General features: G+C 38.3%; 1 protein-coding gene across 1 annotated transcript; it reads left to right on the top strand.

The window, feature by feature from the left end:
* Nucleotides 1–33,834: 33,834 nt before the first annotated feature.
* On the top strand, nt 33,835–46,960 carry PDK4 (pyruvate dehydrogenase kinase 4). The gene is made up of 11 exons (XM_030822118.1): nt 33,835–34,286; nt 35,298–35,439; nt 36,685–36,756; nt 37,510–37,694; nt 37,856–37,942; nt 38,388–38,465; nt 40,732–40,808; nt 42,622–42,720; nt 42,915–43,025; nt 43,320–43,433; nt 44,675–46,960. The coding sequence occupies exons 1-11, from the start codon at nt 34,157–34,159 to the stop codon at nt 44,813–44,815; spliced, it is 1,236 nt and encodes a 411-aa protein (XP_030677978.1). The 5' UTR covers nt 33,835–34,156; the 3' UTR covers nt 44,816–46,960.
* Nucleotides 46,961–72,089: the final 25,129 nt, after the last annotated feature.

The raw sequence follows: 72,089 nt of genomic DNA, 5'->3' as shown, positions 1-72,089 counted from the left end.
GAGACAAAACCCATTTTAATAGTTGTCAGTGACTATAGATTTTTTTTTTGAGACAGGGTCTTGCTCTGTTGCCCAGGCTAGAGTACAGTGGTACTATCATTGCTCATTGCAGGACTCAGGTTAAATGTAACTAACTGCCAAGTGGATTCCATGATATCGATACACTAAATAGCTTTTTGGCTTTTCACCCAGTGTCTAGCAATCAGTGGAGGAATTACTACCAACAGGGATAGAGGACAGGGAAAGGGAGTGAGAGGAGTGAAGTGTAAGAGCTGGAGAATAGAGGGAGAAGGTAAAGAACCAAGGAGCACCAGTACTTGCATTTCAATAATTTGGTCTGCTGACTACAAACTTCCTGAGTGGAGGAGGGAAGGCTTGTAGCAAGTTAGACATACCTCTCTCTCCAGACAAACACCAAACACACACACACACACACACACACACCACATACACACTCAAAGAACATTTAAAAAGTATCTCAGCTTGGCCAGGCGCAGTGGCTCACACCAGTAATCCCAGCACTTTGGGAGGCCGAGGTGATTGGATTACCTGTGGTCAGGAGTTCAGGACGAGCCTGGCCAACACCTATAATCCCAGCTACTCAGGAGGCTGAGACAGGAGAATTGCTTGAACCCAGGAGGCGGAGGTTGCAGTGAGCCAAGATGGCGCCATTGCACTCCAGCCTGGGCAACAAGAGCAAAACTCCGTCTCAAAAAAAAAAAAAAAAAAGAAAGTATCTCAGCTCTATCTATAGCAAACTCAATCTTTTCAAGCCAGAAAAAGATTCTCGTAGACTAAGACCTCAAATTTGTTCAATATCAGATTTGATCATATTGCTTGATACTTTGATGTGAATTATAGGATGATTGGATAGGACTCAGTTGCATTTCCACTATACCCAACATACTTACAATTTCTTTGCTTACCATTTTTTGTTAAGTCTATAGATTTTTCTGGATTTAATTTCCTTCCTGCTGAATTACATCAATCAGTAGTTCGTAAAGCAACGATCCATTAACAGTGAAACTTTTTAGATTTCTTTCTTATTTTATTTTATTTTGTTTTTTTTGAGATAAAGTCTTGCTTTGTCACCCAGGCCAGAGTGCAGTGGCGCAAGCTCGGCTCACCACAACCTCTGCCTCCTAGGTTCAAGCGATTCTCCTGCCTCAGCCTCCTGAGTAGCTGGGATCACAGGTGCGTGCCACCATGCCTGGCTAATTTTTGTATTTGCAGTAAAGACGGGGTTTCATCATGTTGGCCAGGCTGGTATGGAATTCCTAACCTCAGGTGATCCACCCATCTCGGCCTCCGAAAGTGCTGGGATTACAGACATGAGCCACTGCACCCGGCCAACTTTTTAGATTTCTTTGTCTTTATTTTAATTATTCAATGGTAGGTTAGATGGATATAGAGTTTTTAGGTAAAAGTTTATTTCCCTCAGCACTTTAAAGATGTTTCACTGTTTTTGGCCTCCATTGTCACTGAATGAAAATTTTTTTAGTCTAAATATTCCTTTAAAAGCAACATAATTTTTCTCTCAGCATTTGTGGTGGTTTTTTTTGTTTGTTTGTTTTTGTTTTTGTTTTTTTTGTCTATTGTGGGATATCAATCTGAACTCCTTCAGTCTGGGGCTTTTGATCTCTCCTAAATTATGGAAAATAATTAGCCATGATCTTTGTAAATATCTTCTTTTTCCCATATGTTATATTCCTTATTTTTGGAACTCCACTAGACACAAGCCAGAGCTTCTCAAACTGTATTTCTCTTTCATATTCTCTATTTCTTGGTGTTTTTGTACTGAATTCAGAGTGATTTTTCTCAGGTTAATCTTCCAATTCATTAATTTATTCTTTGATGTATATAGTCTACTGCCGATACATTATTGATCTTTTTGATAGAAGTTTTATTAAAATATAATTCATATACCATACATATCATTCATTTAAATCCTATAAGTCAATGGTTTTTAGCACATTCTGAGTTGTGCAAGCATCACCACAATTTTAGAGCATTTTCTTCATGCCATAAACATCCATATTCTTTTTCGCTATCCTCTCAAATCCTCCCAGCCCGAGGTAACTACCAATCTACTTCTGTTTGTTTGGATTTGATTTTCCAGACATTTCATATGACTGGAATTATACCATATACGGTCATTTGTGCCTAGCTTCTTTCATTTAATAAAATGTTTTCAACATTTATCCACATTGTATGTATGATGTATCAGTACTTCATTCCTTTATATTGCCTAATAATATTCCATTGTATGGCTATACCACATATTTTTTATCCACTCCTCAGCTGATGAACATTTGGGTTGTTTTTACTTTTGGCTGCTATAAATAATGCTGCTACAATTATTCATGTACAACCTTTTTGTTTGGATATATATTCTCATTTCTTATGAATAGGATTGCTGGATCATAAGATAACTGTATGTTCAACTTTTTGAGGAAATTCAGGATGTTTTCCAAAGTGGCTATACTATTTTGCGTTCTACCAGCAGTATATAATGGTCCTAATTTCTTCACATCCTCACCAATACTTATAATTATTTCTTTTTATTATAGTCATCCTAATGAATGTAAAGTGGTGTCTCATTGTGGTTTTGACTTGCCATTTGTATATATTCTTTGGAAAAATGTCTTTTCAGATCCTTTACCATTTTTTAAATTGTACTGTTTATATCTTAATTATTGAGTTGTGAGAGTTCTTTACATATTCTGAATACAGTGCCTTATTTGATATGACTTGCAAATGTTTTCTCTCACTAAGTAAGTTATCTTTTCACTTTCTTGATGGTGCCCTCTGCGGCACAAAAGTTTGTTTTGATTAAGTCAATTATTTTATTTTTTCTTTTGTTATTTGTGCTTTTGGTGACATATTTAAGGTATCATTGCCAAATCCAAGGTAAAGAAGATTTATGCCTATATTTTCTTCTAAGAGGGTTAGAGGTTTTGCTCTTACATTTAAGTCTATAATCCACTTTTACTTAATTTTTATATATGATGTGAAGTGTGGGTCCAACTTCAATTTTTGCTGGCAGGTAACTAGTTGTACTAGTATTATTTATTGAAAAGACTATCCCTTCCCCTATTTGTTTTAGCAGTTGTCAAGAGTCAATTGACTGTCAATGTGAGAATTTATTTTTAGACTCTAAATTCTAGTCCATTGATCCACATGTCCACCCTTCTTGCAGTACCACACTGTCTTGATTATTGTAGCTTTATACGAAGTTTTGAAATTGTAAAGCATTAGTCCTCCAAATTTGCTCAGTTTCAAGATTATGTTAGCTATTCTGGCTTTCTTCAATTTTTTAAATGAATTTTAAAGTCAGCTTCTCAGTTTTTGCAAAGAAACCAGATGGGGTATTCAAAGGAACTGTGTTAAATCTATAAGCCAATTTGGGGACTATTGCCATTTTATCAATGTTAAGTCTTCTGATCCATGTACATAGGATGTCTTTTCACTTATTTCAGTCTTCATTGTTTTCAACAACATCTTTTTAGGCTTCAGGGTAGCTTAAGTTTTGCTAATTTTGTTCATTTTTTCAGAACCAACTCAATTTCATTGATTTTTCTGTATTTTTAAATTCTCTATTTCATTCATTTCTGTCCTAATCTTTACTATATCGTTTCTTATTCTTGCTTTACGGTTAGTTTGCCTTTGTTTTGCAGTGTCTTAAAGTGGAAGGTGAGGTTATTGACTTGTAATATTTATTCTGTTTTAATATAGCCTTTAGCTGTATCCCATAAGTTTTGGTAGGTGGTATCTTCATTTTCATTTATATATAAGTATTTTCTAATTTTCTCTTTTATTTCCTATTTAACCCATTGATTTTTTAGGAGCGTGTTGTTTAACTTCCACACAATCGTAGATTTCCTCAATTTCTTTCTCTTGTTGGTCTCTAACTCATTATGGTTGGAGAATGTACTTGGTATGATTGCAATTCTTTCTAATTTAATGAGACCTGTCTTATAACTAGCATATTGTCTATCTTTGATACTGTTCCATATGAACTTGAGAAAAGTTCTGTTATATATTCTGTTGTTGTTGCATAGAATGTTCTGCAGATATCTGTTAGGTCTGGTTGGTTTATAGTGTTCAAATCAACCTTGTTGATCTTCTACCTATAATCTTATACCTATAATCGTGACTGCCAAATCACAAAACTTCTTAAACAAACTTCAAATTATAGCTTTTCTTAAAAGATAGCTTGTGAAGATAGTTGTGAAAAAGAATTTTTTCACAACTCAATCTAATGAATGAAAATAAGCCAAACCCTAAACTCATACTATTAGAAGGTTGATTATTGATTCAAACCATCCTAGACCTTCAAGGTCAGGCACCTACTGCATAAGTTGGTTTATGTATATACAAATCCAGAATCCAAAGTCTGAGAGGAAGACTAAAAAATGTCACCCTCTGACAGTGCTCCTCATCAAAATCACCACATAATGAAATCAGGTAGTCTCCTGCAGAGCTAGCCTTCACTCTTTCTCCTTCAAGTGAGTTTGTGAGCCACTCCACTAATCAGACTAAGGTGCATCCACATCTAACTAAAGGACTGGAGAACTTACTCAAAATCTTTTCACCACAAATGTAACTTTTTAAAAAATTTTACTTCATCTGTGCCTCCCATGTCAGTGGCATCTTCAAATGATTTTGTCTACCAAACAAACTGCATATGTATTAAGCAATAAACAATTTGTTCTGCCTGTATTATCGCTATTTTTTGGTCATTGTTAATCCAGATCACAAATGATTTATTAGTAGCAAAGTTTATGATAGTAGTATTATGAAATCACATAAGTGGTTATCAAGATTGTAAGATTACTAATAAACAAGATTAAGTAATAATCTCATCCCTTAGAACATAGAACTCTTGGTTGCTCAGTATTGGCCAACATGGAGGCAGGATTCCACCTGTTAAAGTCAAACAACGTAACTCCTTGACATGTGCTCAAAGAGTTACTTATGACTCAATGCTCTTGTCTCAGGAATTCCTATGATATCATCAATGGCCAAATTAAATTAAACCAACCTGGTCTTAGTAAAAGGGGAAAGACACACTGTTTAGAAGCTCTTATCATCTCCATGGTTCCCAAACTGTGTGCTGAGGCACTCTATATTACCTCAACAAATTCATAAGGACAATACAAGATATTTTAAATTTTCTAGGAAAACATAACAACATCTCTCAGATACCATATAAATTATTACTATTAAGTCATTTGAAGTAAATATTTAATCAACAGAACTGTTAGGAATGTCTTTGGGCCTGGGAACACCATGAAAAATTTACTGAATTATTGTGACCTGAGAAAATTTGCAGCCTCTGAATTATTTATTTTAGTTTTCCCCTACAGCCTTATTAAGGATAGTGGGATGGATTTTATTAGGCTTTGTGAAATATTAAAAGGTGCTCCAATAACTTTTCTGGCCTTGTGAGCCCCAAGTTGGTAACTGGTGGACTAAGTTGTCACCAAAATCTCATCAATATAATAAAAATCTGTGTTACTGATAAGTGCATTCTTCATGGTGATATCATCAAGGCAATACAGCATCTCCTGCTCGTGGCCATATTTCCCAAAAAAAGCTTTTCTAGAGGTAGAGAATGAGCAAAGAGAGCAATTAACTTGTTGTGTCACATTTGGAGAGACAGGTCCTTCTTTCTGCAAAAACTGGCTAAGTAGTGCAGTGGCTCACGCTTGTAATCCCAGCACTTTGGGAGGCCGAGGTGGGCGGATCACGAGGTCAGGAGATCGAGACCACGGTGAAACCCCATCTCTACTAAAAAAACAAAAACAAAAACAAAACAAAACAAAAAACTGGCTAAGTATCTACTGTGTGCCAAACACAGGTTTACAAAACAAACAAGCCCTGCCTAACATTCTAAAATCTAAATGCCTAGTATAATGCCAGGTAGTAGTAAATGTCAAGAGGAAAAATAAAACAGATTGATAGCGTCCACGGAGTGACGTATGTTGCTTTGAACAGAATTGTCAGGGAAAGCTTTCAATGAGGTGATATTTAAGCAGAGACTCAAATGAAAAGGGAAAGAGCCAGTTAAATACAGTTTTTTGCCCCCAGGGGTAGCAGGGTGAAAGATGCAAAACTGTCTCAATTTCTCTTTATAATATCAACACAAATTTATTTTAAAATAACTACTTTTCATCAAGCACATTCACATAGATGCACATCTTAGCTTCACAAAACCCAGTGAAGCTGGTATTCTTGTCATCATTACCTTCATTTTTGAGCTGAGGAAACTAAAGAACAGAAGACTAGGCAGGTGACCCCTAGTCTCTCAGCCAGCTGTGAATGGAGGTAGACTAGAACTCCAGGCCCCCATCTCCAAGTCCGGGCCCCTTACCAGCAGCTATAGAAGAAAATGCACAGCTACTGTCCTCTCAATATGAAGAATACAGCCTGAGCCTCTATGGCATAATATGACATACAATGTATTCCCCTTTTGGTTTAGAAAGCATGACTTGCCTACATTGTTAAGGGGGAAACACCTCTTGAAGAATCTCTCTTTGACCATATTGAACAAAGAAAAGAAATGTTTGAGTAACCTTGGCCTCTGGTATGTGTGCTCCCAGCATCCTCCTGCCTGATGTTCCATGGCTCTGCAGAGCACAGGAGACCTCATTAGCTGTCTTTAAGCTCTTGCTAACTTCTTCCCTTCTTCTGTCCTCTCCCCTCCCTCTCTCCCTCCCTCCCTCCCTCCTTCCCTCCCTCCTTCCCTCCCTCCTTCCCTCCCTCCTTCCCTCCTTCCATCAAATGCTTATTGAAAGTTCACAATGCATCATCCACTATTCTGGGTTCTTACTATCCAGCACTAAATAAAAAAGACATGGCACCTGCCAACTTGGAGTTTACAGAATAACAAACTACAGTCATTTGTAAACAAAAAAATCCCAAGTCTGATAAATATTAAATGCTTATGCAGCAAACCTGGACCAAATTGAGAGATAAATGTTTAATCAATGAATCAATGTTTGAATGAATAAAGAAATAAAGAGATGAATTGACTGGCCTTTCAGATTTTATATAGCAGGATGATTATACCTTTCATCCAATTCCCATTCTCTATTCCTATATTGGTGGGAGTGAAAAATGTTGAGGAAGAATCAGGCACAGTCTGTCAGTCAAAAAACTTCATAGGAAAATCAATTAAGTAGCTCAAAATCATTTCTGTACTTTCAAGGAGAAAAGAAAGCAGCTGCCTGATGATATTTTTTAATTGAATGCAGAAGCTATTACCTACAAGAACCTTTAATTTATTCTTAACCAGTCAATCGAAAACAATTTAAGCAAAGCAAAATCTGTTTTCTTCTAAGTTGCAACTGAGCTGAGAGTTGTCATGCCAAGTTTCACCCAGTGTGAATTTCAGCAGCTGAATCACAAACACCAGTAAAAGAAACCCTTTTCTAGAATGCCAGCAGGACTGCTTTAACCAAACTTATGCTACTAGGCAACAATCTAAGAAAACCAATATTCTATTGTTAGTTAATCATCTAAAAGGCTAGAGAGGAAATTACAGAAAGAAACAATCTCTAAATAGTTCCCCCATTATCCTTATTCTGAATCTTCCCTTATCCACAGTGAACATAGAAGTTTCAGAAATCCCAAATTTCATAGATGTGGAGAAATTGAGGGATTGCTTCCATAAAGGAATGAGCTTAGCAGTTCCATGCAAAGGTTTTACCCTCATATAGTAAATCACAAATGTAGTGAGAGAAAGTGACACAGATGGAAGGCTGAAGTGGTGGGAGCCACAAGCCCCAAATTGATGTCAATGCCATCAGCCACAAGGCAATCTGGTCCCTCTGCTGGTTCATTCATTCATCAATTAGAGATGAACAAGACAGAAAAGCATACAGTCTTATGTGGGGGTCATATGAGAAATAGGTAATAAACAAACAAACAAGATAATTAATGATAATTGCGCCTTGAAGAAAATTCCCACAGTTACACGGTAAAGAGTAACTTGGGAGCCTTATCAATTAGGTGGTCAAGAAAGGTCTCTCAGAGTGTTCTTCTGGTGTAAAGTTTAACATGTTATAAGTGTTCTGTGTTCTTTTTAAATTGGGACTCACCATTGCCCTGTCATATTAGCTGATGTAGATTTCCCAACAACCAGAAGCTTACTCTCTTTTCCAGCCAACTCATGTTGAGTCTGTGGAAAGGTAAGGGGGGGAAGGGAATGGGAGGAAGTCTTAACATGATGGCTGAAATAAGCCAACACAAGAATACAAGGAGAAAATTCACTGCTTCTCTTTGACCATAGAGCAGGCAAAGATGCACTAGGAAGGCTTTTTAAAAGGCAAGCAAGAACATTAAAGAAAAAATTAGACTTCATCAGAATTAAAAGCTTCTGCTTATCAAAAGATACCATTAAGAAGTAAAAAGTCAAACCACAGACTGGGATAAAATATCTAATCTATATCCAAATACTCTATATGCATATATGTGTGTGGTGTGTGTATGTATATGTGTGTGCATATATGTATATATTCATGTCTGTGTATATGCATATATGTATGTGTATCATATATAGTTAGATACATGTAGGTAAATAAAGAACTCTCACATATTAATAATAAAAAGACACAGGAGGCTGAAGTGGGAGGAGTTTAAAGCTAGAGTGAGCCATGATCACACCACTCTGCTCCAGCCTGGGTGACAGAATGAGACTCTGTCTCTGTAAATAAATAAATAAATAAATAAATAAATAAATAAATAAAGACAACACAATTTAAAAATAGACAAAAATTTGAACAGGAACTTCACAAAAAGGGATATATAAATGGTCAATAAGCACATGAAAAATGTTCATTATGAGTCATCTAAGTTACCAATTAAACCCACAGTGAAGTATTTCTTCACACCCACTAGAATGGCTAACATTTAAAAGACTGACCAAACCAAGTGTTGACATGGATGTGGAAAAACTATCATACACTGCTGGTGCACACACAAAAACTTATACATAAATGTTCATAGAAGCTTTATTTGTAATAGCTAAAAATGAGAAACAGTCTTATGGCCCATCACAAGTTAATGGATAAACAAGTTGTGTTATATCCATACAGTGGAATACTACTCAGCAATAAAATGATGAACCACCAATACATAGAACATGGATGAATCAGAAAAACATGCAAAGAGGCTACTCAGGAGGTTGAGGGGGGAGGATCACTTGAGCCCAGGACTTTGAGGATACAGTGAGCCATAATCACGGCACTGCACTCCAGTGAGACTCTGTCTCTAAACAAATAAACAAAAGTTTCAGACACAAAAGTACATTGTATATGGCACCACTTATATAAAATTCTAGAAATAAGGAAATACAATCTACCATGACAAAAAGACCATTCATTGCCTGGACCAGAGATTTGGAGAGGATTAACTGCAAAGGGGCATGAGAGAATTTTGCAGGGTGATGGAAATGTTCTAAATCATAACTATGGTGTTAGTCACGGAGATGTATACATTTGTCAAAACTCATAAAAATGTACATTTTAAAGGAGCACATTTTATCATATGTAAATAATAATAAAACTGATTTTAAGTCAATAAGTTGATTTTTTAAACTGGCTTATTCCAAGAAATAGTCTTAATATTTGCTCACAGCACTGTTACATGTGTGTCATTCATTAGATCAAAATTGGAGATTAGAAAGCTAGGCTGATAACCATAGTCCCAAAATATTTACTGACACAGTTTTACCAAATTTACCATACCAGTGTTGAAAGATGCTCTATGAAAAAAGAAGTCTCTGTGGTCCAGTTGATTGTAGAAAGACTGAATATTCTATCTATAGAGTCTATATATTCTTAGATATTTATATACCTAAAATTTTTTCAATTTTTAAAAAGCATCTTTAAAATTTTTTAGCATATTTTTAAAAATGTATAAGCTATCATCAATTCTTACAAAGAAGAAGATAGGTGTGGGAAATTAAAAAGATGGCTATGAGTTCTTATTTTTAAGTCTTATTGTAAGTGCAGGGGCACGTGTGCAGGTTTGTTATATAAGTAAACTTGTGTCATAGGGGTTTGTTGTACAGATTATTTTGTCACCCACATATTAAGCCTTGTACCCATTAGTTATTTTTCCTGATTCTCTCCCTCCTCTCACCCTCCACCCTCTGATAGGCCCCAGTGTGTGTTGTCCCCCTCTATATGCCCATATGTTTGCGTAATTTAGCTACCACTTATAAGTGAGAATGTGCAATATCTAGTTTTCTGTTCCTGCATTAGTTTGCTAAAGATAATGGCCTCCAGCTCCATCCGTGTCCCTGCAAAGGATATGATCTCATTCTTTTTTATAGCTACATAGTATTCTGTGGTTTATATGTACCACATTGTCTTTATCCAGTATATCACCGATGGGCATTTAGGTTGATTCCATGTCTTTACTATTGTGAATAGTGCTGCAATGAACATATGTATGTATGTGTCTTCACAGTAGAATGATTTACATTCCCTTGGGTATATACTCAGTAACGGGATTGCTGAGTTGAATGGTATTGCTGTTTTAGGTCTTTGAGAAATTGCCACACTGTCTTCCACAATGGTTGAACTAATTTACATTCCCACCAACAATGTACAAGCATTCTTTTTCCCCCTGAATCCTCCCCAGCATCTGTTATTTTTTGACTTTTTCATAATAGCCATGCTGACTGGTGTGAGATGGTATCTCATTGTGGTTTTGATCTGCATTTCTCTAATGACAATGAGCATTTTCTCATATGATTGTTGGCTGCATCTATGTCTTTTGAAAAGTGTCTGTTTCTGTCCTTTGCTCATTTTTTAATGGGGTTGTTTTTCTTGTAAATTTGTTTATGTTCCTTATAAATGCTGGATATTAGACCTTTGTCAGATGCATAGTTTGCAAAAATTGTCTCCCGTTCCGTAGGTTGCCTGATCACTCTGTTGATAGTTTCTTTTGCTGTGCAGCAGCTCTTTAGATCTACCAAGTTTTGCTTTTGTTGCAATTGCTATTGGCATCTTTGTCATGAAATCTTTGCTTATACCTATGTCCTGAATGGTATTACCTGGGTTGTCTTCCAGAGTGTTTTATAGTTTGGGGTTTTACATTTAAGTCCTCAATCCATCTTGAGTTAATTTTGGTGTATGGTATAAGAAAGGGGTCTAGTTTCACTCGTCTGTATATGGCTAGCCAGTTATCCCAGCACCATTTATTGAATAGGGAGTCCTTTCCCTGTTGCTTGTTTTTGTCAGGCTTGTTGAAGATCAGATAGTTGTAGGCGTGGCCTTATTTCTGGGTTCTTTATTTTATTCCATTGTTCTATGGGTCTGTTTTTGTACCAGTACCATGCTGTTGTTACCGTAGCCCTGTAGTATAGTTTGAAGTCATATAGTGTGATGCCTCCAGCTTTGTTCTTTTTGCTTAGGATTGCTTTGGCTATTTGGGCTCTTTTTGGTTCCATATTAATTTTAAAATAGTTTTTCTGGATCTGCAAAGAATCTCAATTGTAGTTTAATTGGAATAGTATTTGATCTATAAATCGCTTTAGTCAGTATGGTCATTTTTACAATATTGATTCTTCCTATTCACGATCATGGAATGTTTCTTCATTTGTTTGTGTCATCTCTGATTTCCTGGAGCAGTGTTTTGTAGTTCTCCCAGTAGAAATCTTTTTCCTCCCTAGTTAGCTGTATTCCTAGGCTTATTCTTTTTGTGGCAGTTGTGAATGGGCTTCTGTTCCTGATTTGACTCTTGGCTTGACTGCTGTTGGTGTATAGGAATGCTAGTGATTTTTGCACATTGATTTTTGTATCCTGAGGCTTTGCTAAAGTTGCTTATCAGCTTAAGAAGCTTTTGGGCTAAGACTATGGGGTTTTCTAAATATAAGATCATGTCATCTGCAAACAGGGATAGTTTGACTTCCTCTCTTCCTATTTGGATGCCCTTTATTTATTTTTCTTGCCTGATTGCCCAGGCCAGGACTTCCAGTACTACATTGAATATGAGTGGTTAGAAAGGGTTCCTTGTCTTGTGCTCATTTTCAAGGGGAATGTTTCCAGCTTTTGCCCATTCAGTATGATGTTGGCTGTGGGTTTGTCATAGACAGTTCCTTTTATTTTGAGCTGTGTTCCTCCAATATCTACTTTATTCAGAGCCTTTAACCTAAATGGATATTGAATTTCATAGAAAGTCTTTTCTGCACCTATTGAGATAACTGTGTGGTGTTTTTTTGTCTGCTTGTTTGTTTGTTTTAGACGGAGTTTCGCTCTGGTTGCCCAGACTGGAGTGCAGTGGCACAATCTTGGCTCACCACAACCTCCACCTCCCAGGTTCAAGTGATTCTCCAGCCTCAGCTGCCTGAGTAGCTGGGGCTACAGGTGTGCACCATCACACCTAGCTCATTTTTGTATTTTTAGTAGAGATGGGGCTTCACCATGTTGGCCGGGCTGGTCGTGAACTCCTGACCTCAGGTGATCCACTCGCCTTGACTCCAAAGTGCTGGGTTATAGGCATGAGCCTCCATGCCCAGCCCCATGTGGGGCTTTGATTCTGCTTATGTGATGAATCACATTTATTGATTTGCATATGTCGAACCAACGTTGCATCTCAGGGATAAAGCCCACTTGATCATGGTGGATAGCCTTTTAGATATGCTGCTGGATTTGGTTTGCCAGTATTTTGTTGAGAATTTTTGCATTGATGTTCATCAAAAATATTGGTCTGAAGTTTTCTTTTTGTGGTGTATCTTTCACAGATTTTGGTATCAGGATGATGGTGGCCTTGTAGAACAAGTTAGGGAGGAATTCCTTGTCCTCAATTTTTTGGAACAGTTTCAGTAGGAATGGTATCAGCTCTTTCCTTGTACATCTGATAGAATTCAGCTGTGAATCTGTCTGGTCCCAGGTTTTGTTTTGTTTTTTTGTTTTGTTTTGTTTTTTGTTTTTTTTGGTTGGTAGGCTATTTATTACTGACTCAATTTCAGAGCTCACTATTGGTCTGTTTGGAGACCAATTTCTTCCTGGTTCTGTCTTGGGAGGGTGAATGGGTCCAGGAATTTATCCACTTCTAGTTTTTCTAGCTTATGTGCATAGAGGTGTTCATAATAGTCTCTGATGGTTGTATTTCTGTGGGGTCAGTGGTAATATCCCTCTCATCATTTCTGATTGTTTTCATTTGAATCTTTTCTCTTTTCTTCTTTATTAGTCTAGCTAGCAGTTTATTCTATTTTTTTTTTTTTTTTCAAAAACTAGATCCTGGATTTGTTAATTGTTGAAGGATTTTTTGTGTTTCTATCTCTTTCAGTTAAGCTCTAATTTTGGTTATTTCTTGTCTTCTGCTAGCTTTGGGATTTGTTTGCTCTTGGTTCCCTAGTTCTTTTAGTTGTGATGTTAGGTTGTTAACTTGAGATCATTCTAACTTTTTGATGTGGGCATTTAGTGCTACCAATTTTCCTCTTAACACTGCCTTATCTGTGTCCCAGAGATTCTAGTATGTTGTATATTTGTTCTCATTAGTTTCAAAGAACTTCTTGATTTCTTCCTTAATTTCATTATTTACCTAAAAGTAAATCAGGAGCAGGTTATTCAATTTCCATGTAATTATATGGTTTTGAGTGAATTTCTTAGTCTTGATTTCTGATTTGATTGCACTGTGGTCTGAGAGATTGTTATAATTTCAGTTCTTTTGCATTTGCTGAGGAGTGTTTTACTTCTGATTATGTGATCAACTTTAGAGTATATGCCAAGTGGCAATAAGAAGAATGTATATTATGTTGCTTTGGGATGGAGAGTTCTGTAGATATCTATTAGATCCATTTGATCCAGTGCTTAGTTCAGGTACTGAATATCTTTGTTAATTTTCTGTTTTGATAATCTCTTTAATATTTTCAGTGAGGTGTTAAATTCTCCCACTATTATTGTGTGGGGGTACAATTCTCTTTGAAGGTCTCTAAACACTTGCTTTATTAATCTGGGTGCTCCTGTTGGGTGCATATATATTTAGGATAGTTAGATCTTCTTGTTGAATTGAACCATTTACCATTATGTAATGCCCTTTTTTGTCTTTTTGGATGTTTGTTGGTTTAAAGTCTGTTTTGTCAGAAACTGGGATGGCAACCCCTGCTTTCTTTTGTTTTCCATTTGCTTGGTAGATTTTTTTTCATCTCTTTATTTTGAGCCTATATGTGTCACTGCATGTGAGATGCGTCTCTTGAAGACAGCATACCAATGGGTCTTGGTTCATTATCCAGCTTGCCACACTCTGTTTTTCACTTGGGGGCATTTAGCCCATTTACATTCAAGGTTAGTATTGATGTCTGTGGATTTTATCCTGTCAGCATAGTGTTAGCTGGTTATTTTGCAGACTTGTATGTGTGGATGCTTTATAGTGTCACTGGCCTGTGTACTTCAGTGTGTTTTTGTAGTGGCTGGTAATAGTCTTTCCTTTCCATATTTAGTGCTTCCTTCAGGAGCTTTTGCAGGGCAGGTCTGGTGGTATCAAATTTGTTCAGCATTTGCTTGTCTGCAAATGATCTTATTTCTCATTTGTTTATGAAGCTTAGTTTGGCTGGATATGAAATTCTGGGATGGAATTTGTTTTCCTTAAGAAGGTTGAAGATTGGCCTCTGATTTCTTCAGACTTGTAGGGTTTCCACTGAGAGGTCCACTGTTAGTCTGATGGGCTTCCCTTTGTAGGTAACTAACCTTTCTCTCTTGCTGCCTTTAATATTTTTTTTACTTCGATCTTGAAGAATTTGATGATTATGTGTCTTGTGGATCATTTTGTTGTGAAGTATCTTACTGGGGTTCTCTGAATTTCCTGAATTTGAATGTTGGCCTCTCAAGCTAGGCTGGGGATGTTCTCATGGATAATATCCTGAAATATGTCTTCCAAGTTGGTTCTATTCTCCCCATCTCCTTCAGGGACACAAGTGAGTTTTAGATTTGGTCTCTTTACTCAGTCTCTTTAGTGAGTCTATTTCTAAGAGCTTTTGTTCTTTCCTTTTTTTCTTTTTTCTCTATTCTTGTCTGATTGTCTTATTTCAGAAAGCCATTCTTTAAGCTCTTGGATTCATTCATCCACTTGTTATATTCTGTTATTAATAGTTGTGATTGCATTATGAAATTCTTGTATTATATTTTTTGACTCTATCAAGCCAGTTACAGTCTTTTCTATACTATCTGTTATTGTCTGTCAGCTCTGGCATTGTTTTATCATGATTTTTCACTTCCTTGCATTGGGTTTCAACATACTCCTGTAGCTCTATGATCTTCATTCTTATCCATATTCTGAATTCTATTTCTGTCATTTTGGCCATCTCAGCTCAGTTCAGAACCTTTGCTGGAGAGGTGATGTGGCTGTTTGCAGGAAAGAGGGCACTCCGGTTTTTTGAGTTTTCAGTTTTCCTGTGCTGACTCTTTCTCATCTTTGTGAGCTTATCTGTCTTCAATCTTGGACATTGCTGACCTTTGGATGTTTTTTTTTCTTTTATCCTATTTGATGATTTGATGACCTTGAGGCTTTGACTATAATATAAGGTGGATTCCACCACCTGGCTTTGTTTCTGGGAGATTTTAGAAGGTCAGCACTCAGCTCTCAACTCCTTGACTGCATGTTGTAATTCTGGGGAACTTGTATTGGGCCCCATCTGTTCTCTGACCCCTTGAGGTTTGGAATCCACTGTACTGGGGGAGCCAAGGTGCAACAGCTGTTGCAGAATGCTAGTGGGTGCTGGAGTGCCTGCCTCCCTGCAGGTGCTTACCATACTAGCAGAGGCAAAGCAGCTAGGGGAACTGGGGGAAGCCCTGCTGGAGACTGTCTTGCTGAAGGTGGTGTTGGCTCAGTGATGGGGTGCTGGTGGGCACAGGTCAGTGCCTTCTCTTGTCCCATGAGCAAGAGTGATGGCTCTTGCCAAGCTTTCTTACTTATTTCATCAAGGAGTGCCTAGTAGAACACAGTTTGGGAAATTCTAAATTAGTTTATGAATGTCAATCTGGAGGGAAGTTTCCAACTCAATTCTACTTTGTTTTTAATCATCAATATATATTTTAAGTCTCAAAAAGGCTGATTTAATATGTAGCATTTTTCACATGTATTTGAGCATAGTATTATTTTTTCAGCAGCATTTTACAAAATTGCTATTCTATTCTATTTTCTTCCAGAAACAGTTTTCTATGGTTTGTTCTATCCTTAAAAACAACTTGTTCAAATGGCAAAAATGGAATTTTCAAATTTTCAGATAACACAAACTAGTTTTGAAAACAAAGTTGGTCAATATGAATTTGAATTCATTAAGATCTGGACAGGCAAGATTAATGAGATATAAAAAACTTTTATTGGCTTTGAAAAATCAATTAGTTAAGTGTATATGTTTTTCGAGGGACAGGGAAAACCAGGCATTGGAGTTTTAGTTGACAATAAACTCAACCAAAAGTATAATGTTGCTGCATCAAAAGCCAGTTCACCTCTAGTGTAAACTATTAAGAGAATCATGTCAAAAACAGTAAGAACAAAGAGAATGTAGCTAAGTACCATTGTAAATCTACAAAATGCTGGAAGGTCTGGGGATGATATCAAAGGAAATGGGTGAAGTTTGGAGAAAAGAATACACGGGCATAATGGTACTGGCCTCCAAATATGTGGGAGAAATTTCATGGAATGTAATTCAAGCATCTTAATTGCCAGCTTCTAGGCCTACTTTTTAAAGCTGTGGTTGTATCTAACTAGAGCTATCTTATTCAAATGGGAAATTTATTCACAAAATCCACAAGTGGCGGGTGGATAAGGCTTAGCAAAGATGAAGGGAACTCTGAGACAGGGCAGCCAGAAGCCCAGCAGGGCCACACACAGGAGCCATATGGTCCCCACCACTACCTTCCTCCAGTGTCACAAGTGATGAATGACCAGACCTGCCCTCAGGTTCTTGCAGTTGCAGCACTCACTTAAAATTCAAATCTGATCAAGGAGTTGGATCAGGTCGGGTGTCTGGCTCTGGCTATAGGAGGGAATGAAGAAAAGAGATCCCAGCATCTTTTATGGGAGGTAAACACTTCCTCTTCCAAGACAAAACACAACAGGGATGTTCCCAAAAGGAAATCGGGGCACAACTTGGAAGCTAGAAGTTTGGCTATGAGATAGCCAAAATTACTGAATATTAGATGAAGAAACTAGAAGGGGCTAAATTCAAGTTCTTCCAGAGAGCAGAACTAGAAAAAAATGAGACAGGCAGAGTGAAGTCAATGTTTTAGCACAAAGAAATAATAACAATTCTTTCTGCACCATGAGGAAATAAAGTTCCTTACTAGACAGAGAGCACTGTGTCACCTGAAGTATCCCAGCAGCAATGAGAGGGCTGTTGGTTTGGGATGCTGTAAGGATGTCCCACTTGGAGAATGAGTTTATGCTAAATGAACTCTAATCAAAGATACTTCCTCAATAAGGGAAATGCAACAATTATTCAGACTCATTCTGTGAGAATTTTTAAATCAATAATTAGCAACCAAGGAGATTTGAAAAGTGGAATGCACCCTAGAGTTTATCTCGAACAATAAAATTTTTGTCATTATGGAAGCCGAGATGTAAGGAGATGAAATAATTTTCCCCCAAGGGCTTTCAGTGAGTAAATATCAAAAGAAATGTAAAACAGGATTCCTATGTCCCCAACTTATACTTCTCTGCTACAAAATACTGCTTCTTTTTTTAAACTGAATAGTTGCACTTAGTGATGGGTCCAGAATTGGTGGGTTCTTGGTCTCACTGACTTCAAGAATGAAGCCACAGACCCTCACAGTGAGTGTTACAGCTCTTAAGGTGGCACGTCTGGAGTTTGTTCCTTCTGATGTTCGGATGTGTTCGGAGTTTCTTCCTTCTGGTGGGTTCGTGGTCTCACTGGCTCAGGAGTGAAGCTGCAGACCTGGGCAGTGAGTTTTACAGCTCATAAAAGCAGTGTGGACCCAAAGAGTGAGCAGTAGCAAGATTTATTGCAAAGAGTGAAAGAACACAGCTTCCACAGTGCGGAAGGGGACCCAAGCAGGTTGCCACTGCTGGCTCCGGCAGCCTGCTTTTATTCTCTTATCTGGCCCCACCCATGTCCTGCTGATTGGTAGAGCCAAGTGGTCTGTTTTGACAGGGCGCTGATTGGTGCGTTTACAATCCCTGAGCTAGACATAAAGGTTCTCCACGTCCCCATCAGATCAGTTAGATACAGAGTATCAACATAAAGGTTCTCCAAGGCCCCACAAGAGCAGCTAGATACAGAGTGTCAATTGGTGCATTCACAAACCTCAAGCTAGACACAGGGTGCTGATTGATGTGTTTAAAACCTTGAGCTACATACAGAGTGCTGACTGGTGTATTTGCAATCCTTGAGCTAGACATAAAGGTTCTCCAAGGCCCCACCAGAGCAGCTAGATACAGAGTGTCGATTGGTGCATTCACAGACCCTGAGCTAGACACAGGGTGCTGATTGGTGTGTTTACAAACCTTGAGCTAGATACAGAGTGCCGATTGGTGTATTTACAATCCCTGAGCTAGACATAAAGGTTCTCCACATCTCCACCAGACTCAGGAGCCCAGCTGGCTTCACCCAGTGGATCCCGCACCAGGGCTGCAGGTGGAGCTGCCTGCCAGTCCTGCGCCGTGTGCCCGCACTCCTCAGCCCTTGGGTGGTCGATGGGACTGGGCACCGTGGAGCAGGGGGTGGCGCTCATCGGGGAGGCTTGGGCTGCACAAGAGCCCATGGAGGGGGTGGGAGGCTCAGGCATGGTGGGCTGCAGGTCCCCAGCCATGCCCCGTGGGAATGCAGCTAAGGTCTGGTGAGAAATCGAGCGCGGCGCCGGTGGGCTGGCACTGCTAGGGGACCAGTACACCCTCTGCAGCCGCTGGCCTGGGTGCTAAGTCCCTAATTGCCCGGGGCCGGCAGGGCCGGCCAGCTGCTCCCAGTGCAGGGCCCGCCAAGCCCACGCCCACCCGGAACTCCAGCTGGCCCGCAAGTGCCGCGCTCAGACCCGGTTCCCGCTGGCGCCTCTCCCTCCACACCTCCCTGCAAGCTGAGGGAGCCAGCTCCCGTCTTGGCCAGCCCAGGAAGGGGCTCCCACAGTGCAGCGGTGGGCTGAAGGGCTCCTCAAGTGCTGCCAAAGTGGGAGCCCAGGCAGAGGAGGTGCCAAGAGCGAGCGAGGGCTGAGGACTGCCAGCATGCTGTCACCTCTCAGTGATAGATGTATAAAACTTAGAAAAACTAGAAAGAAATCTCCAAGTCTATACATTGTTAACAGAATGATCCTGAACACAGGAAAGCGTAGTCGTATGGGGGAGGGGGATGTGGCCAAAGGGGGAGAAGGAGACAAGACAAAAAATTCATTCAAACCAAAATGAATTTATTTTTCTGATATGGCCTCTAAATTACCAACATGTCCTTTGTTTTGATGCTAACCTTTTCTGGTAATTAAAATTTGGGTGTTAAAGAAAAAACAATGCCTTTAAGTACTAGCAAGACGTCAGGAAAATGTCACTGGGAAGGCAAATTATTTTCATCTGCTTAGTAAACTTTGATTGATGAAAAATCAATACTTCACCAATTCTTCTTGCAGGTGTTGTTTGTCTGATATGTCTCCTGTGTCATCTGGATACAACAGTTTAAACAGTATTTTAATGAGAAAAATCGCCTATGGCTGACCTGGAACTGCCTCAAATGAATTTGTAGCTGATAAGATGTTTGCTTGAATTGTTCTTTGAAGGACAAATCCATTATTCGTTGCCACTTTTTCCAAGGTTCATGGAGAAATTAGCTTAACTATTCCTTGCCAGAAGAAAGCAAATGTTCCTTTTTTGAGAAAGAAGGGCAAATGCTATTATTCACTGGGTTTGAGCAATTCTTTCATAAATCAGCATACTGAAGTTGGTGGATTATACCATTAGACACCTTTTTCTGAAAGATAGAGTACATTATATTAATTCTTCTTCCTCAATGTAGAGGCAGAAGAAAAATAAGAGTTTCCTTAAAGGCTGTGTCCAAATATTGAGATAAAATGTAGAAATCTCAGTCATTCAGAGATGTCCTAAATATGTCTAATATCTCTGTGGCCTCCTATCTCCTTTCAAATTGATGTAGAGTATAGATTTTCCAATTGCATCCTGAAATACCATATCCGTTAGCAGCCAAGGAAGGATTAGCATAACTCAGAAGCACTCATTTAAAAGAAAATCAAAAGAAAAATAAGAAAGAAGAAGAAAGGACACGGAAAAATAGGTCATCCAAAAATTAAAGCCTTGCACCATTACTGTCCTCTCCATACAATTTCTGGGTTCTTTCTCATAATAACTTAATGGTCCTCTATGCTGTTGCTCAGCTGCTCCAGTGGGAATGCCCCATCCTCTCAGAGCACAAAACCTACCATCTAGCTGATTCTAGACGTTTTCATGACAGCCTGTTTACCACCCCATAATCCCAAAGTTAAGAGAGGCTATCACAGCTCCTTCTTAGCTAGCTCAGTTTTCTTTGAATGAAGTTTACACCAAACAAGTTTTCATCCAGCCTTGTGAGCAACCGAAGTCTTTCTCTCTTGAATTAATTTACTTTTGGGGGTTGGTAAATGGAATTTATTTACCTTTATTTAGATTCCCGATGTTTCAAGAGGGAATGCTTGTGAGGAACTAACTCTGGAAACCATCTGAGAGGAACACTGTTTGCACAGCACTTTTCAAAATAATAGCATGGCAGGCTTCCCAGTTCACAGCCACAACATCCTGTGGAATCAGCTGAGCTTTTTAAAAAGCTAACAACCAGTTTGAATTTGAGCAATTATTTGGGGGTTCAAGGAAGCAAAGCTTTTGTTCTTAAAATCCAGAACAGTGGTCTTCTTACATCATCATTCAGATAGCCCTGAAACAAAAGTTTGACACCAAAAAAAAAACAAAAAAAAAAAAACTGCACTTAACACAAACATGCTTTTTTCCCTTGATTCTATTTCATTTTAATGTCGTGACTCATTAAACTGATTTCATGATCCACTAATTAGTTACAACCCACAATCTGAAAAGCACTTGTCTAGAACCTGGAGAAGTTCTCTGCTGACCTGTAGTCATTTCAAACACCATGTTTTAAAGATTTCAAAGCAATGTTGCACATTAAACTACCTGAAGATTAGGAATCATTGTTCTAGAGCAACTGATAAGAAAACCTACAGGTTTCTTTATTGAAATACACTTTTGAAAAGAATCTCTCCTGGCAAAGTTATTTTAAATAATATAAATGTAGCAGGAAGTAGGCTGTTGATCAGTTTGCCATACTCAGTACAGGGTGATCTATGAAGTACTTTGCAATCTGTTTTTTCCACTTGAGCAGCAGAATTCCTAACAGCCAGGAGACCCAAGCAGCGGAGCCTCATGCAAGAACACAGTGTCAGATCAGGGCTATGATAGAGCCGCCTTGGTCTCACTGACGTTTCCCCTAATGAGCTCTATTTCCATGAGCAGAAACTAGATGCCTGGGAGCTGAGGCATGGAAAGTTATTGCTGCTCGGCAGCAGTGACCCTTCACCTACTAAACTTCCCCTTGTTGACTCCGCAGCCAGGCAGTCCTGCCCAGGCTGTGGGTGTGGGACTGACCTTTCACCCACTTAGCCTGCTCGAGAGAGCCCCAGCATCTGCTTAGCTTCCACAGGCCAGCTGCTTCTTCCTTCCAATACAATGTCGGTAAAAATTGTGCATAGCAGAAAGTAACTTTGTTTTTTCCCTAGGGCATTAATTTATAGGTTTCATTTCTTATTTAAAAATAAAAATAAACCATCCCTCATTCCCTTTGCTCCAATACACAGTGCATTTCGAGAAGCCTATTTGAAAGAAGAAGTGAGAGAACCCTAGTGTGCAAGGGGTGGAATAAAGAACAAAAAAGAGGACCCTTAACCCTTCCTATTTGTACTTCCTTTTGAGATTCTGCACTGACTGTTGAAACACGGTCAGGCAGGCCTGCTTTCCTCAATCAAGAACACAACCACGTTGCCCAAACTCAGCATTTGTCAGGCCCTCGAGTTATTTTCAAAATGGGAAGCTAAAGGGGGAAAGAAGTATGTGTCTGTGTGATTATTGTTAAAGTTGCAGGCAGTCTCGTTTTCTCTCTGGCAAAGTCTAACTGATACTCAAGAGGACATCAGGTAAAATCAATTTTGTTCAAGAAACAAACGGTTGAGTTTCCAGCATCTGTTTAGTTTGTTTTTGCACTCAACTGTTTCACACAGTTGCCTGGTTTTGGCCAACAGAGCAAATAGGTATTCTTCTAAAGTTTCAGAAAGGCAATTTAAAAAAGAAAAAACTTATGCTTCTAAATCCCCAGAAGAGTGTGACAAGGATTTCTGTTTAAACTGAGATTTAGAGAACCCATGTTTCCTACTAGCTATATGACTGGTGACTTAACTCTTCTGCCTGTTTTTCCTCTGCAATTGAAAATGTTGGATTAAATGAATGGTTTTCATGTTTTCCATTGACAGTCTCACTAAAGGACAGTTCTTCCAAATGGAATGGGGAGGGTGGAGGTAGGGTGCTGCTGCAGGGCAGAACACCCCACCAGCAGCTGCTTGGGCCCCCAGCCCAGTAGCAACAGGGGTTGCATCTCCCAAACATAATTCACTGATCCACTGATCTCTGGAGCCCTGTGTTGGGACGAATCCCAAGGCCACATCAGATCACACAGGAGAAGATGTTATGATCCATCATTACTGGTGGCAGCCAAGTTGGAGAGGGAAGGACTAACCACTTGCATAACATGTAATTGCTTAAACTAGTATTTTCAAACAAATGCAGAAATTTCAGTATGACATCTGGGTATCTGTCCTTTTACTGCCAAACATGTAATGTACAATGCATTGCTCATACCAATAGGCCAGTGCACATAAATTGCAAGTAGTAAGTAATATTAGTATAACTGACTGAATTTTCCCATTTTTACCTAGACAGTGAATGCAATGGTGATACAGCTTTGACTGCCCCTGCACTGGGTTAAGCAACAAAATCACAAAAGAAAGTGACCTCTAAAATTTGTCTTTCAGATGACCTGGTGCTTGATTGTGCTCCTTTTATTATCTGAAACCCAAAAAAAATTAGTCTAAGGCAGCCAACCAGTGCTACGCAAACCAAGGCTGGAACTTAGCAAAGCCTGGAGTTTTCCAAGTAAAATAATTCTATTTGAACTCTGTGTGTGTAGTAGAGGATACAGGAAAAAGAAAGGTCCTATTCAGTGATAATCTCAGGAAATTCATGCAATGATCAGCAATCAGAGGAAAGGAACAGGTCACAAAACTGTAAGCAAAGTTTCATGTTCAGTATTAGTCCACAGAAGACAATGAGCAGGAATAGTAAGGGAGAAAGCTGATTGCAGGCTCTTCAGGTTTTGAGTCTCCAAGCCTCTTGGTATGCTCGAGCTTGTGAGGAATAGAAGGCAGGAAGTTCTCGTGCCATGGTTTTCGGTCTTCTCTACCATCAGAGTGAACAGGCAACCTACAGAACAGGAGAAAATTTTTGCAATCTACCCATCTGACAAAGGGCTAATATCCAGAATCTACAAAGAACTTAAACAAATTTACAAGAAAAAAATCAAACAACTCCATCAAAACGTGGGTGAAGGATATGAACAGACACTTCTCAAAAGAAGACATTTATGCAGCCAACAGACACATGAAAAAATGCTCATCATCACTGGCCATCAGAGAAATGCAAATCAAAACCACAGTGAGATACCATCTCACACCAGTTAGAATGGTGATCATTAAAAAGTCAGGAAATGACAGGTGCTGGAGAGGATGTGGAGAAATAGGAACACTTTTACACTTTTGGTGGGAGTGTAAACTAGTTCAACCATTGTGGAAGACAGTATGGTAATGTGTCCGGAATTGGTGGGTTCTTGGTCTCACTGACTTCAAGAATGAAGCCACAGACGCTTGTGGAGTGTTACAGTTCATAAAGGTGATGTGTCCGGAGTTTGTTCCTTCCGACGTTTGGACATGTTTGGAGTTTCTTCCTTCTGGTGGGTTCGTGGTCTCGCTGGCTTCAGGAGTGAAGCTGCAGACCTTCATGGTTAGTGTTACAGCTCTTAAGGCAGCGCATCTGGAGTTGTTCATTCCTCCCGTCCGGAGTTGTTCATTCTTCCTGCTGGGTCCGTGGTCTCGCTGGCCTCACTGGCCTCACGAGTGAAGCTGGAGACATTCGCGGTGAGTGTTACAGCTCATAAATGCAGTGCAGACCCAAAGAGTGAGCAGCAGCAAGATTTATTGCAAAGAGCAAAAGAACAAAGCTTCCACAGTGTGGAAGCGGAACCGAGCAGATGGCCACTGCTAGCTCAGGCAGCCTGCTTTTATTCTCTTATCTGGCCCCACCCACATCCTGCTGATTCGTCCATTTTACAGAGAGCTGATTGGTCCGTTTTGACAGGGTGTTGATTGGTGCGTTTACAATCCCTGAGCTAGACACAAAAGTTCTCCAAGTCCCCACTAGATTAGCTGGACACAGAGCACTGATTGGTGCGTTTACAAACCTTGAGCTAGACACAGGGTGCTGATTGGTGTATTTACAATCCCTTAGCTAGATATAAGGGTTCTCCAACTCCCCACCAGATTAGCCAGATACAAAGTGCTGATTGATGCATTCACAAACCTTGAGCTAGACACAGAGTGCTGATTGGTGCATTTACAAACCTTGAGCTAGACACAGAGTGCTGATTGGTGTATCTACAATCCCTTAGCTAGACATAAAGGTTCTCCAAGTCCCCACTAGACTCAGGAGCCCAGCTGGCTTCACCTAGTGGATCCCGCAGAGGGGCCGCAGGCAGAGCTGCCTGCCAGTCCCGCACCATGTGCCCACACTCCTCAGCCCTTGGGCGGTCGATGGACCGGGTGCTGCGGAGCAGGGGGTGGCGCTTGTCAGGGGACCCAGCACACCCTCCGCATCTGCTGGCCCAGGTGCTAAGCCCCTCACTGCCCGGGGCTGGCGGTGCAAGCCGCCGCTCCAAGTGCAGGACACACTGTGCCCACACCCACCCAGAACTCACGCTGCCCCATGAGAGCTGCATGCAGCCCCGGTTCCCGCACATGCCTCTCCCTCCACCCCTCCCTGCAAGCAGAGGGAGCCGGCTCTGACCTTGGCCAGCCCAGAGAGGGGCTCCCATAGTGCAGCAGCAGGCTGAAGGGCTCCTCAAGCATGGCCAGAGTGGGCGCCGAGGCCAAGGAGGCACTGAGAGCGAGTGAGGGCTGCCAGCATACTGTCACTTCTCAGCAATTCCTCAAGGATCTAGAACTAGAAATACCACTTGACCAAGCCATCCCATTACTGGGTATATACCCAAATGATTATGAATCATGCTACTATAAAGATACATGCACACATGTTTATTGAGGCACTATTCACAATAGCAAAGACTTGGAACCAACCCAAATATCCATCAATGATAGATTGGATTAAGAAAATGTGGCACATATACACCATGGAATACTATGCAGCCATAAAAAGGATGAGTTCATGTCCTTTGTAGGGACATGGATGAAGCTGGAAACCATCATTCTGAGCAAACTATTGCAAGGACAGAAAACCAAACATCGCATGTTCTCGCTCCTAGGTGGGAATCAAACAATGAGAACACATGGACACAGGGTGGGGAACATCACACACTGGGGCCTGTCATGGGCTGGGGGGAGGGGAAAGGGATAGCATTAGGAGAAATACCTAATGTAAATGACGAGTTAATGGGTGCAGCACACCAACATGGCACATGTATACATATGTAACAAACCTGCACGTTGTGCACGTGTACCCTAGAACTTAAAGTATAATTTAAAAAAATAAAAAAAGAAATAGAAGGCAGGAGGGCTGCTGACCCATTTGCTGGTCCCAATTTTGCCTTCCAAGTCAGTGAAAAGCCTATTTTGGACAGATATTTGGCAACTTCCTCTGTCTATTCTCTTGCTACATCTATTTTCATTTCAACTTTTGGAATAACATTTATTTTCTTTACAATTAAGAAGTAACACATTTCATGGCTTAACATTTGAAAACTCATTTAAAATGCAAATATAAATACTGGTAATTCCATTGCCCAAAAATAACCACTATGGATAATCTAATATATTTTCCTTATGCATAGATTTGTGTATATGTTTGTGCATATATTTAAAATATTAACCACGTGTGTTTTCCACCAATATTTCTTATAATCTCAAGATCCTCTCCCCAATTTGGGCAGCTGGACCATGACTTACAGAAGGAGCCAAAAATACTTATACAAGTTTTGAGAAATCTGCTTTACTGAGGAATTGAGATATAGGTTTTCCTTTTTCTCAGATCCACAAAACCTATATATGGTTTCTGTGATGCACCCACTAACCCCCTTTTGGGGCTCATCTGGGCTATTATCAAGTCTCCTCCAGTTTTTATTCTCTTCTGCACCCCTATAACCTGAGAGTCTCTTCTAGTTCAAGAGGCAATCATGAGAAACCTGATGTGATTTATTGTAGTTTCACTATGCTACAAATCCCCTCAAGGACTTAACTTTTGAGACTCATTCCCTATGCCAAGACCTTAGAAAATAGCAGGAATAGAAATGGCTTCATGAGGGATTTAGGCAGACAGGCCTGTGACAGACAGCCTTGTAGAGTTTCCTGTAGCCCAATGTGTTACAGTCCCAACAGAGGGGGCACTAAGGTAGATGGGGTATGAGACTATGGTTCAGTATATTTCAGGTACAAAAAAATGGAATGCTGTCCTTGGATCCAAGAACAACCAGAGGCCACAAAGAGAGCCAGGCACAGATGGGTCTTTTGGATGGGAATGAGACCTGATGGAGTGGCAATCTGCACAAACCAATAATCTAGGAATAGATTTGATAGGAATCATCCCAATGGAAGCTAGCATGGCTACTTGTCTACTTTCCCTGATAACTTGGGCCTATATACACTCCTGGGAAAATAGATGCCACTCCAGGGGAAAAGAACAATAAAATCCCACATTAACCAAAAGGTCTTTAATAGACATTATACTGACTTACAGGAAATCAAAAGAAAAGAAAATATCAACACATGTACACTTGACATTTATGAATTGAAATTTGTAACCGCTCTCTACATGTAGAATTTTTTTTTTTTTAGACGGAGTCTCGCTCTGTCAGCCAGGCTGGAGTGCAGTGGTGCGATTTTGGCTCACTGTAACCCCCGCCCCCTGGGTTTAAGCAATTCTCTGCCTCAGCCTCCCGAGTAGCTGGGATTATAGGCGCATGCCACCTCGCCCAGCTAATTTGTGTATTTTTAGTAGAGACGGAGTTTCACCATCTTGGCCATGCTGGTCTTGAACTCCTGACCTCGTGATACACCTTTCTTGGCCTCCCAAAGTGCTGGGATTACAGGCATGAGCCACCGCGTCAGGCCATATATTTAGAATGGTTTTAACTAAGGCTTAGTAGGTTTAACTAGAGTAGTTTTAATTAGATTTGCCAAGTGAGTGTAACAGAGAGAAAGAGAGTGTGTTAAGGGTTTTCCCAAGAGCCTAATTATAATGTTGGTTCATGGAGTCCATGCTGGATAAGAGGGGAAGAAAAGACATAAGAAGAATGAAGGAAAGTAAAATGGTAACCTCAATGAGATCAGAAAAGGCTAAGAGGTATAGGAAGCAGTACTGGGTATGGAAAGCTTTTGGACTATGAGATCTGTGATAGAAAAGGGGGCATGGAAAGCAGAATTGAGCAGGGACAGAGAAGCCAATCTGACAAAGTCTCAGCTCGGGTCTCCAGACAAAGAATTCCCATCAGAGGGATCCTACACTGAGGAAAAATGGCCAGGCCCTTCTAGATGCTCCTTCATCACTGTGGGGGCTGCCTGAGAAGGGCGTGGCCTCAGCTCAAATGCTGTCTGGATCCCAAAGTTTCTGCAGCTGAAGGCTGTTAGCTAATTTCGTTCCTTGCAACTAACGGCAAGCACTTCCTTAAAAGAAATCTCAGGGCAGACCTCAAAGCTGCTGCAAAAATCTATGTCATTCATTATATCAGCTGCATAGTGTAGTGCATGGGTGTATCATTTATTTACACTATGGATTATTGGCTAAACAAGTTATTTTTCAATTTTTGTTTTTACAGGTAATGCTACAATGAACAATCTTGTACATATATCTTTATTCTATGTCAGTAAACGTGTAGGATAAGTTGCCAGAAGTGAAATGGCTGAGACATGGGGTAGCTATCTTTAAAATTTCTATAGATTCTGCCAATTGCCTTCCAACAAAAATTTGCCAATTTCACCCCCACAAATAATATAGGAGAGTGTTCATTTCCCCAGGCCTTGCCAAGGAGATATTACCAACCTTTTCTTTATTTGCCAGTCTAATCTTAGAACAATGGTGGCTTAATATCTTTTTACTTTTTATTTTCCTATTCACTCATTAGTTTGAGCATGCTTTTATATGCATAGTACACATTTGTTTTCCTTCTTCAGTTATTTTTTCATTTCCTTTATTCACCTTTTCTTACTATTTTATAAAAGCAAACATCAAACACAATTGAGAAATTCCTTGCAGGGGGAAAAAGAACGCTTAACCTATATTTGAAACTGATGCAAAATTCTTCTCTTTCCACAAAAAGTCAAGATGTGCTAGCTTCAGGATTTGCTTCCTTTTCTTTCCAGATAACACTGGAGCCACAAGTGCAAAAAGAAGAATGAACCCATTTGCTATGATGTAGGGAAAAGATTTTGGCCTTGATAAGTAAAAGGAGGCCAAGAATGAAACAAAGAGCTGCCCCAGAAGTGCACAGAAAAAAGGTAAGATATAGCTTTAGGCTGATAGGAGAGGGGAGCCTTGTATCTCACGCATCTATCTTCACCTCTCAGCAAAGGCTTAGTAGCCTTTGAGTTCTCATCTTCCCTTCATGGTAATTAGTCATGACTCTCCTATGGTTTCTCATTAACTCAAAGTGTTCCCAAACAAACCCGTCACTTGCACTACTGGTCCTTCCTTAGTCAACCTATCCTTTTCTCCTGATGCTTTTGACTTCCCTGCTTCTATCAATAAAATCACCTCCTCCCAGCGGCACAGGTTTAGAATATTAGAGAACTTTAAAAAATTATTCATTATCAGATTTGACAAAGCCTAGAGATACTACCAACAAATGGCTCTTTTCGTTCCCTCTCCTCACTGCTCCAACACCTTTCTTCTTTGTCTGCCTATGAATGTCTGCTCCACCTTTATAAGTCAGATGACCTATGACTTCCTCCAAGGAAGCCTCCCCTGGCTGCTGCTTGTCCCCCCAGTACACATATCGTATATGCAACATTCTATTTTTTAGATTATTTTCATGTCTGTCTCCCATCTTTGAAGACAAACTATGCCTTCTTCATCTTTATGTCCTCAGCATCAATCACAGTGCCTAGTACCTAGTAGGTGTTCAATAAAGTTTAGTAAAATTATTTAACTGTTAACAAATTTGAACAGAAAATACATTGCTCCCTGATTCAACAGTTCCCTGCTGCTTACTCTAGAAATCTCATAGTCCCCATACTAGCATTTCAGGCTTTCATGAGATAACTGAATCTTCCTTTCTCTCTGCTGTACTCTAGACAGCAGCCAGATGAAACTAGTCATTATTTCTCCAATGTATCTCTAGCTCCTACGTCTGTGCTTTTACTCAGTCTTGGACATTTTTCCCCACTGTCTACCAACTATTTGCCAAAATCTTGCTCGTCTTTCTACAGCCATCCCAAATGCCAGTTCTAGTAGCATTTCCTGATCCCCAACATAGCTCTTCCTACAAACACCCCAGATCACCCTTAACATATCCACTGTCTGACACCATCACTGTTACCACCAATATCACCACAACCAGCATTGCCCATGGGGTGAACCTTTCTTATGGGCTGTTTTTTAAATGCATTTAATTATAGCATTTTACCGTGAGGATTAAATGAAAATCTAATAAATTAAAAAATAGTTATTGTTTTCCATCATCCGCTAATAATCTGAGGTGCATGAGAGCAGACACTTTGCACCCATCAGGGTACCTAGTCCAGCTCCTGGCACCTAGTATCCTCTAGGTTAACAGTAACTATAAGAAACATCAGAGACCAAATTGTGAGTTAGATCCTGCTTTTCCCAATAGCTTCACCAATATGCTTTCACCGGTATTCCCTCTCGTCCCCAATAGAAGCTCATTCCATTTCTTTTAATTGTTGTTTACCCAAGAAGACCTTCCTTGACCACCAAATCTAAGGTAGTTCCAGCCTATTACACTCTTCACAATCATTTTCTTCTTAGCCCCCTTGTCCTATCTTAATGTATAGGCTTATTGTCCATATGCTTTTGTAATGCCAATTTCTCCCACAAGTCTGTCATCTCCATGAGGGAATAGATCATGACCGAGTGGTTCCCTACTGAAACAGCCATCTCTTAAATAATCATTTGTCTATTACGTATTCTGTAGATATATTCTCCAAGTCTGCTATTCATATTTTAACTTTAATATTCTATGGTCAAGTCTGTTAATCTTTCCATCATGTCTTCGGAGTTCCTGTTATGGGCATTTTAAATTGCTTCCTTGGAATATGATCCTGAGGTGGAAAAATTGTACAGACTTCCCTTTAAGGGATCTGATAGATTTTATCAAATTGGCCATCCCCCACCCTCTGGAAAAAGTGTGACTTGCATTCTCAAAGTTCTACCAGTGGCCTTTTGTTATTAGATTTTTTCCAGGCAAGCTGGACAGAATTTATTTAATGCTAGGTAAGGTGCCACTGGAAATTTTAGGAACCAGGTATCTCAAGCAGGGATGTTCAGCATTGTATGCAAGGGAACAGCTCCGATTACTTCTTCTATTCCTTAGCATTAATCATTTAATAGTCTTCTCATGGTTTACTTTTACTCAAATGAATGCATGGATTTGTCATACCTATTGCCCCCAAATAATATTTTTGCTTCACCTCTGTCCCAACTGGATCACCTCCAAGATTTGTGTTCAACCTGAGAAGAGAAGTGCCACTCTTTTCCCAGGTCACTCTCTAATCATGGTAATACATAGCATCTTAGCCAACTGGGTAAACAACTTGACCTGACCTTTCTAGGCCAGCTATTGTGAATACTGCCAATGATAATAACAGTTCCCATCATACAGAAATGACACAGAAGAATGCAATGCACTGTAAGAGTAACTTCATAAATATTATTAGAAGGGATGACATAGAGACAAAATTTTGGCGATCTCAGTTCACATTTAGCCCTAGGTAATCTCTGTGAACATCATATGATTTCACCTGATCTTTAATCAACCCACAGCACATAGAGTAATAGTCCTGGGTAAGCTAGGCTGGGCAGTCAATGTACTTAGGGACATGGTACTTTCCTAAATTAGACCTGCCTGTAATGCATAATTTCCATTGCCTTTCCTCTGAAAACCAGAGTATAATTCTTTGTAATATACATTTTTGCCTATTCCAGGTTCCACATACAGTGAGAAAAGCAAATGCATGCTTTACTTTTACTTATGTTCTTAGGACCCAATCTTAAGAAAAAGAAGGGATTTTTACCTTAAATTTACTTGCTTCATCAAAGAGAGTCTTATTTAGTTTTTTGGCTGCTTGAACACATTTCGTTGCTGCATCAAGCTACGCAAATATTTAATAAAGGATACCAAGTACAAAGATATAAATAATAGTGGCATCAAAACCTGTCTACAAGTGGAGATGCAATTTGGAACTTGCCCATATTCCCACAACTGTTTCAGCTTAAGATAAGTGCTTGAGCTGTTGTGTTTTTGGTTTTTTTGTTTTTCTGTCCCACTCAAGTGCAACTGCTAGAGTCTATACTTGGATCATCCCTTAATATTCTCTGAGAACCCAGGCCCCATCCTCTTCATTGGAAGATCATGAATATTGCATGTCTTCACATAGCTGTTTCTCAAAGGTCTGAAAAAAATATTTGGTCATAACAGGAAGTCTCAAATTCTTGACCATCTATAGGTAATGTATAGACAATGGGAGAAATAGTAGGAGAGCTAATATGGTGCCTCCACACAGGCCACATATCTGGCAAAGGGTTTGCCAGGACTGTTTCAGATCCCTCGTAATGGTGTTGATTTTAGAGAAGCAAAATTGATACCTATTAGACATCCAAATGGAGAAACCAAATAGGTAATTGAATAGAAGAATCTGGCTCTTGGAAGAAAGTTTGTGCTAGAGATAGAATTGGAAATCTGTCCTGTGATTTAATGCAGTCTCCTAGACGAAGAGGGCAAAGGATGACAACAGAGCCTAGGATCACTCATGACTTTCAGAGTTGCCCGTTCTGCTTATAAATGCAGGGCAGGCTGGGCGCAATGGCTTACTCCTGTAATCCCAGCACTTTGGGAGACCGAGGTGGGTGGATCACTTGAGGTCAGGAGTTTGAGACCTACCTGGCCAACATGGCAAAACCCCATCTCCACTAAAAATAGAAAAAATTAGCTGAGTGTGGTGGCGTGTGCCTGTAATCCCAGCTATTCGGGAGACTGAGGCAGCAGAATCGCTTGAACCTGGGAGGCAGAGGTTGCAGTGAGCCGAGATGGCGCCACTGCACTCCAGCCTGGGAGACAAAGTGTGACTCTATCTCAATAAATAAAGTAATTAATTAATTAATTAAAATAAACGCAGGGGGAGGAGGCCAAAAGGGGTCTTTTATAACAAACTATCATTTTTAACACCTCATAAATTCCCATTCTATTACATTTGTAACCAACTCTGTTACTCCCAACTTTCCCAAACACGGTGGCTTCATTCCGTAGTCCTTTTAGAGTGTCCGGAGAGGAAAAGGAGGTTAGTATGACAGGGTAATGTGTCTCAACCACTGTGATTAATTTAATAAATATTGAGTAGTGAAAAAGTAGGAATCACAAAGATGCATCAGACAGGATCCCTACCCTGATCTCTTTCAGGAAAGGGGGGAGTCAGAGAGGGATAATATAAAAACATAAATAGCTATAGAATAATACCATGAAAGACCAAGGCCTTATTTGGAAGAAGTGGGGAGAAGTAATCAAGGAAGACCTCTTGCAGCAGACAGCTTGTGCCAGACATTTGAGGGTAGAATGGAATGTCTTAGGTAAAGAGTTGGAGTAAGACATTTCGTACAGCGCAGAGTGAACAAATTCTCTGATCACAGCAAAAGGTGAGGCAAACTGACAAATTGATCCCTTTTTAATTTTGTTTTTAATTAACAGAACTAAACCTAACGGAAAGAATGTGTTGCCGGAGAAGAACGAATTGATGGCCTTTTATTACCACAGGAAAAAGTAAATGTATCTGGGCAGCCCCTCAAGTCTCAACAAAAGGAACGTACAGTTCCTGCCATGTGCCAGTCTCTTCTGAAGAAAAGGGGGCGGTGGGGATGGGGGCGGGAGCCCAGGTCTTTAGGTTGTTTATTCCTTTCTCTCTGTCCAGTGGCAGAGAAGCTCGTACTTTTGAACGCAGCTTGTTGGCTACTGTAAAAGCCCTGCTCTGAGCAAGGACCAATGAGAGCTCGGAGCCCAAACTCTTGGAAACAGTTTGTGACCAGGAGTTCTTGACATTGAGACAGCCTCCGAGTTGTAAACAAGGACGAGCCTGGGCGGGACCCCAGCCCACGCGACTCGGAGCCCTGTCCCAAGAGGCTAATCTTAAGCCCACGTTGCCCCAGATACCTGCTTCTGCTTCCTCTTCCCTGTTCTTCCCACCCTTTTGCCGTCACAGCCGCGGGCACCGGTGCCAGGGCACTCCGTGGTCACCGTGCCAGGCCATTCTGTGGGGACCGCGGCCGGAGGGGCGGGGCCCATAGTTCTTTCTCTGATCTGATTGGCGCGGCCTGGAGTTCAGGACGCGTTTCCAAGTTCCAGTGACTCCTCCTGTTTGGGACTCGGGGGGAGAGTGCGGGGAGACAAATAAAACCTCGGGCGGCGGCGGCTGGTGGGAAGACTTGAACTTGAGTCTCGACCCACTGCATCTGCGACTCGCTGCCCAGACTTTTCACTCCGCGGCACCCTCAAACCCCAGCCCAGGCCGGGGCGCACGAGCCAGCCAGCGCACCTGCAGTCCTCGCCCGGACGCGCCGCGCCCCCTCGGAACCAGGCTGTGCTCCGAGCAGCCTTCGCCTCTCAAGCCAGCCACAGTCCCTGCCAGGCCGGGTGGGCGTCAAGATGAAGGCGGCCCGCTTCGTGCTGCGCAGCGCTGGCTCGCTCAGCGGCGCCGGCCTGGTGCCCCGAGAGGTGGAGCATTTCTCGCGCTACAGCCCGTCCCCGCTGTCCATGAAGCAGCTACTGGACTTTGGTGAGAGGGGACACAGGGCCCAAGCTGGGTCCTAGGGATGGGGAACTGCCTTAACGTTCAGCCTCAGGAGAGGGAGGGCTAGGCTCAAGCTAAAACAACTGGGGTTCACTTTGCTGCTGAGCCCTGGAGCCTCCACGCCAGCACACCTTTCCTTTTCCTAGATTTGGTTACTTTCTGACAGGGGTGCCTCCAGGTCAAGGCTACCTGCAAGCCTGCCGACACTGGATGGTTTGACTTCATCTGCACACTCTTCTTTCTGACCGCTCTTCCAGTCAAAATACTTTTTGCTTTCGGTCACCGTTTAACAATGGACTGGAAACTTTATCCCCTCTTCCACAGCATAGTACTGCTTGGAGAAGTTTCTGAATAGTATTAAATAGCCTCAAATTAATAGATTTTATTCCTTAGCCACCCGGCATCCTTCCACAGGGTACATCTCTCTGCATTCCTAACAGATTTCTTTGTCTCTTTATCATTATAGCTTTCCATATATTTGCATTATTGCTGAAAATATTTACCCATTTGTTGCAGTAATCTTACAAGGAAGATTTCAGGGGTTTAAATGTGATGTCACTACTCTGGAAATATCACAGCTCCCACTCCAGCCTCTTATCCCCCATCTCCAATTTCATGTCCCCACTCATTAAAGGATGTTGTGTTGTTGACATTGTGGTGTGACCGAATCCTGCAGTCTTTTATAAACTCTAAGAACTGTGGGATATTCTTACTTCTTGGAAGTGAATCCTCTTCAAAAAGAGAAGACAATAATTCTCCTATATTTGTCACTTTTTAAAAGAAAGAAGGAAAGACGAAAGGAAAGGAAGATAGGAAGAAGGGAATTAGTCAATTAAGAAGACAATCGCCCCTGAATTATTGATTAACAGTAACCCAACTGAGAGTGAAATATAATTTTATAATATATGTGTGTTCAATATTTGATAGTTAATGCTATTTAGATGTATCATTTAGACACACTTTTTCTCAAAACTGAATTGATTTCATTTATTATAGGTTCAGAAAATGCATGTGAAAGAACTTCTTTTGCATTTTTGCGACAAGAATTGCCTGTGAGGCTCGCCAACATTCTGAAGGAAATTGATATCCTCCCGACCCAATTAGTAAATACCTCTTCAGTGCAATTGGTTAAAAGCTGGTAAGTGGTGAACCATATTGAAATCTCTAGTTTTGAAACAGTTACCCGGGTATGAATTCTTATACTGTGTTAACATCATAATTGGAAAACAGGTGATCTGAACGGTAACTACAATGTAAGAATTTTAAAATTAATTTAGGGTAAGTTATCATTAGAGAAGTTATAAAACTATAAACAGACATTTTTACCCTGAAAAAGTAGATTACTTTATAATAAAATTTTGAGTTCTAGGAAAAATTTGAAAAAAATTGGCATGCAATTTTAATCTTCAATTATAGAAGAGCACTTTCAATAATAAAAGAGTTTGATATTGCAAAAGAAATTATATGCCTAGAAACCAATTCAAATGACTACTATTTAGGGAAGGCCTAATCTTTGTAACTTACAAAGTGATTGACAGAGTGGGCTCTGGGTTCAAATCCTGCCTCTGTCACTTCTAGTTGTGGAATCCTTGGCAAGTGTCTTAAACTCTTTATGCCATTGAGTTATTATTCCCATCTGTTATTAAGGAGAGTAAAGTATATGCCTCAGAGGGATGTTTGAGTGTAATGAAATGAGATAATCCATAAAAAAAGAAAAAAAAACACTTAGGACAGCACCTGGCACACAGCCAGCAGTCAGTAAGTGTCAGTTGTTGTCATCTCATTTTATAAATGAAGATACTGATGCTTAGAGAAGGTAGGTAACCCAAAATGGCAAATTTTTGGATCACAGAAGCAGGATATGCACAGGTAGCAGACATGCATGAGAGCCTTATCTTAATCCACTGACTGCACAGCCTTTTGTTCATTAATTCAAGAAATGCATGTATTATATACCTATAAGACAATTACAATCTAAAACATATATTCAATCTGTAGTATTTACTATTGCAGTCAAGACTTACACTCTTCTATGAATGAATGTAGTAGAAAAAAAATAAAAAGCTTTAAAAAAAAAGTTGTTTCTAAGTATTATTGCTAGAAAAAAAGAAAATATTTGCCAAACAAAACAGTCAGGAAACTGAATACTGACCTGAAATAGTTAAAGAAACATTTTGCGTTAAATTTTAAGTTTGAAAGTCAAGGATTAAAAGTTATAGCATTTTAAATTTATATTATTTTCCAAATGTTCTGGAGGAAAGTTTTAAGTTTGAACATAATGCTTACTTTCTCTTTTCAAATTATTTGAAAAAGGTATTCTATTTTCAGCCATTTGTATCTGACTATTAATTTTAAAACTTAAAGCATACCTGTTTCTTTACAGGTATATACAGAGCCTGATGGATTTAGTGGAATTCCATGAGAAAAGCCCAGATGACCAGAAAGCATTATCAGAGTAAGCTCTATGCATTAGAATAAGTGTTTAAAACTTTTGTTCTTTCCAGACAGATTCCTAAGATATTTTTAGACCTAAATTAAAGGAATTCAGCTCTGAATAATAAATCACTACCCTCTTACACATGACAAGTTTTGGCTTGTTGGGAATCAGAAGTGAAGAAATATGGCATTGAAAATGATGCTGAGTGTGAAGAAATGTAGAGGACTCATTTTTGTTCCCCCGGGGAGACCTATTTTTACTATAAATTTACTCCAATGATTAGATGTGCAGGAGGATTTACCGTTACATAATTTTAATACATTTCAGTGTCATTGGAGATTAAACATTTTCTTTCAGAGTAACTGATAGTTTCTAGCTACCTAAATAAGGATCTTTTCTAAATCTGACAAGAAATTTTGAAAGTTTTTTCACAATGGCATTCTAGAGTCATCTCTAGAATGATGATATTAGATATTAATCATTATTTTATAAAGAGAAGGGTTAATGAATACATCTGATGAATGCATTGGTTATAAGGCTAATAGTGTTACATATAAGCTAGAAACAAAATGAGTCTGTTTGTGAAATCATCTCCTCTACTCGAGTGGAAGAATCTGTAGTGAGATTACTAATAAAGGACTAACATTTTATCATTTGATTTGTTCAGATGGGTAATGCAAAAAGAACTTTAGCCTTCTGTGAAGTAACCTTAGGAGTATGAGTGAATGCAATGTATTTGAACTTTTACTAATCATAAATATTATGGCTTAGCTTTGTAGATACACTCATCAAAGTTCGAAACAGACACCATAATGTAGTCCCTACAATGGCACAAGGAATCATAGAGTATAAAGATGCCTGTACAGTTGACCCAGTCACCAATCAAAATCTTCAATATTTCTTGGATCGATTTTACATGAACCGTATTTCTACTCGGATGCTGATGAACCAGCACAGTAAGTTAGCTCATCATGATCATGGTATATAGACATGGGTGTAGAATATAAGCCATACTATAACTAGATGTTTCACTAATCAGCGGGTCACATTCTTAGTGATAGTACTAATCATTATCCTGAATTTTATAACAATAATTTTTGTTTTTATTTTTCAACAGTTCTTATATTTAGTGACTCACAGACAGGAAACCCAAGCCACATTGGAAGCATTGATCCTAACTGTGATGTGGTAGCAGTGGTCCAAGGTACGTTCTGTATTTCTGCATTTCCCTTATTGAAAATGTACAATATATGATTGACATATCTATAATTGAGGTGACTCTGTGAATGAATTTATATTCACAGAGTGTTCCATTTATTTTATAAATGTTATCTTCAAGGTCATTTGCTTTTGAGAGTCAGTAGTATAAACATTTCTTTAAAATATTATTTAAAAATCCAAATATAAGTGTCTAACATGCCATATTTTATATGTTGTATTTAGTCTCTGAAGTGCACATATTGCTAAAACTGCAATGCAAACACTGTCTTAATTTTTCTGCAATAAAATATTAAAATATATTTTTATATACATAAACCTGTACTTTAGTGAATATTTTAGATTAGGGTAATACAGACACTGAAGATTATTTGAGAACTGTACTTGACATAAATTCATTTCATTGTTATAAAAAACAACTTCCATTCCAGATGCCTTTGAGTGTTCAAGGATGCTCTGTGATCAGTATTATTTAACATCTCCAGAATTAAAGCTTACACAAGTGAATGGTAAGTTATAAGTAAAATATATTTTAACGTATGGAAAATTCTGTATTCTCCTAATATGATTGCTTTTTGTAAATATAAAGCAACTTCTATGTTCATTTTTTCTCTTGCCTAAAGTTTGTACGCATTTTTTTTGAAGACAAGGTTCTCTTTAACTATCTCAACTGGAAGGCTCCAATTCTGCCTATTCAGTTGCTAAAGAGGATTCATAAAGAAGAATGTTTAAAAAAAAAAATATGGGCTTAAAGTAGCAGCTACGTTCCAATATCTTAGAACAAAGAAAGATTACTTCCTATAGAATACGAGGGATAAGGAGACCAGAAGTAGGGAGGATATAGCAGTGGAAATATCCTCTTATAAGACCTGGAAACAAAAATACTTCAAATTTCACTGTAAGAAATAAGCCAGTGACAGATGCTGATTCCACTTATATGAAATGTCTAAAATGGTCACACTCACAGAAGCAGGGTAGAATGGTAGTTGTCAGGGGCTGTGAGGAAGGGGAAAATGGGGAGTTGCTATCCAACAGATACAAAGTTTCAGTTATGCAACATGAATAAATCCTAGAGTTCTGCGGTTCAACATAGTGCTTATAGTTAAGGACATTGTATTGTACACTTAACATTTTGTTAAAAGGGTAGATCTCATGTTAAATGTCTTCACCCCAATACAAAAAAAATTGCACTATTGTTTTATACTACTGTTTTGGAAGCAGAACATACTTCAAAAAGCTTCAGCTCAGCTGGGTTCAGTGGCATACACCTGTAATCCCAACATTTTGAGAGGCTGAGGTGGGAGGCGTGCCTGAGCCCAGGAGTTCAAGACCAGCCTGGGCAATAAAGGGAGACACTGTCTCTACAAAAAATAAAAATTAGCCAGGCATGGTGGCACACACGTGTAGTCCCAGCTGCTCAGGCGGCTGAGGTGAGATGATCACTTGAGACCAGGAAGTCAAGGCTGCAGTGAGCCATGATTCTCCCACTGCACTCCAGCCCAGGTGACAGAGTGAGACCCTGTCTCAGACAAACAAACAAACAAACAAACAAAATTTCAATTCTGACAAGGTCTTCCCATACTTTCTGAATGACTGAAGTGACTATATGATGAATGAAAGGCACTATTTTCACCCCTTCCCATTCTGTTCTGGTAAATAGTTGCATCTTAAAACAAAACAGTATACTTAAATTGGAATTACTTTCTCTTTTTTATTTAAAGTAAACATCTTTCTCAAGTAATATTTATACAGGAACAGTTTTTGTTTATGGTGACAGTTAAAATCAAGTTGCTCAAAGAGTAGCCTAACAGATTAGGGACAAGCAAATGTAAATAAACACTAAACTAAAAGTAGAAGAGCAAATAAAGAATGGAACGTATCTCTGAGCATAAACAGGGTTGTTGCATAATACTTGTAGATAAACTGCTCCAACTGTTGGACAAAATAAAGGGGGGATTGTGCCAGACCTTGTGTTTTCTGATTCAAACTTTGCCAAGGCCTGGAAAGCTGAAGAATAATACTTTTATTTTTCTTTTATTTTTTTTCTAATTTTATTTTACTTTTTATTTTTCTTTCCAAAAAGCATTAAGAAGTTTTTGTTTGTCTGTTTCCTTTATCCTCTTGGTAAAATTTAAGCATATTTAGCATATAAGATGTAATGTTTGGGTGATACAAAAAACAAGAGAAATCAGGTGTGTTATTTTACTGAGCATTAAAAATATGAAAATTATAGTTAGCATTAATTTCAATATTATGCTATAAGCACAGTTTTCTCCCTTCTGTCTTAAAATACATATTTTGACTCTGGAATTGTCCAGTACAAAAATGTTGAAAATAGAAATAATCCACAAAATCTAATTTATAGCACTGTTCTTCCACACTTACCCAACTTCATACATTTGTGGAGAAATACAAAAATTAATCATATGGAGCAAGGTGGTTCATGCCTGTCATCCCAGCAGTTTGGGAGGCTAAGGCTGGAGGATCGCTTGTGGCCAGGAGTTTAAGACTAGCGTGGACAACATAGTGACACCCCATCTCTACAAAAAAAACCAATTAACAAAACAGCATTATGTAGCAACTACAATAACATTTTGAATATAAGCCAGTAATATTTACTGTTTAAGTGGGAAGGTTCTAGGGCAGGATTTGGGGATGGGGAAGGTAGAGAATATGCCAATCCTCTTGAAGTCTAAAATGTTAATCACATGAATGTGGTGGTTTATTTCAGTGAAGTATTTGTGTACAAATTCTTAATGAATTTTATTTTTCTAGGAAAATTTCCAGACCAACCAATTCACATCGTGTATGTTCCTTCTCACCTCCATCATATGCTCTTTGAACTATTTAAGGTATGATACTTCACAATAATTGAAATATTACCTTTTAAAAAGGTTTAACAGTTATATTTTTATCTCCTTGATTATTCGCCACAAAACAGAAGCCTCAATATCTTTTCCCAAGAATGCTTCTAGTTCTCCTAAGAGAAAGAAACTATACAGTCAATGTTTGATGAAGTACATGTAGCTCATTGTAGCATCAACACATATTTGAGAACGCATCATACAATTCATGACGTATCACTGCTTTACAGCCAAGAGGAAGTCCCTATTATTTTTTCAGGTGTCCATCAAAGCACTAGTCATTTATTCATTCATTAAGAGAGGTCATGGGGTGAATGTGTTTCAGTGAACGAGGCCTTGTTACCTCCACGTCCACAGGCTGGTCCAACTCCAAACTCAGCGGTTCAGGTCCAGAATTCCTGTAGGTGGTATGGCTCCATTCAGAGTCCAGAATGTGTTAAGAGCACAGTCAGTAGTTCCTTCAATCATCTACTTTAAAGTGCATATGAATCACCTGGGGACTTTGTTAAAGTGAAAATTTTGATTCAGGAAGTCTAGAGTGGGGCCTGAGATTCTCAATTTTGAATAAGCTAAGGGGTGATGCTGCTGGTCCACAATGCACACTTTGCCTAGCAGGCCTGTAGAGCTGTGCTTCTCAAACTGTAATATGCATTAGAATCGCCTGTAGGGCGTGTTAAAACACAGATTCTTGGGCTCCACCCCAGAGATTCTGATTCTTCAGGTCTGAGAATGTGCATTTCTATCAAGCTCTCAAAGGATACAGATGTTACTGGTCTGAGGCAGCCAGGTGCTAAGAATCAAATCCTTTCATGTGTCTTAAGATCAAGTTAAATTAAGATCAAATTGAACTTAAACCAAAAAATAGAAAAACACCTTAAGCTTTTTGATGCTTCCCAAGAGTCCCCTGAATTGGAGAGAAGGAAGCCTAAAAAAGAGAAATCTGGCTCTAATTCTGACATAACTCTTTCCAGAACTTCCTGTTTACTAACTTATTCTAATGTTACTGCTGTGAGGTATTGATTGTACTACAAACATCTGATCCACTTTATTTTCACTCCAGCTAATGACTAGAACTTAATATTATATAAAAACTAGAAAGCAGAAAGTAGATAGGTGGTGAGAAAGGAAAATGGATTAAGAAAACCAAGACTGTATCTGTATGAGATTCAGCCAATAGACTGAAAACATCTTTTAGTTTATTCTGTGTTAAGGGACAAAAGATACTTTTTCATTGATTTGATTTATTTTTAAGTTGAATGATCCAACTCATAGAGTTATTTTGCCATCATTGGTAAAAGTTAGATGATAATCAAATGCAAATTGAAATTTAATTTAGAATTATTGACTGTCCTTTTAAATAGTAACCACATTTTCACAGCAAGTTTTATAAAAGCCAATAAATTGGTTCAATGATTCACTGTTCATTTGTTATGTAATAGTCTTTGGTGCTTGAATGTAAAATGTAATGGAAAGAGAAAAGGAGAGCTAGGAAATGGACTATAAAAACCAATTTCTACATTTAAATTAAGCTTACAAATAAGAACTTGACAGCTAGCAGAATTGTTTTTCCATTAGACATTACTCCCAGGAGCTATATCACATAGTAAATGAATATTTTTCATTATACATCCTACATGACACATTCATAAATGGCTATTTACAAAGCTGTTTTACTACTAACTTAAAAAAATAGGAACTTTGAATTACCCTCTGTGCTACTTTTATTTTAAACATAAAAAAACAGTTATTTATTGTCCCTCATTCCTCTGCCATTGAATTCCTTATGGTTTGGTTTCCTTAGAATGCAATGCGGGCAACAGTTGAACACCAGGAAAATCAGCCTTCCCTTACACCAATTGAGGTTATTGTTGTCTTGGGAAAAGAAGACCTTACCATTAAGGTAACCATTCTCTGTTTTTCTTTTGGGTATCTCTTGAGACAATTAAATAGGGTCAATAGTAATAAAGCTCTCTGCTTTTTGCAATAGATAACAGTCATATATGCCAGGTGATTTTTAAATGAAGGAAAGCCATTTTTATTTAGACAAATGCACATTGTTTTTAATGTGTGGCTCTGATGACTTGTTTGTTTTAGATTTCAGACAGAGGAGGTGGTGTTCCCCTGAGAATTATCGACCGCCTCTTTAGTTATACATACTCCACTGCACCAACTCCTGTGATGGATAATTCCTGGAATGCTCCTTTGGTAAGAACAATTATATGGCTAAATTAATCTCAGCCACCTAGTTCTAAATGTAGAGCAAGGATTGCAAGGGTTTATTTAGACAAGTTCATCAATGAAGTAAAATTAGACATGAGGGATATAAGAATGAATGATAAAGCAAGCTAAAAATGGTGAAACAAGGGGTGTCTGATTGGAAGTAGAAGATATTTATTAAGGTTCTGGGACATTAGTATCAGTGAGGACAGTAATTTCCTACTTGTTTGTATTTCAGTTATCACGTACACTTCTTTACCTGATAATATCTCTCTTCTCTAGGCTGGTTTTGGTTACGGCTTGCCAATTTCTCGTCTGTATGCCAAGTACTTTCAAGGAGATCTGAATCTCTACTCTTTATCAGGATATGGAACAGATGCTATCATCTACTTAAAGGTATCCCTTGAATTCAATAGCAAAATCTGATTTCTAAAACCATTGCTCCTTTTACAGCCCTGAGTGCTATGGTCCAGAGTTAATTCCCCAAACTGAGTTAATGCAAATAATGACCACAGGTCATTCTATTCTCTTTCTGGGTGTGTGTACATTATTTAATATGACAACTTACCAAAGAGGAAGCTGCGCCACACTACGTGCCTCAAGTGAAGCAAAATTGTTTCCTAGGAAGTGTTAATACATTACCAAAGTTTCAGAATGAGGACATGCTCATGTGAATTTTTTAAGGCAACTCCTTTTGGCATCTGTGAGAGTAGCTGTGCTTTTATTTTACTTAGATTTGTGGGAAATATATGCTAATAATGTTCCAACCTGAAAAAATAACATATCAAGATACTCAAGACCTTAAGCTGACCTTGTTAGAAATCCTGAGAAAGGAAAGCTGACTGTTCGAAAGCTGTCAGTGGGGTGCCAGACATTCACTGTTTGAACTTAAAAACTTGGTGCATATTGGCCGGGCACAGTGGCTCACGCTTGTAATCCCAGCACTTTGGGAGGCCAAGGCGGGTGGATCACAAGTTCAGTGGTTCTAGACCAGCCTGGCCAACACAGTGAAACCCCATCTCTACTAAAAATACAAAAATTAGCTGGGTGTGGTGGCAGGTGCCTGTAACCCCAGCTACTTGGGAGGCTGAGGCAAGAGAATCGCTTGAACCTGGGAGGAAGAGGTTGCAGTGAGCCGAGATCGTGCCCCTGCACTCCAGCTTAGGCAACAGAGCTAGACTCCGTCTCAAAAAAAAAAAAAAAAAAAAAAAAAAAACAACTTGGTGCATGTTTTCCTGTTTCTGGTAAAGCCTCAATTTCTTTGTTAAGATCACTGTCTTGATTCTGTTCATTTGCCGACTATTTCAACTGAAAATATATTTATAGATATTAGCAACTAAAACATTAAACTTTCAGGCTCCCATTTTTTGCACTGGAATTACTTGCCAAATGGCCTTTGACCATCTGAAATAGTTAATGTATTCATTTCTTAAATGAGCAAAAGTCTTCAAACTATTGAGAAAGAGCAACAGCCTGAGTGCAGGCACCAGTGTGCTCTTATTACTGTATCAATTAAATGAATGTATTTGAATATTTGGATACTTACCTCTGCATGTATTTTGAATAATAACTTCAGGTGCAAATTATGCCATGCATAATTTCTTTGGTCTCATGTTTTATCCCCCCTTTTCTTTTAGGCTTTGTCTTCTGAGTCTATAGAAAAACTTCCAGTTTTTAACAAGTCAGCCTTCAAACATTATCAGATGAGCTCTGAGGCTGATGACTGGTGTATCCCAAGCAGGGAACCAAAGAACCTGGCAAGAGAAGTGGCCATGTGAAGAGGGACACTCAGGACACTTTATGGGATCAAAGTGGGTCTGCACCAGTGCTGCTTCCTGAATGTTTGTGTGTGAACCCTTGTTTCCTCCAAAACAAATGACAGCAACGAAAACTCCTTAATCAGAACACTGATCCAATGAGGAATGGAGCTTGTTTCTGTGACCCAGGAGAACTTAGTGCAAGACTACAGGAGTTAACAGATGGTCAGCTCCTTATTTTCTAATGTAGAATAACTCATGAGTTTATATCAAATCCCGAAGAAATAAGCCTCAGTTTTCCATCCGTTTTTGATAAGAAGAATGAGAAGGGGAGTGAGTGTGAAGATGGTGGTTAGCAATTTCAATAGACTGATATTTTAGGCCTCTTGTTCACATCAAAAGATATTGGTGTCAGAATACCAGCATTTTCCTGCCATGCAAAGGATTAAAACTTAGTTTACACTATGTGGTTAGAAATATATGTGAATGTACATTTTGAACATATTTATGTGCTCTGGAAGGAAATGCTGGTGACTAAAATAAGGTTTACTCTGAAAGAGGAGGAATTTTATTCAAAGCAGCCACATTTTATTCAAATGTTTCAAAATTCAAAACATTGTATTCAAAGTTGCAGTGAAGGCATCAACTTATGTAAAAACTCAGAAGGAAGGCTCCTCTGATAAAAACACAGCTCCTTTATTATGCTGCTTTTCCTGTTCACTTTACACACTAAGTAAACACTTATTGTCAGGTGCCTAGTCTTGAGTGAATTGTTAGATGTGCACTGAACTCGGGATGTTGGGGATTGGAGAGAGAGAATTGCCAAAGTAACAGCAAAAATATCTCTTACTTTGCTTTGTTTATAAATAAATCAGTAGATTGGAAAAACTAGTGTTAGGGAAAGAAATCACATGTTCAGAGCCTAACTCAGTAGGAAGGGCTTTTCTCTACCCTGAAATGATGGTAATCCAAAGGCATCCATTTTCCAGGCTTAAAAGATATATTTTTGATATATTTAATTATATTTTCTACACTCCAGCATTAATATGTCTGTTTAAAAATTTCTAATTCTCAAATGGCTCAAGAACATTAGAATTTAAGTACCTTTTAGAGTAATTTTTTTAAGCAAATAGCCTGGACATAAGAGATTCTCATGCTAGCATGCTTTCATTTGTGAATTATTGTGACTGAGAGCTAATGAATGACACCTGAAATGCATATGGTATTTCTGGGAGAGTTAAGGTATAATTTGAAGGTTGGCAGGCCAGTCGCGCTGATTACTCTTAGAGAAGAAGGAACGGAAAAATGAAAGAAGGCAGGAAGGAAAGAAAGGATATAGGAAGAGAGGGAAGCAGAAGGCAGGCACTTTTCTATTTTCCCCACCAATTATTTCAAAAAAAAATCTATATTTTCATGGATATGTCGTTGGCAAGAGGAAGAACTGGTGTTTTGAAAGCAGTATGGATTCTTTAAATGGCTCTCACTCTTACAAGATAGTAGGCTTTTATGAGATAAACTTACCTGTGTCAATTAACATTTAAACTGGCATATAGAAAAAAAGGAGGATTTTTCTGCATTGTAAAATAATCAGTATGGTTTATATGCTGAATTTGACATTTGTGTGTAATTTCATGGTGGCCTAGTGTTGTGGTGCTTCTGGTAATGGTAATAGAAGCTCAACTATTTTTTTGTGGATTTCAGATTTTATCGTCAGAAGTCCTAGACAGTGACATTTCTTAATGGTAGGAGTCCAGCTCATGCATTTCTGATTATACAAAACAGTTTGCAGTAGGTTATTTGTCATTTCAGTTTTTTACTGAAATTTGAGCTAAACATTTTTACATGTAAATACTTGTATTTACCAAAGATTTAAATCAGTTGATTAATTAATTAACTCAAATACTGTGAACTATCTTTAAAACACTAGAAAAAAGAAATGTTAGTATCTCAATTACACCAACTGTGCAAATGAACTTTGATAAAAAAGAAATAATCTACATTTGTATTTGCGAAATCTGGGGAAGAGCTTTAGGATTCTAGTAGAAGGATACTGAATACTCAGGCCCACTTAAATTATTAATGTATACATTGTGTTTTTGTCTTTATGCTATGTACAGAGAAATGTGATAGTTTTTTATAATAAATATTTTTTATGATGATAAAAGACATTGTCTTTTAAAGTTCTTTTCTCAGTTTACCTCATGGTACTAAGAATTTGAGTTAAGATAACACAGTACAATGGTGTGTTTGCCTACAAATTTGTATTCAATAATCATTTTTGCAATGCATATGTTTCTGCATATTTCTGGAAATTTTAAGTTTCATTTTATGTCTGTGTTTGCATACAAACAGTGGAGTACCAAAATAATTATCTAGATAGCTTAGGTTCCCAATGACTTCTGGATTAAATGTCAGAGTAATAATAAGGTGGAAATAGGATAGAAATTACTAAGTTAAATTGTGGTATGTATTATCTTTGCTGTCTTTAGTGCTTTTCTTTACTATTTTAATCCTACTTTATCATTAGACAGCATCCTTTGCCCACCTTCCTAATGCCCTTACTGGCAAGGTTCTACAAATAGGGGGCTGGGGTGGAAAGGAGGGAAGGGAAGGAGGAAAATAGATTAGAATTAAATGATAATAGTGGAAGGACTTTGCCATAACTAAATTATAAATCTTGTCAAAATAATCATATTTGAATCAAAAATGCCATCAGCCTAAGTCATTAGACCCTAAGAAATCTATAGTAAGTTTGACATTTTACTGAAAAACCTTTAGTGAGGTTGACAATGAGACTCTCCATTTCCTTGACTGCCTTCATTTCTTCCACTTCTGTTGAGGAAGCACTGCACCATGTGTAGCTAAGAGGAGCACGCACCTGCACACACGCACAAGATCTAGCTGTACAGTTTCCTTGGACCAAGCTGCCAGGGAAGTAGGGAGTTAGTGCACTCCACAGTCTGAGAACCTTCACTCATGTTCTCTTAACTGTAAAACTTTGAATCCTACAACTCTCCATGTCTGCACACATGTATCTTTTTGGCTCAAGTCAATATGTATACTCCAAAGGAAACTAATTTTCAACTTCAATCAAGTGGGCCGAATTTCCACCAAAACTATCTTTAGACCATTTCTCTCAAATTCCACATTTGGCTAGGAATAGTGTTTTATCTCAACTACCAACACATGCGCAAAGAAAGAGACAGAGATCATGTGAGCTAGTAACCTGGACATCAACCTTGATAATTCCTTTATTCTCCTACTATACTTTCAGGGATGCACTTACATTTAGATGTATACCTACACTGAAAATGTGTGTGAAATCTCCTGATCATCTTGGTCTGTCCTGGTGGAAGAATTAAGAGACTTTTATAATTTCATAGGAGCCTATATAAGAAGTCACTAAGCCCTACTATGAACACCTAGAGCAGTAGGGTTCTATCTTCATTAGCATTCCATCCACAGATGTCTTTTTTTTAACAGTTATCCCTTTTTTATCTTATATCACAGTTACTTAGGCACTTAATAAACATTCACTGCCTAAATACATAAATGAACACATGAATAAACTTCTGGCCATAGAACAGTATCCCTGCATTTAAGGATAGGTTGGAACTCTGTGTTAAGTAATAGTACATCAAATTTTATAAGATCTCATGCTGGAAGACATATTCAATAAGTTTTATAATATTGCAGACACTCTGAGATATGTTTCCAAACCAATTAAACTGCAACTCATTTTTGTTTAAATGTCACCTTCCATTGGTGGCCTTTGGCTATGAAATTATTACATACATCAAAAGAAATTAAATAATGGCTAACGTTATCACTAATAAGGAAATTTCTTGAGCAAATGGGTCAGGGCTTCAGATTTTATGAATATTCTTTCTTTGTGTTTACCTTGGACTCAGATGAAAATGTATTACCACCCATACATCATGGCTCCTTAATGGAAATGAGTAACTGTCTTTTGATGAGATTTTTCAGTTCCTACCCAAGTGCAAATAAACATTAAAAGCCACTCAAAACCAGCAGAAATGTCAGTAGCCTTGAAAACATGTTGAATCTACTAAATGATGTGAAAATGATGTGAGCTGTCTTAATAATAAATCCAGCAACAAAATAATAAAGCTCATCAATGAATCATGAGACATCATTTTCATGTTTACTGCTACCATTAATGTAATGGAAATTACACATGACTGGTTGTAAAATAATGCAATATAGCTAGAAATTATTTATTAGGATACTGTTTTCCATAAATGTAAAAGGATGCTTTAATATCTAAGACAAATAGTCTATTGAATGGTAAAATCTCAAGTTTTTATCCATTTCATATAGCTATGTTCTTTATTATGTTTCTACCCAAATATAGACAGGTAGATAGAGTTATACATAGATATTTGGTAGAATTGCCCTTGATTCAATCTTTTTCTTTTAAGTTCATTTTTAAAGATAATGATTTTTTAATTATAAATTTATTCTTAAAAACAGAAATAAACTTTAAAACAAAAATATTTCATCATGTTCTTATGCAATTCTCTTTACCTATTTGAGTTTCAATCTTCTCTTCTACCTAAATGGGTCTTGTACAAGAAAGGCATGCCAAATTCTAAAGTCTCTGAATGTAAGTTTTCTAGTAATTCTTTACTAAATACCCTGCCTCCAATCTCTCTTCAGTCTACCTGCACTATAATGCCAGATTCATTCTCCTAAACCAGCCTTCTCATAATATTACTGCCAACCTCAAAATCCCTTACTGGCTTCCCAGGGCCTAAGAATCTGAAATGTATATGATAGTTACAGTTTTATGCACTTCAACCTTACAATTTATATCTTCCATTACTGAACCATTCAGAATACTATTTTCTGAACATGTAACAAACATGTTTCTTTTTGCTCGTTGGAAATATCCTCTGTGCTGCTTTTTACAATCTTCTGGGCCCACGTTAAAGCTGACTTTCATGGACTGGGCATGCCAACATCTTGTAAACTCTCACATGGCCAGGACAATTTTAGTACTTATAATTGCTAGGGGTGCTAGTTACATGTTATAGATAGGTATAAAGTCCAGAAGCCCAACTAGATTGTATGTTCCCTGCAATCTAGGACCATGAGTTATACATACCTAGGTGAAGACCACGACATTAAGCCTGTCTTGCGTATAGCAGATACCAAAAAGCATTTCTTGATTGATATGTTTTTGATGAGTTGGCAAGACAGAGAAAAGCAATGGAATAATCTCTAATTGAGCAGTTTATTCTACTGACTTAAGACCAATGCCACCCATCTTAATACTTCTTAATGGCCCTCAGCGTTTCTTTTTCAATCTGGGAAGGATTTATGCTTGTTTCCAGATGGATCGTGGCTGTAACATATACACACAATAATTTAAACCTTTTATTTCAGGCTGAATACAAGGTCTTTGCCCTCAAGGAGATTAGCATCCTATTAAAAATTTGAAGAGTCAAGATACAAACACGTAAGAACTTAAATTGTGACCAAGGATTTTTATAACACTCCAAGGCAATGAGAAGATACCATAATACTATATATATATATATACACACACACACACACCTATATATATATATATATATATATGCACCTATATATATACATACCTGTATATACATACCTATATATACACCTATATATATACATACCTATATATATACCTATATATACCTATATATTTACATACCTATATATGCCTATATATACACCTATATATATATACATACCTATATATACATACCTATATATATACCTATATATACATACCTATATATACCTATATATACATACCTATATATATACCTATATATATACATACCTATATATATACCTATATATATACATACCTATATATATACACCTATATATATACATACCTATATATATACACCTATATATATACATACATACATATATATATATATATATATATATATAGACATATATAGAGAGCAAGCGAGCCAGGTAAATGTACTCATGTGAATTACTATCAAAAATTTAAAGAAAGAAAAGTGATTTCAGACTAAAGTGACTAGGTGAAAAGAAGACAATTTATGTACGGAAAATGGAAAGAAGAACTTTGAAGAAAGTATCTGGAGAGAAAGTTGGAAAGGTAAATGGGAGTTCAACTGAAGATAGTTTGAATGTCTGAATGTGGAACCTGGGGTATCAAGGAGATAATAGAATGGTAAAAAAATACAAACAGCCCTGTTGAGTAAACTCTCAAGACCACGTATTTTGTTGTCAGTTCGTTTACAAAATACAGTGTAGCAATTAGTACCACTTTCTGAAATGAGAATGTAATATTCGGATAACTAAAAAGAGCATTGATATGTGTTGATTGATGAGTTGAAACAATGGATTTGCACCCAAGTGTTGTAGTTATCAGACATGTAGACTCTGGAGCTGGACTGCCTAGCTTTCCACCCCAGCTCTGCCACTTCATAGCTATTGGGAGTTACATAATTTCTCTCTTCCTCAGTTTTCTGATCTGTAAAGTGGGAGTAGTATTATAGCCTCATAGGGGTGTCATGAAAATTAAAATGAGTTCATATACATAAAGTATTTATAACAGTCCTTGGCACATAAGAAATATTATATACATGGCCGGGCACGATAACTCGCGCCTGTAATCCTAGCAATTTGGGAGGCCAAGGTGGGTGGATTACCTGAGGTCAGGAGTTCGAGACCAGCCTGGCCAGCATGGTGAAACCCTGTCTCTACTAAAAATACAAAAAATTATCTGGGTGTGGTGGCTGGCACCTGTAATCCCAGCTACTCAGGAGGCTGAGACAGGAGAATCGCTTGAACCTGGGAGATGGAGGTTGCAGTGAGTGAGGTCATGCCATTGCACTCTAGCCTGGGCAACAAGAGCAAAACTCTGTCTCAAAAGACAAAAAAAAAAAAAAAAGAAAGAAAAAATATATACATATTAGCTATTTCATCAATAATGCTATTTAAGCATTAGAGACTGGATCCATATATTGTTCTTAAACAAATGAGTTGATTGCAATAAAAATAAAGTATGATCTTTAAGATACGAAGTCACACAGTGTAAGCATGCAATGTATCAGTGATAGTAACAAATTTGTTCTAATACGCCCTATTGCTTGTTTGTGACTCTTGGGTTCAGTTTTTAGGTCAAAGTATGGTCTGTGACCTGAAACTGCTGAGCAAGGCTGAAATCTGTTGAGACAGGATCAAACCGAGACCTTGGCCTCTTCAGTAATGCTATCAAACCAAAACCTGGGTGGATAGTGGTGCCATGTGTTACCTAATGAGATCTATTAACTCTTTTAGGTCCCTTTGAGAGCACTGCAAAGCTGCACCTCCCTGAACACAGAGGAGAAGCTGGCTTACTACACATTATAAATATATACCTAGACAGCCTAACACAGCACTTAGCCCAGAGAGCACTCTCAGTAATTGTTTGTCTAGCGGATGAAAGGAGGCTTAAGCCGTTAAAGTAACAATTAGGCTTCAGTTGTTCCCTAGGGAGCCTCTTTCCCCTTCTAAATATCATATTTCATCTTGTGAAAGTAGGACCTTCGAATGATAACAAAAGCAAAAAAAAAAAGTTCTTTAAAAGCTTTGAAAACAGTACCCCAGCTTGTTGGAAAGTAGAGAATATTTTCTTACTTTTTTTCTTAGAATATCTGACAGTAGTTCTTTGTAACTAAAAATATACCTTGCATGCCGGGCGCGGTGGCTCACGCCTGTAATCCCAGCACTTTGGGAGGCCGAGGCGGGCGGATCACAAGGTCAGGAGATCGAGACCATCCTATCCTGGCTAACACGGTGAAACCCCCGTCTCTACTAAAAAAAATACAAAAAATTAGCCGGGCGCCGTGGCAGGCGCCTGTAGTCCCAGCTACTCGGGAGGCTGAGGAAGAAGAATTGCTTGAACCCGGGAGGCGGAGGTTGCAGTGAGCCGAGATCGCGCCACTGCGCTCCAGCCTGGGCGACAGAGTGAGACTCGTCTCAAAAAAAAAAAAAAAAGAAAAAAAAAGAAAAATAGAAAAAGAAAAAGAAATTAATACTTTTTTTTTTAATCACAACAACCCATTATGTTAACCCCTATGTACAAATTGACTCCTTTTATTCTCACAATAACTGTGTATTATTATCCCACCCCACGTTACAGATCGGACACTGAGCCACAAAGAAGTCGAATAAACTGGCCCTATCAAGGGGCAGAGCTGGGATTGGGGAACTAAGGCACTATATACTCCAGAGCCTTTGCTCTGTAGAAACAGTCCTTCTTCAAGGAATGCACCCAGGACAGCACCAAGGCAGCGGAATGCCCGAGGCCATGCAAATAAGTAACCCATGACTAGTCTCCAGGGCAGAGGAACACCCACACTGGCCTCATCAGACTTGACCCAATTCCACCAGCTTTAGGTCGCTGGAATTCTTCAGACAAATATTTCAAGAAAGCCCTACCTACTTGCAGAGCCATCAGCAGCTTTGGGTTGTTAGATCAGCTCCCACATTCTACTGAATGACATTTACCTATTCTTCAGGCACTAAGACAATTCACTTACCTGTTCAACCAGCCATTAACAAAGATTTAAGTACCACATGCTGCCAGGCACTAAGAACTCCATAATGAATTACAAGGATTCCTACGCCCAAGGGCATTGTAGCCTATTTGTGAACATAAAAATTCAATTTACAAATACTGTTGTTTTAATATCTATATTTATTCATGATTCTGAGAATACAAACACGATTTCTGGGGCAGGGACAAATTATTTGTACTTACTTATATTAATAATGGCATCAGCTCCCCTTACCCTAATTTTTCCCCCATTATAAGGTAATGCAATAAAAACCAGATGTCACCTTATACTTGCCGGGGTCTGTACTATAGGTAAAGAATCCCATAAGAATCTGAGAGTTTTTATGGAAGAGGGACACTTATCTCCCTGCTCCCCTTCTGAGACAGAGAAAGAAGCCTTTGCTTCCTAATGTACACAAACTCTCTTTTGGGAGAGCATAGGAAGGATCCTGGGTTCTAACCCTTCAGCATGTAAGTAAATGTCTATAGGGGAATATAAGACAAGTTTCTCCTTGTTTTACAACCCCTGGATTGTCTTCACGTTCCAACTTTTCTCATGTCTTCTCATCACCCCTTGAAATAGAAGCATATCTGTAGGGAGGCAAGTCTCTTACTATCTTATTCAGTTATCTTTAAGTTTCAAGGCTTGTCCTTGAATCCAAATCCCAGTAAAATTTGCCCCCAAATCCCTAACCATGCAGAGACATGAAAATACCCATGCTTCTTTACTTCCTTCTGGTATTTGGTCTTCAGAAAGGTTCTCCAAGAGGAAAAGATGGCAATACCTTCCCCAGGACAATGAGTATGCCCAGCTTTGGTTACATGCCTTTTTCTGAATCAACCAATGTCAGTGTAAAGGAGAAAAACCAAAAACACCTTTTTCCTTGACCATCTTAGATTCACCGGCTGGGGCCCTGCAGATTGGACTGACAAACGACAAATTAACAAGATAAAAAAACAGAGGTTTTTTTTTTTTTGAGACAGAGTCTCGCTCTGTCACCCAGGCTGGAGTGCAGTGGCGCAATCTTGGCTCACTGCAAGCTCCGCCTCCCGGGTTCACGCCATTCTCCTGCCCTCAGCCTCTCCCAGTAGCTGGGACTACAGGCGCCCGCCACCACGCCCGGCTAATTTTTTGTATTTTTAGTAGAGACGGGGTTTCACCGTGGTCTCGATCTCTTGACCTCGTGATCTGCCCGCCTCGGCCTCCCAAAGTGCTGGGATTACAAGCATGAGCCACCGCGCCCGGCCTAAAAAAACAGTTTGTTAACACATGTCTCATACAGTCCCAGAGGAAAACTCAGTGATGAGTGACTCAAAAGGATGCTTAGAACTTGGCCTTATATTGCATTTAAAAACAAAAACAAAAACAAAAAAAAACCAATAAATTTGTAGGAAAATGACAAGACAGAGAAAAGTCTGGATTCCCAGGGCAGCAAACCGTAAAATGGTTAACATGTGGGGGAAACTAACAGAACAAGGTTTGTGTGTCCAGGTTGATCTCAGCATCCATTTTCTATCTTCTTCATGGCCATAAAACTTCCCTGAAAAAGGGGATTTGTGAAGTCTTCATTTTTCAAAGTTTTCTGCTTTTAGTCAAATAGGGAAAGCTCTGAGAAAACTTCCTTCTGCATTAGTTAAATCTCGAATGTCTTTAAGCTCAAAATGATCCTTATGCCAAAGTGGCATATTTGGAGTTGGCATATTCTGATCCCCTGTGTAGTCATGTGGCTGGAACATTCTGATTGTCCAAGGTGGGGCCATGTGCCTACCACCCATGGGGCTACAAGAATGAGGGTGTGGTGACAATTGGCACAATTCGAACCATTTAAACTGAGCAGGATGATTATGAAATATGGAGAGATGCTTCCCCACAGGCAAGGATAATGGCAAACTGAAGACATAGATCCACTCCAGCAGGAAAGGCTGAGGTCCAGAGCCTTCCCTATTCATTGTATGCTCAATAGTTTGGATTAGGAGTCAGAAATTTTTTTATTTTTATTTTTTATTATTTATTTATTTATTTATTTATTTATTTTGAGACAGAGTCTTACTTTGTCGCCCAGGCTGGAGTGCAGTGGTGCGATCTTGGCTCACTGCAACCTCTGACTGCTGCCTTAGCCTCCCAAGTAGCTGGGACTACAGGCATGGGCCATCATGCCAGCTAATTTTTTGTATTTTTAGTAGAGACGGGGTTTCACCATGCTGGCCAGGCTGGTCTCAAACTCCTGACCTCATGATCCGCCTGCCTCAGCCTCCCAAAGTGCTGGGATTACAGGCATGATCCACTGCACCCGGCCAGCAAATTTTGTTTTTTGTAAAAGACCAGATAGAAAATATTTTAGATCACACATAGCCTCTTTCATGTATTTTTCTTTGCTATTTTAACAATCCTCAAAAAGTAAGAATTGTTCTTAGCTCGCTGGCCAGGTTTGATGCAAGCGAGGAAAGCATGGAGGCTTCCACTCATCTACAGTTATGAATTTTCCTGGTAAATAAAATGAAAAGAAAGAGGCAATAAAGTTTAGAGTATAGTGAACAAAATAATGGAAATGTTGAGTCCACTGGACAGTGAAGTCACCAATCATTCATTACGTATGAACAAAGCGATTACCATTGGTTAGGTATCTGCCATGTGCTGAACACAAAATTGGACTCCGGGATATAATGACAATCAAAAAAGGCATAATCATTACCTCATGGAGCTTAGCATTTAGTGGGCAAAACCAAAGATTTTGTTTGTTTCTGCTTTTGCTTTTTGAAACAGGATCTTGCTATATAGCCCAGGCTTGTCTCCAACTCCTGGGCCCAAGTGATCCTCCCACCTCAGCTTCCCAGGTAGCTGAGATTATAGGCACATGCCACCTCACCTGGCTAATTTTAAAATAACACAAATAAAAATATAATTATGCCTTGATTAATATATAGTGGGTACAAATTTTGCACTATAAAATTGCAAGAAATATCATAGTCCTTTATTCCAGAAGTTTAATCCATAAAAGATAATTGGTAAGTGGGACTTTATCAAAGTATAAAACTTCTGCTCTGTGAAAGTCACTGTTGAGAGATTTAAAAAGAGAAAACAAGCCACAGACTGGGAGAATAGTTTCTGTGAAACATATTTAATAAAGGACTTGTATTTAAAACATACAAGAAACTCTTAAAATTCAATAATAAGAAAACAGACATTTAAAAATAAGAGATCTGAACAGACACATCAATAAAGAGGATATAGAAATAGCAAATAAGCATATTAAAAGACTCAAGCACCATTTGTAATTAGGAAAATGCCCAAATTAAAACAAAAATGAGAAACCACAACACACCTATTAGAATAGCTAAAATCTTAAACACTGACAATATTGTATGCTGGCAAAGACACAGAGCAACAGGAACTCTCCTGGTGCAACCACTTTGGAAGACAGTTTGGCAATTTCTTATAAAGTTAAATATAGTCTTACCATACAGTCCAGCAATTATGCTTCTAGGTATAGGTATTAACCCAAGTGATTTGAAAACAGTCCACACAGAAATCTGTAAACAAATATTTATAGCAGCTTTATTAATGATCACCAAAAACTAAAAGTAGCCAAAATGTCTTTCAATAAGTGAATCGATCAATAAATTATACATTAATAAGATGGAATATGTATGGAATACTATTTAGCAATAAAAATAAATGAGCTCTCAAGCCAATGCTAAAAGGCATGGATAACTATTAAATATGTATTTTGTAAGTGAAAGAAGCCAGTTCGAAAAGTCAAAATACTATATGATTCTATTTATATGATATATGAAAAAGGCAGAACTTGACAGATGGTAAACAGATCAGTGGTTTCCAGGGATTCAGAATGGAGGCATGGAAAAGTGAGTAGGTGAAGCATGGGACTTTTAGGGCAGTGAAGCTATCTTGTATGATTCTGTAGTGGTGAAGACATGACACAATGCATTTGTCAAAGACCATGGAACTTTACATCACAAAGAATGAATCTTAATGTATGCAAATTTTTAAAATCATTTAGAAAGTCAGAGAGATCCCAGGATGGAATACAGAATATGAGAAAAGAATTTGTGTTACTAATGTATGTACCAACTCACTGAAGAGGGTGGGGGAAAAGGTGCTGACCTAAGTGATTTTGGAAATGAGAGGAGCCTGTAAGACTAAAGGCAAAAGGAATTGCACATAAGCACTGCACTCTAGTGGATAAAGTTGCTTCTATTCTGAAACCAGTATACATGTGTACTGGAATTAAATACGTACATTTATGGATGACAGATATGGAAGCCAGGTTTCTCACTGTTGAAGTGGAAAGTTATAGATAAACAAGGGGAAAAGGTTAGAATGATCTAAGTGATAATGGATTAGAGCTAGAGACATAACTATGAACTCATAATTAGTGCAGTATATAAAAAGAAATATATGGAAATATAAACACATTCATAAATATACATATATATGTATATGTGATTATATACCCATATATTTTCTTGCTTTGTCATCTCTGAAATAATGATACCCCAGTAGCAATGAACACACCTAAGGCCCAGATCTTAGTTACTAACATGGAGTTGTGCTAATAATGAATCAATATATCAATAACATACCAATATATCAATATTGGGTTCATTAATTGTGACAAATGTACCACACTAATGTAAAGTGTTAATAACTGGGGAACTGAGCATGAGGTATATGGGAATTCTCCATACTATATTCAAAACTTTTCTGTAAATCTCGAATATTTTAAAATAGAAAGGTTATTTTAAAAAATTAAACAAGGGAGCTCAAGTTCTCCAGCCTAGTGGCTCCTCTTTTAACTCAACAACATGAAAGTCCTTGAGCCAAAAAACCCACTGAAGCTTGACTACGTTTTTGATTGGGACAGGGGAAGAAATTTCTACAGAGATAAAAGCAAAGCAAATAATACTATTTCAATGCATTTTCAGCCTTCAAAATTATAAAACAAAAAGTACAGCTTATTCTGACCTTAAACAAAGGAGTGCCTAACCTAGTAATTGGGAGTGAGCAAAGGCTTCTCTGAGAAAGGAGAAATAGAGGCTAACCAGGTAAAGCAGACACTGAGGAAAGTGTTCCTGAGATGAGGGGATAGCATATCCCTAGACCCAGACGTAGAATCAGGAAGAATCATGGTGAGTCAGAGGAACTTAAGAATGGCCAATGTGGCTGTGGTTAAGATGTAGAGTGGGACAAGAGGGAAATTTTAAGATATTTTAAGTGGTATTCCATCATAAGTGGCCCAGTCAACCAAATTAAGAGCCATGGTCTTTATCAGAAAAGTAATAGGAATCTATCGATGGTTTTTTTTTTTTTTGAGATGGAGTCTCGCTCTGTCGCCCAGGCTGGAGTGCAGTGGCGCGATCTTGGCTCACTGCAAGCTCCGCCTCCCGGGTTCACGCCATTCTCCTGCCTCAGCCTCTCCCAGTAGCTGGGACTACAGGCTCCCGCCACTACGCCCGGCTAATTTTTTGTATTTTTAGTAGAGACGGGGTTTCACCGTGGTCTTGATCTCCTGACCTCGTGATCCGCCTGCCTCGGCCTCCCAAAGTGCTGGGATTACAAGCGTGAGCCACCATGCCTGGCCTATCGATGGGTTTTGATGATCAAATTTAAGTTTTGAAGATAGCACTCTGGCTGCACCACGTGGAAAAAATTGGAGCTGGGTTGGAGTTGGCAGGATGAGCACTAGGAGTTCTGTTTGGTGTTTGTGATGACTGAATATGGTAACCTGAGATAGGATAGTAGTGATAAATATGGGGGGAGATGAAGGATTCAGTGGCCGGTTCGAGTTAAAATTGAAAAGCACCTAAGATTAGGAGGAAGGCTAGGATGTTTACTCCTACCACCATGATTTGATAATTGTGTTATATGTTCTAATCAGTATAATGAATCACAAAAAAGAAAAAAGGGCATACAGATTGGAAAAGAAGAAGTAAACCTGTCTTTCTTCACAGACAATGTGATCATATATATAGAAAACCCTACGGAATCTACAAAAAAAGTTGCAGGAAACAACAGATGCATTTAACAAAGTTGTAAGTACAAAATCGCCATATAAAAATCAATCATATTTCTATATTCTAGCAATGAACAATTGGAAATCATAATTTTTAAATCAAATACCATTTGGGTAGCATCAAAAACACAAAATACTGGATAAAATTGGTGAAAGATCTGTACACTGAAAACTACAAAACATTGCTGAGAGTAAATAAAGATGATGCAAATAAATCAAGATATATTATATTTATAGACCAAAGGACTCATTATTTTTTTTGAAATCAATTCTCTTCAACTTACACTTTTGATTCAGTGCAATCCTAATCAAAATCCCAGTAGGCTTGTCAGTGAACATTGACAGACTCATTCTACAATTCCTGTGGAAATATAAAAGATATAGAAGAGCCAAAACAAATTTGAAACAGGAGAACATAGTTGAAAGACTAATAGTATCTGACTTCAAGATTTATTATAGAGCTGTAGTAATCAAGACCATGTGGTTTTGGCATCAAGACAAAAAAATCAATTGGTGAGAATTGAGTTCAGAAATAAACCCACACATATATAGACAATTGATTTTTGACAAAGGTGCAAAAGCAATTCAACAAAGGAAGGATAGTTTTGTCAGCAAATGAGCTAGGTACAATTGAATATCCATATGGGAGAAAACTACACTTCAGTCTCAACATACACAAAAATTAACTCCAAATAGATCAGTAACCTAAGTGTAAATCTAGAACTATAAAACGTCTAGGAGAAAACATAAAAGTCTTTGCATTCTTAGATTAGAAAAGATTTCTTAGACATACCACAAAAGCACGATGTATTGTAAAAAAAAAAACGATAGATTTCATCAAAATTGTAAATTTATGCTCTTTAAAAGACACTATAAAAAGATAAGCTACAGTCTGGAAAAATATTTGTGTATTATATATATGTTAAAGGTATTCTACACAAAATATATAGAAAGTTTTCAAAGCTCAATAAGAAAACATATAATCCAGTTTTTAAAAGTCAGTCAAAAATTTGATTAGACACTTCATAAATGAAGATATGTGGATGGCAAATAATGTTATGAAAATATGTTCAACATTATTAGTCATTAGGGAAGCACAAACAAAAAATAGGGAGTACCACTACATACGTATTTGAATGACTAAAACTTGAAAGCCTGACTATACCACTTGCTGGCAAGGATGTGGAGCAACTGGAACTCTGATATACTACTGGTGGGAATATACAATCACTTAGGAAAAATAGTCTGGTAGTTTTTTTTTTTTTAAGTTAAATATACATCTACCACATATTCCAGTTTTTCCAGATACCCAGAAGAAGAAAAAATAATATAGCCATACAAAGATTATATGTGAATGTTTATAGTATTTTTTCCAATAGTATCCCAAAGTAGGAATCAACTGAATTGCCCAACAAATAGTGGATAAACACATTTTTATGTATCTCTATGATGACATATGACTCAGCAATAAAGAGAAAAATAATCGATACACACAATTCAAGGATGAATCTCAAACTAATTATACTGAGTGAAGAAGCTAGAACAAAGAAAAGTGTATACTTTGTGGTTCCATTTATATAAAATTCTAGAAAATGAAAATTAATCTTTGGTGAGAGAAGCTGATCCATCAGTGGTTGATGTGATGGTGGGTGAAAAGTGGATGGGAGGGAATAAAAAGGAGTATGAGGAATTTGGGGGGTTGTAGAAACATTCATTTTCTTGATTGTTGTGATAGTTATATAAACATATCAAATTTACACCTTAAATATGTACAGTTTATCATATGTCAATTTTTAAAGTATGTGTTCCAAACATTTATTTGAAAGGACTTGGTGACTGACTGGATATGCTTGGTAAATAGAAATAAACTATCAAGAATGATTCCCAGGGTTCTGGTGTAGACACTCATACACCAGTTTTGGTGTTTTGGCAGCTAGGATTCCTCGTGGGGGTGCTTTGCGTTGAGTCATTGCTGCAGCACTCTACAGACAGGTGGAAAGAGGGCTATTGAAATTGAATGTTTGTTGATTATGCTCCATTGTATGCCCAGGAAGGACTGTGGGAGATGCAAAGGAAGCTTAAAAATCACAACACAGGCCAGGCGCGGTGCCTCACGCCTGTAATCCCTGCACTTTGGGAGGCCGAGGCGGGCGGATCACGAGCTCAGGAGATCGAGACCATCCTGACTAACACAGTGAAACCCCGTCTCTACTGAAAATACAAAAAATTAGCCGGGCGTGGTGGGCGGCGCCTGTAGTCCCAGCTACTCGGGAGGCTGAGGCAGGAGAATGGCGTGAATCCAGGAGGCGGAGCTTGCAGTGAGTGGAGATCTCGCCACTGCACTCCAGCCTGGGCGACGGAGCGAGACTCCGTCTCAAAAAAACAAACAAACAAACAAACAAACAAAAAATCACAACACAGTTTATATGTTCATTAAAAAAAGAAACACTATAAAATGGTATTTAGGCAAGTCTTAGACAGTGTCACCCTAAATAAGTAACAAGAATAAGAAAATGGCCTAGGAGTGGTGGCTCATGCCTTTAATCCCAGCACTTTGGAAGGCCTAAGTGGGAGGATCATTTGAGCCAGGAGTTTTGAGACCAGCCTGGGCAACACAGCAAGATCTTATCTCTACAAAACAAATGAAAAAATAAATAAATAAATAAAAATTAGCTGGGCATGGTGGCATGAGCCTGTGGTTCCAGCTACTTGGGAGGCTGAGGTGGGAAGATTGCTTGAGCCCAGGAGGCCAAGGCTGCAGTGAGCTGTGATCATACCACTGCACTCTAGCCTGGGAAACAGAGCAAGACCCTATCAAAAAAAAAAAAAAAGTGGATGGATAATGTAGGTTACGGTCATTGGGGAGCTTCTTAGAAGAAAGCAGAATTTGTGGTGACTTTTAAAGAAGTTTAGATGCTGCTAAGAGAAAAAATATACATACATAAACATCAGAAAAAGAAAAACGTGCAAGTAAAAGTCCCAGGGTCAGAATATGCATGAAATGTGTGTGTGTGTGTGTATGTGTGTGTGTGTGTGTGTGTGCATGTTTTATATACAAACCCATATGTGTTGCAGTTGACAGGGATAGAGAAAGGCAGTAAGGTAATAACAAAGATTGTTATAGGGAAATGTGAAATAGAATGTGGGATAGGTAGGATGGAGGCAGATTATCAAGGGTCTTGAAAAGTGTAGCCATGATCTGAAACACCATAAGTCATTATCGATTTTGACCAAGAAGCTGAATGATCAAAGTAGCATTTGATAAAAATTAGAACTGCATTTGTGTACAGCATAGCCTGGAGAGGAGACAGGCAATTTTCTAGCTCTATAAAAGCGCCTTTGAAAGTCAAAACATTTTTTAAAATCTCTATAGAGCTAAACTGAAGAATTCCCAACCACATGTCATTTTCTTTCTTTCTTCTCAAAGGAATGTTAATGTGGTAAGCAAAATAGTTTCACCATGTCTTCATACTTTCTTTTTTAAAAGTGTTAAATAACTGCTATGCTTTTTAATCTAAGGAGCTGAGGCACAAGGACTGGAACTTCTACCTAGAAATTTTATTGTGGGAAAATTTCCTGTGAAAATGTATACCACTTATTTTCACTTGATGTGTAAAAAATTCATTTCCAGGCAGGGCGCGGAGGCTCACGCCTGTAATCCCAGCACTTTGGGAGGCCGAGGTGGGCGGATTACGAGGTCGGGAGATTGAGATCATCCCGGCTAACACGGTGAAACCCCGTCTCTACTAAAAATACAAAAAATTAGACGGGCGTGGTGGTGGGCGTCTGTAGTCCCAGCTACTCGGGAGGCTGAGGCAGGAGAGTGTTGTGAACCCGGGAGGCGGAGCTGGCAGTGAGCCGAGATCGCGCCACTGCACTCCAGCCTGGGCGACAGAGCTAGACTCCGTCAAAGAAAAAAAAAGTTCACTTCCAGTTTGGTGATTTAAATCTTAACATGGAGAAATTGATGAGAGATCTTCCCCCAAAATTCAAATAACTGAAAGTTGAAAGCTAAAACCTTTAAGATTAGAGGAACTAGTGTTATTTCGTGAAGAGTAGAATAACTCAAAACTTTTATCCCCAATAGACATAGATTTATCTTAAGGTTTATCTTATCACATAGTTCTTCTCTCTACCAAAAATAATGCAAGAACAAACACATTTGTTTTGAACTATGGTTTCAAGGAGAACTCAAAAAAGGATTTTCTTATGGAAAGTGATAACCTGGGACAGATTATTAAGAAATATTATTACACTTTCTAAAAGAGTTTTGCTAAGACTGTGGAGGTCCAATTTGAGTTTAGGTGAGAAACATGTTATATGCAGAGGAAGCAGAGGTCTAGGGAAATTTGGGTTATGAATTTGAGTTTTATTTTTTTATTTATTTTTATTTTATATGAATAATTTTTATTTCTAATTGGCAAAGTGAAAAATTGTATATATGTATGGTGTATAACATGATGTTTTGACATATGTAGGCACAGTGGAACAATTAAATCAAATTAATATATCTGTCACTTCTGCATATATTTATCATTTTTGGTGATGAGAACATTTAAATCTACTCTCTTAGCAACTTTCAAGTGTACAATACAATATTATTAACTATAGTCACATGGCGTACTCTAGTTCACCAGATCTTATTCCTCCTGTCTATTTGAAACTTTGTAGTCGTTGACCATAACTCCCCATTCCCTGCTCCCACCCCCAGCCCCAGTCCCTGGCAACCACCATTCTACCCTCTGCTTCTATGAGTTAAACTTTTTAAAATTGCCCACGTAAGTGAGATCATACAGTATTTGTCCTTCTGTGCCTGGTTTTTTTCACTTAGCTTGTTGCAGATGACAGGATTTCCTCCTTTTTAAGGCAAAATGGTATTCCATTATATTATGTATACCACATTTTCTTTATTCATTCATCAGTTGATTCCCTATCTTGGCTATTGCAAGTAATGTTGCAATGAATATGGGAATGCAGATATCTTTTTACCATACTGATTTCATTTCCTTTGGATACATACTCAGAGGTGAGATTGCTGGATCATATGGTAGTCCTATTTTTAATTTTTTGAGGAACCTCCGTACTATTTTCCATAAGGCTATACTAAGGTACATTTCCACCAACTGCGTGCAAGGGTTCTCTTTTCTCCACATTTTTGCAAATGCTTATCTTAGAGAGGTGAGGTGATAGATATCTAATTGTGGTTTTAATTTGCATTTCTCCAATGATTAGTGATGTTGAGCACCTCTTCATATACCGGTTGGCCTTTCATACATTCTGTTTGGAGAAATGTCTGTTCAGATCTTTTGCCCATTTTTAACTTTTCTTTTTTTTTTTTTTTTTGCTGTTCACATGTTTGAATGTCTTATATATTTCGGATATTAGTTCCTTATTTCATGTATGATTTACATATATTTTCTCCCATTGCATAGGTTTTCTCTTCAATCTGTTGATTGCTTCTTTTGCTGTGAAGCTTTTTTTTGTTTGATATAATTCCATTTGTCTATTTTTGCTTTTGCTGCCTGTGCTTTTGGGGTCATATCCAAAAAACCTTTGCTAAGACCAATGTCAATGTCTCTAGGTTTTATTCTAATAGTTTTACAGTTTCTGGTCTTACATTGAAGTCTTTAATCCATTTTATGTTGATTTTTGTATATGGGATGAAATAAGGGTCCAGTTTCATACTTCTGCATGTGAATATCAAGTTTTTCCAGCACCATTTATTGAAGAGACTGTCCTTTCCCAATTGTATGACCTTGGCACTTTTGTTGAAGATCAGTTAACTGTAAATGGGTGAATTTATTTCTGGGCTCTCTGTTCAATTTCATTGGTCCATATTTCTGTTTTTCTGCCAGTACCATGTTGTTTTGATTGCTATAGCTTTGCAGTACATTTTGAAATCAAATAGTGTAATGCTTCCAGCTTTGTTCTTTTTGTTTAAGATTGTTTTGGCTATTTGATGTCTTTCATGTTTTCATATAAATTTTAGATTTTTTTCTATTTCTGTGAAAAATGTCGTTGGAATCTCGATAGAAATTGCATTGAATCTGTATATTACTTTGCATAGTATAGACATTTTTACAATATACTTTTTGATTTTTACATGTGAGAGACACTCAAATTCCAGGGCATGACTGGAAGTCAGATAAGGCAGGCAACAAAAAAATATATTCTGCAACGTGAAGCCAGGTATGATGAACTTTGTTCAGGGGTAAGGACCCACAGTAAGAGGAAGACACAATTTTGAAAGTTTGAAATGTATTCTGTCATTCAGATTTGTTTCCTATCTCAGTTCCTACTGAAAATATTTTTTAAAGGTCAATATTTTGAAAAATACTGCTTAAGCTTTTAAGCACTGCTTTTCATGCTGCAATGCTTAGGAACTCCTCTCTCAGAATGTAATCATGGGGGTCCTCCTCCACTGTATTAGTTTCCAGGGACTGCTGTAAGAAAGCACAAATTGGGTGGCTTAAACAACAGAACTGTATTGTTCTGAGAGTTTGGAGTCCAAACTTAAAGTATGAGAGAAGTTGATTCTTTCTGGGGCCTGTGAGGGAGAATGTCTTCCATATCTCTCTCTCTTAGCATCAGGAGCCTCAGGAGTTCCTTCACTTGTCAACGGTGCTCTCCCTGTGTATTCACACCATCTTCTCTTCCTTCTGTTTCTATTCTATCTTATATGAACCCAGTCATATTAGATTAAGGCCCACCCCAATGACCTCATCTTAACTTGATCATCTATAAAGACCTTATTTCCAAATAGGGTGACAATCACATGTCCTGGAGAGTAGGACTTCAGTATCTTTTTTGGGAGATGCAATTCAACCCATAACACCCACCATCATCAACCTTATCACACACCATAACACAACTTTGGTATCAAGAGAGTTCCAGTGCTTTTGAGTTGAAGCACATCAGGGCATGGAGACAGTGTAAGGTGAGATGAGAAAAAAGGAACTATTGGTAACAAATTCAAATTGTTAAAAACCTTGGTGGATTCAGCCAGGATATCTGTGGACTATTAAAGCCAACCAGTTTGAAAAGCGTGCATTAAATTTTACCTAAGTCTACTAGACCTAAAATACTACAAATGCTACTTTGTTATTTTTCTTATAATGTTTCCATTTTCCTCAAAAGACTTAGATGTGGCTTTTTGAAATCCTTTTTTAAAATACAATTTCATAAAATTGGTCTTAATTTAGCATAATGTTTTGTTTATCTTGAAAAAGAAGGCGGTTGCTTTGAAAGAAAATATCATTAAAGCTTTCATTTTTCTTTTTCATCCCCAAAAGAGAAAGAAAAAATCACCATTTCAAAAGTCAAAAACCTGCTACTAGGAATATACTGTGATTAAACCTAATTTATAGGAAGCAACCAACAGCAAGGAAAATATTTCACTCCCTAGAAAGTTTTGGAAAACCTCATATACTTACATAAAGGAAAATTCCTAGAACTTAGCCCATTTCCCTTTTGCCAGAAAAATTTAAAAAAGGCACTAGGAGTTGACACTGACCTTGTTAATAGAGAACCAAAGTTCCTTTAAAGAAAGGTTTGCTTTGTACACAGCTGAGAAGTACAGGAGCCAATAACAAAATCTAGATATTCTTCCACTCTGTGTTGCCTCACTACTTAAACTGGTCACATATTCAACAACCACGCTCACTTACAGAGTAAATCTCTGACGAGGGTAAGTTCTTTAGTCCTTCTTATTTATACCAGTTAGGAACGCTTTCAGAAGCAAATAACAAAGTAAATTAATAATAACAAATAGGGTTGTTTCTGTTTTCTTTTTTGCTTTGTTTTTACAAAATCTGAACTCTGGATACAGAGTTCATGACATAAGTAGTGACTTAATCTTGTCGCTAGGAATTGGGTTTTTCTATTCTTCGTCTCTACCATGCTCAGTAAGTTGACTTTTTGTCCTTGTTTTTATGATTTCATGATTTCAAGACGGCTGTCATAGCACCAAGCATCCTGTCTGTGTGCAGGCTGAAAGAAGGGATCACAGGAGCCAATAAGCTATCTTTTTCATCCCTGTCTGTTTTATTAGGGAAAAAAGACTTTCTCATAAGCCTCTACTTTAACCCCATTTTGGTCAGATCTCAGTCATGTGATCACCCTCAGCTATAAACTAAAATGAAAAATTAAATATATGGCAAAGGAACATAAGATCATCATGATTTTCTTAGGACTAAAAACACTACAACATAACCAAATTGTGGCTCTGTAAACAAAGGAGAATGGGGAAATGGCTGTCATGTAGACAGAGTCTGCCAGAACCACATTGAGGGTATATTAGAAGGCTTTTAGAGAATCCTTAAGTAGTAACCCATCACTGAGGCTGAAGTAACAACAAAAAGATGATTAAAACAATTAGCTACAAGAACATATAAGAAGAAAACAGAGACTGTTTACCACTTTGGGAAGCTCAAGAAAAACCATTGGATAAAATGGTTTAAAATCAGAGCCCTTTATTAGAACAAGAAACATTGACTAAATTAATAACCCATATAACATAAATTAAAAACTCATATAATAATATCACTAATATGGACACAAATAAGCATTTGCTGATCCTCAATGGACATTGTCCATAACATATTTAGGTGCTGAATGGAATCATTTCAACAAGTGACCTTATGAATAATTTTACAGCATCTAGAACATGACATTGGAAACTCTAATGTGCTTAAAAATCACCTGGCAATGTCAAAATGCAGATATTGATTCAGTAAGTCTAGGGTGGGGCCTAAGACTGAATTTCTAACAATTTCCTGGGTAATATGAATGTTGCTGATGATACTTAAAATAGTACAGATGTAGAAAACAGTTCATATCTTTTAAATTATTTCAGCATAGCCAATATCAGTTTATTTTGGGTTGAGATTTCTGCAAATAACTATCCTTGCTTTTGGTGAGAAATATCAAGACTGGTCACTGGAATGTTATTAAAAAGCCTCTTTGATAATTGATTACTTCAAATATCACCTTTGCTTCTTTCACATAGTGTCAGTCTTAAGTTACCAGTCTTAAGTAATTTTTCCTCTTAAAGTTATTGAAAGAAAACCCATTTCTACCGTAACCTTAAATGCCTTCTAAGGACACAGAATTCTTCAAAGGGAAACACTTTTTATTCTGTTGAGCCCTTTGATAGGTCTAGCTTTAAGGTTTCAGTCAAAAACAATTTAGATGTAAACCAGTTATTTAATGTTTCTGAGTCTATTACCTTCCGCACACCTTCAGATAAAATATGAAATTAGGTTCAAGTTGTTATTTACTTATCTAACTGCAGCTTCTTGAAAATAACCTTTTACTTACCTGCTAGGCAGAGCTAGAACTGGGGGAGAGGAGGTCACATGATGCAATAAGGGATCAAGGTTTACCAGAAGGACATCAGAAGTTATGCAGAGTCCATGAGCTGATGCAGCAATCTAACATTTACCTGCTTAAAGTGTGCAGGGATACAGAAGGCTTTCCCTTGAAAACAATAAATGTCTAAAATCAAAAGCTGCATCTTTCCTTATTTTTAGGTGATAAAGTCCTTAACATGGAGCATGTTTTGTTGAAGTTCTCTAAATGTTTAATGATGACTGGGAAGTTAATTTCATTTGGATACCTTCAGGGTTCTCCTGTATTCTTCATACATGGTATCTATATGAATGTGTGCTGAGAGGAACAATCAGATTTAATAATTGTGGATACTGAGTTGCCCACCATCTAAGAGCCAGAATTAATATCTCTACTCTCCATTTAGCTATTTCTATGTCTATTTTTATATTTCTTTCTCTCCACCCCCCCACCCAGACTTCTCCTGCAAACCTTTAAAATATGGTCATTTCCTCAGAATAGAATCCACTCTAGCTAGTTTAGGCAAAAGGGATTAATTCTTTTTTCACACAGAATTAAAAGGTTTACAAATCACTTGAGAGATAAACAGTCTCTAGGTTGAGCATGCAGGAGAAATGTCCCAAGCCACAAGACACAACTGGGCACCCCTGAGACCAGTTGACTCTGCCATGATAGGAAGTACCATAGTGGCTGCTGGCCACTTACCCAACAGCTACCACCATCACAGCTCATGCTTCTCTCCCCACTTCCTTCAGTTATAAATTCAGTTCTCATGAATACATCTCTTTGGTAGAACCTGAATCATATTCAGAACTCTAATTTCATTGAAGTCTGAAAAGTGTTAGTTTTAGCTTTCCAGGCTCAGCTGTTTAGAAAGAAAGTTGAGATGATCACTGAATAGGTAAAACTACAGGATCAGCCATAATAAGCACAACGAAATGGGTACACATTTCAAATGCATTCAAATCAGCCTATGGAATCCTAGCTTTTGGCCATTCCTAGAATGTCACTCCAATACTACATACACTAAGTTACACATTTGTTGAGGCCTCACTGCTTCTAGACATGCTAAGTTTTTCACCATCCATTTTCCTCACTCTTCCAGACCTATCTTGTACATTTCCTCAGATCCTCCTGGGCCTCATCTACCCTCAACCCCAGACTGTTGCTTGCCCAGAGTCCTGATCAGAGGAGCTCAGCAATGGTTGATTGACTCATGCCATTCCAGTGGTCATAAAACTCAGAAGACTCAGCATCTCTCACCCTGGTTTTTGCAGCCTTCCCTGCAAATTCTGGGGAGAAAAAGCCAGGCTTTGACATGGCCTCCATACCTCTCATCACAGCAGAAACCGTAGCAGCTCCAGTAACTAAGTCGGAGTTAGTTACTAACCCAACAGCTGTCTGGAGGGAAGATGTGCAAGTTAACACTTTGTTAGGTCAAGTAGGCATGAGAAACAGGAGATGGAAAGAAGCCAGTAGATAGATTGTTCACCCTTCTTTCCACCAAAGAATTTTTCTAAGGTGCCGTGAATTCATGAATCTCTCTGGAGATGTTCAGTGTAACTGAGTAACCATTTAAATTTCCTATAACCAGAGCTCATTAACATGACTTTTTGTTTCCTATCCTTCCTTTTTTGTCACACTTGCTTCTCTGGACTTGTACTCTACAATAAAGCATGTGCTCATAAGATTAACCTCAGAATCTTTTCTTAGGAACCCAAGCTAAGCTACCACCTTTGCAGAGACCACTCCCTCAACGTGGAGTGACAGTTCCTCTTCATCAGCCCACATCCAACTTCTCTTCAAAAATCTGTCTCAAGATATTCCCTCGCAAAGGAGCCCATACTTCACTAATTATTTCATTATCTCTTGTCTTACCTCCTTCGCTCTGTGTTTTTCTGAATATTTTTGTGATCATATTAACTTGTGCTTTTCTTCACATAGTTTGCACATATTATGCATGATTTTCCCCCATCCTTGAGCTGGTCAGAACATAGACTTTTTTTTTAACCATATATTTTCTCAGTTGCACTTATGCAAAGGCTCTACAACAAGAGAGTGCCCAATGTGAATACAGTTATGGAGGTATCCACCCACCCTCCAGGTTCTGCCTTACTTCAGTCAGCATTTTTTCCAAGCATGCTTTGCCTTCCTGATGCAGCTGCAGGCTTTCCAAGGCCAGTCTGCTATACCTCTTTCCCGGGGCCCTGTCCCATAATCACAATTATTCTCCTCATCCTTGTGCATAGTTCTCTTTCCACTGCTCCAGCCTAGGAAAAAAAAAAGGAAAGAAAGAAAAACACTTGTTCTGGGTCCTGTTCTTCATTGCCTGGCTGATAAATGATTTATGCCCAGTTATTAATGACTAAAAGGGTAACTCCCAGGGCAATATTCATATATTTAAGGACATCCTATGAACAGGTGCCTTAAACCAAAGTGAGCTTACTCTAAAAAGTGTAGTTTAATGGAGGAAAACCTTTTGAGCAAGATAATTTTAATTAATAATTGCACCATAAATTTTCAACATTCTAGAACTCTAGTAGATCATACTACAGACTCTTAAGTACCCAAACGCCAATATTTTGTTAGTGTGATATCATTATTTTAACATTTTTAAAACCTGAGACATGAATTATTTATGCTTTGAGAAGTACCAGAGAGTTAAACCCAGCATTAAAAGAGAGACCTTACGATCTCTCAAGGCCTCTGAGCTAGAAAGCGAAGATGACTGGGACAGTAACCCAAATTTTCCCAGATTAAATTCACCCTAGTTCTACTTCTGGAAAGAAGGTATTAAAAAAAAAAAAAAGTTTTCCCTGAATATTTAATGAAATAGGACCTCCTTAAAAGAGTATTATAATGAAAAAGGAGTCCGTCTTACTCTCAATATAAGGCTGCCTCCAATGGGGTGAGATTGATAGCTAAAACAGTCAGTGTTTGGTGGTAGAAGCTCTTGCCTGTCTGATGGATTTGTTTTGTTCCAAAAAAGGCTATTTCACAGCAAAAGCTAAGAAGCAGGCATCCAGTAAGCTGACTTCTGCGCCTTAATAACAAAAACTACAGTTGTCAATAAAGATATTGTAGTCTTTAATATAATAAAAATAAAAATTTCTAAAAGATCATCTTTATACTATCACAAAGAGGTGGAATTATTTGTAAATAAAAGTTCCAGAGGAAGATATTTGGACTTAGTTGCTTGTTGTCTCTTCACTATTTTTCTGTCTATTTTAAATTATGGAAAGTGTTTCTAGCGGCTAGAAGAATATGCCCCAAAATGAGGCTCACCATCAGAGATAACACCATTGATACACGTTGTTCTTAAGACCATATTTGCCAG

This window comes from Nomascus leucogenys, chromosome 11, assembly GCF_006542625.1.
Source record: "Nomascus leucogenys isolate Asia chromosome 11, Asia_NLE_v1, whole genome shotgun sequence".
Lineage (NCBI taxonomy): Eukaryota > Metazoa > Chordata > Mammalia > Primates > Hylobatidae > Nomascus > Nomascus leucogenys.
The sequence above is the reverse complement of the archived record's forward strand: the minus strand, read 5'-3'. Positions and strand labels throughout refer to the sequence as shown.

What these genes read in the sequence shown, in the direction of transcription:
- PDK4 (XM_030822118.1), top strand. Translation starts at nt 34,157, where the DNA reads ATGAAGGCGGCCCGCTTCGTGCTGCGCAGCGCTGGCTCGCTCAGCGGC. An exon ending in TGTGGTAGCAGTGGTCCAAG is followed by an intron (nt 37,943 to 38,387) that starts GTACGTTCTGTA and finishes CTTCCATTCCAG; the next exon opens with ATGCCTTTGAGTGTTCAAGG. An exon ending in TGCTCTTTGAACTATTTAAG is followed by an intron (nt 40,809 to 42,621) that starts GTATGATACTTC and finishes TGGTTTCCTTAG; the next exon opens with AATGCAATGCGGGCAACAGT.